Genomic DNA, 72,089 nt, shown 5'->3' on the forward strand with positions numbered 1-72,089 from the left:
TGATTTATAAGAAAAAATTTTATTTATAAAAAATTTATTTTTATTAAAATTTATTTTAATTTATGTCCACAGTTCCAGAATCACAGTCCAAAATTGGAATCAGTGGGAGCATCTTCTGTCATAATATTTGGTCTCTTGTTTTCAGTTTCTGAAAAGCTTCAGAGTCATAAATGTAAAATGTTGTCTTGCTATTCAAAACAAACCCCTTTCTACCACAACTGGGTTTATGATAATGAGGGACTTTTGGCCAGCACTAAGGATGGGGGCTGGTTGTTAGGGAAAACCACCAAGAATATAGGCTTGGAATTTTCAATCCCACCTCCTGATTTCTAGGGAGGGGAGAGGGGCTTGAGGTTGAATTAATTTAACCAATGATTTAACCAATTGTGCCTGTGTGGTGAAGCCTCCATAAAACCCCCAAAGCCCTGAGTTTGGAGAGCTTCTGGGTTGGTGATCATGTGGAAACCTGGGGAGAGTGATGTGCCTGAAGATGATGTGGAAGCTCTGAGATCTTTCCCACAGAACTTATCCTATATACTCCTTGCATCTGGCTCTTCCTGAGTTACATCCTTTCATAATAAACCAGTAATCTAGCAAGTAAATTATTTCTCTGAGTTCTTTGACCTGCTCTGGCAAATTAATTGAACCCAAGGAGGGGGTCTTGGGAACCTCTGATTTATAGCCAGTTGGTCAGAAGCATAGGTAACACCCTGGGCTTGAGATAGGCATCTGAAGGGGCCAGGGACAGTCTTATAGGACTGAACCCTTAACCTGTGGAATCTGATGCTACCTCTGGGTAGATGACAGAATTGAGATGAATTGTAGGAAATCCAGCTGGTGTAGGAGAATTTCTTGGTGGTGTGGGGAACACTCTCCCCACTCACATTGGGAGATTGGTCTCAGAACATGAAAAGTTATACTCGGTAATCAGTTAAGCAGAAGTCAGTAAGAGAGTTTCTGTAATGTTTTTCAAATTCTTCACAACTAATATGTGTTATTTTGGTAATAAGAAACTGGCAGAAGAACTTGTCTATCATTAAGGATGAATAATATTTCCTTTAATAACTGTTAGAATGAAACATATGAGTCACAGGTTAAATGTTTGATGAACATCAAATAACCTGTATCTATACTATTCGAGGCATGTATTAAATTTATGAGATATGCATGTTAAAAATGATAGAAATAACATTCACACAAGCATATAAACTAGACTTCTTATGAGTATTTTATATACAATCAGTGAAAATTACTGTTTTCAGCAACTCTGTGATCTTTATAAAAATGAGAATTATCTTACATCACATGATATACTAAAATATGAGTTAAGAAGAAAGTTAACAATAAGATATACATGTAAATATATCAATGACAGAATGAAGTTATTATACTGAATCAGTGTTTTGTGCTCTAATGATTTTTCAGCATTTGAGTAAGTTTATAAAAGTGGCAAATACACTTTAATAATTTGCCTCATCTATTCAAGGTTGTCAAAACTGGCTTGGTATTCATTACTGTGAAATGTTCTCTGAGTCCTTTTTAAGGAGTTATAAAAATTCTAACAAACTATTTAGTGCTAGAATGCAAGATAAAAGTCTTGAAGGAAAACAATCTCAGGTCGGTAAAAAGGATCTGACAAGGTGGTCTGACTGCAAAAATGAGGGCAGGATCAAATAAAACCATTCTACAGTTCTGTTCACATAGCTAACCAATAGCTGCATTTGATTTTTGTTTAATTTTTTTGGATACGATTTAGGCGATCTTTACAAAAGAATTTTAAATGTTTATGTTGTTCTTTTCTAAAACTGGCTTTGGTGCACCTAATATTAATTCTATACACATTATCAGGATTATCGCTAGATTTTATTTTATGAGAAACACTCATGAGAAGAAATAGATAATAAAGAAATGTCCTCTTGAAATGAAGCAGAACCTTATGGTCCTTGCCCACCACAAGGACCTTTAGTTCCTCTTCAAGGGCTGTAGGTAATATTCTGAGCCACATCCTGTGAGCTGTCTTATAGCTACTGAAAGCCCCACCAGGTGGAAGTAGTTAACTACATGATGACCAGAGTGTAGCCATGACATAAGCTGCCATAATTCCAAGAACTGGCCCAAAGAAATGGAAACAAACTGACCCAGGAACTAAAGGCTAACTGTACTTAAAACAATCGAGGTGACACTGATCAGACAACTGCATGACCCATTTCAAGATGACTGTCAGAGCTGACCATGTTGTTCCTGCAGGTAGCCCCCTCCCTCCATCTATAAAAGCTCTTGCCCACTGACTGTCAGTGGGGAGAGTCAGCAGGTGGACTCTCCCATGGTTGCCAACCTCCAAAATAAAACAAACTTTCCTTTCCACCAACCTTGCCTCTTTATTGGCTTCAGAGTGGCAAGCAGCCGGGCTCCACTTTCGGTAACAGTTTTTTGCCACCCAATGTGGGGCTGCTGCGCTCTCATGACATCTGGCTCCCCGGGGTTTCCTGAGTAAAGCCGCAGCCATGACAACTAGCCCTAAAGGCTGAGAGGCGCCGGCTGCTGGTGGCTAGCTGGCCCTGAGAGGGAAATCTGGGGGGATGTTCCTAGCAGCTGCCAAAACCATTTGTTTCGGGGTTCCTCCCTGTTACTCCCCTTCTTGCCACTGTCTGCCAACTTAACGCTTTTCCTTGGTGGAACAGAAACATGCATCTGGATGAGCTGATGAGCTCCAAAACCAAGTAAGTCCACCAGTTGTGCACCTGGACAAACTTCTTTTTTGAGCACGAAGTGCTATTTGGACATTTTTCCAATTAGTTCTGACATAAGTCTGACTTTGGGGACCATTTGTTTTGGGGAAGTATTTGTTTGGGACTCTGTATTGGTCATTGGTCATCCTATCAGAAGATATGTGACAGTTCTGTCTTCTGGTGCATGAGTGTGTATTCCATTTGTATGACTGGTATTCTTGTTGCCTTTTGTAAAATGGGAAATTCAGGTTCAATTCATTAGAAAAATTAAGCTATGAAACTATGACTAAAAAAACAGAAAGATGATTTTTTTTAACACTGTGTTGCCAACAGTATTCTTCAGACTCCAGAGAAAATTGGTTAAGATGAAATTCTTTTGAAATTCCAAAACGGCTTCTTTTTGCATAAGCAGTTAGAGAAAGCTAGCTTGATAAATACTGTTTTTGGAATTCTGACCCTGAGAGAACAAAAATATGCCTAGGAGAAAGCTTGAAGTTAACTCTTATCCTGTCCTTAAAATACAAACACAGCCCACTTTGCCTGAGACTTCAGTCTTGGGTTAATTAGTAGAACTTCAAGCCAAGGTAAAAAAAAAAAAAGGGGGGGGGTATGGGAGAAGCCTTTTATAATCAAGTGAATAAATTGAACTTATTCCAACTGTTATTTATAAGCTGACAAGTTCTGTATTGAAATATCTGGTTTGAGATCTCTGAATATCATATGTCTATATGTGATATTGTCATAAATGGATCAAAAGCTTTTGGATAAACTCTTTGAAAATAATTATGCTTCAGGGATGTCTATCTAAAAATACTTATTCCAGATTTTTGGTAACTTGAAACTTTAGAGTTTTGCTAAATTAAGTTAAATGAATAAAATTAATTGAATGTCTAAATCATTTTTAAGATAAAATACTGGACCATTTCTGAACAAATCTAAGTTTACATACTTTTGCCTTCTTTTGAGAGAAAAAACACTAAAGATGTTTGGGTTTATTAACGCATCTTGTACCACATTGAAGAGAAATTATGCTATGAGAAAAATGTGTGTTTTTAGAGGTTATGGAATATATTCTTAAGTTTGCCAATCAGTAAATGCTGGTATAACAGTTCAATTACTTGTTTCTTGGTTTTGTTAAGGCTTTTAAGGCTTAAAAACTGTAATATGTAACTAAAGCTACTAAAAATGATAAGCATTTCAGTGTGTAAAGCAAGTAGGATATGTGTTGTTGCTGACAGAGGTATAAAAAATGGAGATACTTTTATTGAGGAAAATGATGATAATAATTTTGTCCTAGAGCTGTTTTTTTCTGGGTGGAGAAAAATATGGGACAAATCATATGGATACAAAAAGTAATAAAAGGTTTGTGAGAAAAGGGAACTTTGAAAAAAGAATTTTGTATGTTGTTAGGAGTGATTAAGATTAGATTGGATTTAATTAGGTAAATTAATTTTGTTATTAATAGTAAGCTGGTACAAGACTGGAATTTGGTTTTTCTTTCTCCCTGTTAAGAGAAAAAAGGTTTCCTGGAATAATGAACTGCTTTTGATAACAGATTGTAAGTTTCTTTCTCTAGCTAACTTGAGTACTCCAAAGGGCCCCTAGGCATCTCAGAAGAAATATTGAAGTAACTAGGATTATTTGGTACGTTAAATTATATGGAAAACATTTGATAACTTTCAGATCATACTGCTGAACTGGGTAAGAAATTGAAAGAATTCTAATGGAAAGCTACTGTTTTCCTTCAAACCATATTTTGACCCCAATGTTTAGGATGGAAAAAGTTGTCTAGTGAAGTTATCACAGAGTATAATTTCTTATGATGTGTAGCACTACCTCTTGAGAGGGAATTCCTCACTAGGTCAGATGACTGTTGCCTGCATGTTGCTTAACTAATGAATATTCACATTTCAATTACTGTCTATGCTGAATTATTTTAAAATAAATGACAGGCATTGTAATATATATATATATATATATTTTACTTTGGTGGTTGGGGGGTGAAATTTCCGAATTTTCCAAATTGAATTCAATCTCCATTGCACTTGTTTCAACAATGGAGGGGGGTGTGTGGGGTCATGAAAAACCCACACCTTGGTTCCTTCCTTGGTGACACAGTGGTTGAGAGTCCGCCTGCCAATGCAGGGGACACGGGTTCGTGCCCCGGTCCGGGAAGATCCCACATGCCTCGGAGCGGCTGGGCCCGTGAGCCATGGCCGCTGAGCTCTGTGCGTCCGGAGCCTGTGCTCCGCAGCAGGAGAGGCCACAACAGTGAGAGGCCCGCGTACCGCAAAAAAAAAAAAAAAAAAAAAAAAAACCACACCGTGACTAGAATTTTAGCTTCACCAACTGCCTCAGCTTCTTTCAGACAGAACTTAATTATCTTTTTCAAAGTTTTCCACCACTGAATCTTATTTACTTTCTAGCCTATAGCCTTTCCTTCTTCCAGCCCATTAATTATTAATATTTGCCAGAATAATTTGTTTTTAAATGTCAATTCATGTAAGAGCAATACTCTTTTAAAAATCTTTCAGACTTCCCTGGTGGTGCAATTGTTAACAATCTGCCTGCCAATGCAGAGGACACAGATTTGAACCCTGTTCCAGGAAGATCCCACATGCTGCAGAGCAACTAAGCCCGTGCACCACAACTACTGAGCCTGCACTCTAGAGCCCACAAGCCACAACTACTGAGCCCATGTGCCACAACTACTGAAGCCTGTGTGCCTAAAGCCCATGCTCTGCAACAAGAGAAGCCACTGCAAAGAGAAGCCTATGCACCACAACGAAGAGTAGCCCCCACTTGCTGCAACTAGAGAAAGCCCAGGCACAGCAACAAAGACACAATGCAGCCATAAATAAATAAATAAATAAATTTATTAAAAATATCTTTCCACAACTTCTCATTGCTTCCTCATAACAACTAAGTCCTAAACACATTCAATGCTAATCAAAATCTAACCTCCACTTCTCTCTTGATTCTCACTGCTTGACGTTCTCTGCCTGTTTTTTCCTATATTCCATCCCTGCCAAATTGCCTATGTTTCACCAACAGCATACTGTGTTGTTTTAAAATGACCATATCTTTACATGCCTGCTCGTTCTGCATGGATTCACTTATCTTTCTTTTTCATCCAGTTAATATCAATTCCTCTTTTAAATTCGAATACTCCTTTCCCCAAATATTTTTTTTTCTGCTGGCCTGGGTCACAGTAGGTCTGATGCCCCACACATAAACCTCTGAAACATCATTCGTTCTTTAAAATAGAAAGCTCAACCACTTTTGTTATAATTATCTTTTTTTTTCTCTTCTCTTTTCCAATTGGCCATGAGCTCTCCAAGGTCATGAATTGATCATATCTGAGAACTTTGAATCCTCAAACCTTAGAACACTGCTTAGCAAGATGGAAACACAATAATTGTATTTAAATTTGCTTCAACTAAATGTGTACATATGTGATCTTGGACTTTTTTTCCCATTTCCTTTAGCTTGGCTTCTTCATCTATATAGTGATAACTGCATATACTTAGTGAGTTGTACTGAGTATTAAAAGAGACTATCCATGTAGTGCTTGGTGAATATTAAATGCTGACAAATGTTAGTTCACTTTATGCTTCCACCAAATGGTATAGTGGAAACTTATTGGGTGATTTCCCCTTAACACTTCTGTGGGATTTTCTGTTTATGTGAGTGGAGCTGCCTCCAGCATTTATTACATGGCTCCCCTGGCCACGTAATGGCCATTACATGTAACGGCTATGTTATGGGTCCAGGGTGACTTCTGATATAAGAGCATCAAGGGTTTCCTTCCCTAGTACCTGGGCCTGAGAACCAAAAAGATTGCTGGTTGTCATGACATGTATATGGATACCCAGGCAGAAGCAGAAATGAAAGCTATAGAAGGACCTGGAAGACATTTAATTCTCTGCTTTCAGATATTTCTTACAATCCAGATGCATTCCTGTTTTCAGGCCCTATCTTTTCTTTTTTATATAAGTTCCTGTTTTGCTTGTCGCTAGGTTTCTGTTTTACAAACAAAACGTTCGAACCAAAACAAATGAAATTATGGTCTCTTTAGAAGACAGTGTAATTATGGTCTTTGTAACAATACAACTTAATCAAATAATCAATGGCTGATGGCTTTGGCTGATACACTGTGTTTATATTAAAAATATGAGCTGGCAGTATGTGACCCAAAATAATGAGTCATGGTTTTCATGGTGTTCAACTTTCAGCTTCTACAAAGAGAATGACAGAGGCAATCTATAAATATGTATTCCATAAGCAGGTAAAGAACATAATAGCCATCCATTTAGTAGCTATCATACAAATATTTTATCATTTCACTGATCAGACACTTCAGAAATTGTAAAATATGTCCTTGCAGTCCTGGACGTGGGTATCAAGGGACATTTCTTTAATGAGTAGCAACTCTCTTTACCTCCACCAGGTGTCTTGTCTTATCTATCAATTCTTTCCTCCATCAAGATCAATGCACCAAACAAATCTGTTTATTTACTTTATAATGCGATATAAAATATTAATGCTTTGAAACGTTAAAGCCCAAAGGATTATTTCATTTGAGATAAGAAAAAAGGACACGAATCCCTTGCTGCCTTTCAAAAAGTACTGCTATTTCTGAAAGTGTGGCAGTAAGATTAGTCTCATAGAAAATGGGCTTGGGAGAAAACGATGCTAAACATATTTTAAAATAACAAATAAAAGTTGTAGATGACATTTCTTCTGAAGAATTAAGATTCATTGTCCTTAAAATCTACTTCTGATGTGAAACTCTTCAGAACCCCACTGCACAGAGTACATTAATGCTGAGCTTTGATGTCTTATGAGATTTCCTCATGAGCTTTCAACTGTGCAGACCGTGCCTCCCTTACATTTTCAGCGCCCTCTCACCTAGATTGAATTGTTGTTCCCTTGCACTTGTGCTCTCTCTTATTGATTTTTTTGCCTGTCTCATCTGAGTGCTTTCATATCATGTTTTCATATCTGCCTGCCTTTCAACACACAACAAAATGATGGTACATAAATGCTGGCTTTGAGGGACCTAATCGTCAATTTATATAGAGAGAGATCGCCTTTCTTCATATCAGCTTATAGACTTCCTACATGACTTATAAAGGGAGTATACTGTCTTTTAAGTTGAGGGGAATACCCTGACCCATCAAACCAGATCATCGATACAGATATAGACAAAAATATGCACACACATATATACGGTAATCGATTTAATATTTATAATACATATTACTATATATTATATATTATATAATTATACATGAGTAATATATTTATATTACATATGAAAGGTGTATAGAATATACCCTTTCTTTTTTGATTTAGGAAATTACAGGGTTTCTTCAGGGCAGACTATGATTCTAAATCCTCCCATTATATATAATATGTGGTCTGAGGTCATAAGATACCTAAACATAATCAATGACTTAGGGAAAACAGAAACGTAAATACTTCAGACACTGGACTTCTTTTAATTTCTCAAACAAGTCGTTTTTTTCCCCACTTACCGGCCTTTGCACATGATGGTTTCTGCACCTGAAAGTCTCTTACATTTGCTCTTCCTCCAGTTTCAGCTGAACTGTTAATTCTCAGGGGAGTCGTCTCTGACCTTTCAGTCTAAATTACATCTCTCTGTTACCTCCTCTCTTAGTTCTGTAAGTTTTCTTTATATAAAGTACATCAACGTATCTGATCAAGGTGGTGTACCCAGTGTCTCACACAGCATTATAGCTCATCATAAATATCCTCTATCTCTGCATCTATCTATTGGCTAGAGTGAATACATGAATCAATTAATGAATGAAAAGATAAAGAAAGAAGAACTGAAGAATGGTGGGAATTCCTGAAGTACAGCCATATAGTGGTTTTCAACTTTTCCTTGAGAACAGCTCGTATACAGCCTGAAATGCTGAGATCATTTGGGGGCAGAATGATGGGATAAGTAAGGGCAGACAACCATGCACACAACTCCCATAGCTGCAATCCTTCCTCTCCAAACAAAGGTGCTTCCATTGCCGTGGAAGCATTCATTCTTTTTTTTTTTTTTTAATTTTTGAATTTTATTTTATTTATTTTTTTATACAGCAGGTTCTTATTAGTTATCCATTTTATACATATTAGTGTATATATATCCATCCCAATCTCCCAATTCATCCCACCACCACCCGCCCCCCGCCACCACCCGCCCCCCGCCACTTTCCCACCTTGGTATCCATATGTTTGTTCTCTACATCTGTGTCTCTATTTCTGCCCTGCAAACCAGTTCATCTGTACCATTTTTCTAGGTTCCACATATATGCATTAATATATGATATTTGATTTTCTCTTTCTGACTTACTTCACTCTGTATGACAGTCTCTAGATCCATCCACATCTCTACAAATGACCCAATTTCATTCCTTTTTATGGCTGAGTAATATTTCATTGTATATATGTACAACTTCTGGAAGCACTCATTCTTGTCTGAGGCTAGTGCCTTGGGACTTTAGCAGTCCCTACTTTTCCCTGTTGTCACTCATCCACCTGAAATCAGTATCCCTCATTCAGTGAAGCCTTTGAGAACCGGCCATGTCTTCCCTTTTGCATTCTGACATCTTATCACAAAGTTGAGAGATTTCGAAGTCCACAGGGAAAATTCATCTAACAAGCTAGTATTAAAGTGTGCAACGCTATTTAATGTGATGACTTTACCTCCATTAATTTTGGCAAACAACCTCCAGGGCCAAACCTGAGATCTGGTCATCATCTGGACTAGATCTACATTACATACCTTAAACTCGAATAATTCACTCTGTTGACAGCATGCTTTTTTCCTGGTTCTCTCACAACCTCTCTCCCTCTCTAACTTCTCTTTAACCTTATGTATAGTCCTTTGAGCTCCTCTCCTCACTTCTTTGCCATCCTAGCCAGCTGGAATTACCTATGCAGCTGACACTTGCCTTTTTGTTTCATTTTGTTTCTCTTTGGCTGCTGAGACCCTTGGACATGTTCCTATGGCCACTTGCCTAGACCCTAGACACTTGCTTTCCCAGACACTGTTGTATAGATAGGGTTGTTTCCTAGCCTGGTTTAGAAATTTCTCATTTCCAAATTGGAAATTAGTGATGTAAAAATTGATGAGAAAACCTGGCACCACATAGAAACTATGCTGGTAAAGGTAGCCTGAACTGCATCCAGTTTCAGTGGAGCCTGTGAGTGAGGTTCTACTGATAGAAACTGATATCCAGTGTTGCTTCTCACTGTGATGTCATCTGTGTAGTTCTGCATTATCACAGATGTTACCCGTGATGTTATCTGTGTGTTATCTGTGCTGGAGTGTTTGTACACTGGAAAGTTGTATACCTTCCTGTGCCACTTCGTAAGGTGGCTCTGGTTGCTCTTCTGTTTTGCACAGCTTCTAAGTCCTGCATTCTAGCCCATTCTTAACAAGTTCTAGCCAAAGTGTATTGCAACTAATTATACCCACTATGAAAGCATTCATCTGCTGGTTTTTAAGAGTACAGAGTCTAGATTTGGACTCTTCGGTTCAAATCGTGGCTATAGTACTTAGTAGCCGTTAGACCTTGGACAAGTTATTTCCCTTCCTTGTGCCTTGGCTTCCTCATTTGATACATGAGGATAAGAACTAGTAGCTGCCTCTGGAGGATGCTGTGAGGACTGCTGGGCACACTGTAAATGCTATGTGAATATTTGCTATTATTACAATTAGTAATAGCATTTGGTTGACCACATAACCTACTTTCTCACCAGGAACTTTAACTTTATTATGCCTTCATTTTAATACTTTATTTATTTATTTATTTACTGTATCTCTTTACTATATGTTTCTAATATAGTCACCCAGGAAAACCCAACTGTAAATCTACATTACAAAATACCTTCTCTAGTCCAGTACCCCATTTAACTTCAATAAGAAAGTTTCATGAAGACCAAGCTCATGAAGGTCTAGTGAAGACTTGTTACTGTATCAAATGAGAACTCATTTGAATCTTTATTACCATATTTCACTGGTCCTTGGTCAAAACCCTCTTCTATTCCCTGAAATGACTATTTCAGAATATTATCTGCATGCTTATTCTAATATTTTGAAATAATTTAGGCCATTTGATATCATTTGCTTTATAATCTCGCCACTCAAATTTCTTAAATGTGTGATCTACACACTTTGTTTTCACTTCCTTAACTCACCACAGTAACATGTCCTGTAACTTCACTCTACTAAGATCATTCTTATCAGAGTCACCAAAAATCTCCCAGTGCCAGATTACAAAGATAATTTGAGTCCTTATCACACTGTAAATCACTGTTCCTTGGGACAGCACTGCACACTTCATCCTCCTTAAAACTCCATATTCCTTCAGTTTCCATTATCACAAAATTTCCCAGTTATTTTCACATCTTTGCATCTCTTGTGAACACCTCTTCCATTGTTTATGCTTGCATTTTTGGTGTCCCTTGTGATTCACCAAAAAGCACATACTACTTAGCCATTCTCCTAGTTTAATTACCAACACACTGATGTTTCCCAAATGGACATCTTGAGTCCAGACCTTCACCTGAGCTTCATCATATATTCTAGACATAGTACACATGTACTTGCTTGAAAGCTTTTGTATGTATGGTTATGTTGCGGTACCTGAGATAGGTCCAGGTTTTATACTCAGAGACAGAGAGTTGAGAGTCTAAAGGTGATGTGCACAATGATTGAAGAAATGCTGTGAGCGTCTTCAGTAGAAGAGGGTCAGGAAGTTGAGAAATATGAAAAGAGAAATGTCTGGTAATGGGCAATCTAATTTCTTTGTAAATGACTCTCCTGCTTAATGTCTTACTGTGAAATAAGTATGTACCTTTGATGGTCGGGATTTGTCAGCGTAAGAAAACTGATAGTTAGGATAAAATGATAAAACAGAAAGATCTCCAGAAGCCAGAAGGATATATTTTAATGGTATTGAACATAAAGTGTTGAATTATATAATTTCTGTCCAGTGAAGGATCTGATTTTTAACTCAGACCCCATTAGGAAGTTATTTCCTCTACCATAAAAAATGAAATACAGTAACATTCTCTATCACTGCAGTGTGACAAAGAATGTAAAAGGTACCAATTATATTAGAACATCAAAAGTCTGAAAGAAACATCATTTCATGGTACCTGAAATTAAGGATAGGCATTTTTCACAGCATATTGGAGAGATGCAGTTTTCTGAACAATACAGTTGTTACTCCTTTATTTGAAATCTGACAGCAGAGTAAGTGAAGTAGCATAGCCTAAGCAATCACGGTCCTGATACAAGGAAGTGACACCCAGGGCAGACCAAACTGAAATGAGGACATTATGTGCCATCAAAAAAGAGCAGCAGAACTTGCATAAAGAGAGAAGAGGAGGAATTTAGACTTCAACAGACAGAGATACTACATCAGCCTCTGATTATAAGCTTTACTGGATGTTCAGTTAAGAAAAAAATACTGTATATAGTTTATATATTTTTCAATTGTTGTGACTAAGATTCTATAGAGTATATATTTTCCACTTCAGAATTTGGGTCAAATATTAAAAGAGAATCTTTTATTGGTTTCATAAAAGATGAATTAAATGAACACTTCAAGGACTGAGATACGTATTATGTAAGACATTTTCTTAGTAATGCAATAAAGTTTCACATACACAGAGCAGACAAAGTGAGGCCAGGCAAGCAGCAAAATCCACAGGCTGCTCTGTTAATAAGTTGACTTTTGGGCTTCCCTGGTGGCTCAGTGGTTGAGAGTCCGCCTGCCGATGCAGGGGACGTGGGTTCGTGCCCCGGTCCGGGAAGATCCCACATGCCGTGGAGCAGCTGGGCCCGTGAGCCATGGCTGCTGACCCTCCGCGTCCGGAGCCTGTGCTCCGCAAGGGGAGAGGCCACAACAGTGAGAGGCCCACGTACCACAAAAAATAAATAAATAAATAAGTTGACTTTTATCTGGAAGTTCTCTTCTGTGTGCTTGAGGACACCAGTAAGAATATTCATTGAATTCAATACTGCCTCCCATAATGCTATTTTATCATAATTTATATAAGTTTAAAATTTTATGAATATATTTTATACTAAATTTAAATTAATGATTCACAACTACACAATTTATATACAAATATTTATTTTTTATGTTAATAAAAATGTATTGAAATCCTACTAATTGTATAACCTATTTTTGGTGATGTGGATATATTAATATAAAAGAGATGAAGAATTTGCTTTCTTGGAGTTTTTCTTCTAGTTGAGAGGAGAGTAAATTAATACATCAGTCAAAATCAAAATCAATATATGTTGTAAAGCCAATAGTCAAAGAAGTAGGTAGCAGTAGTCAGGCAAGTCTTTTCCAAGCAGGTGAGATCTGAGCAAAGACCTAAATGAAGTGAGGGAGTGAGTTATGAGAACATTGAGGAGAAAGTGCTAGAGATAGAAAGGAGAGTGCCTTACAAATGCCCTTTGGTAAGAAAACACTGAACTCAGGGGACAACAAGAAGGCTATGTGGGAGGAATGGTGGGAAATACTGCTGGGGTCAAGAATGTCTGTAAGACGTTTGACTTGAACTATTGGGTAAATGAAGGTTTTATTACAGAGCCTAAGAAAACATGTAGAGAGTAAAGCTCTGGGTTAAATTAGTCAGAGTTCAGCCAAAAAAAACAGAAACCATTTTACGACTCATAAGAAAGCAGCAGGTTGGGATTTAATACAGAGAATTAGAAGATAAAACTGCTGGAAGGGCCCAGGGAACAAAGATCACAGAAAGGTGCTACCAGCTTCAAGATATCAGAGAGTGCAGAAATCAGACGAAATTGCTACCAATGATCTCAATTTCCTGGAGCACAAATATGAGTGATCCAGAGGAAGCTATTCATACACTGCCTCCAAGAAAATCTCACTTCTGTTGCCTGCTGAAGTCCGTGACCTTTATTTCTCAGCCTGAACAACATTGACTTTGGATCAAGTGCCACATATCAGGGTAAACGCATTCTGTGGGTCGCTTCAGTAAAGGAACCACATCCGGTACAACAGCTGATATTGGGGTCATCAATTAATTGTATTTATCATAATCCTCATCATTCTTCATCATATTTAAACATATCAAACAGATGACTTAAAAGAAGACCTACCACGAATCAATGTTCATTCATCTTTCAAGTCTTTCATGGTGGCACTAAATTCTGTCATTCCTCCAGGGATGTATTACTGGTTTCTGTTTTTCAATTTACTAAAATACAAATTAATGGTAGAGGGGAAACCAGTTCCAGGAACTTACACTTGGTTCTTTCTAATATTATAAATGTTGATTCAAGGGACAACTAGCCAAAGGAAGAATTCTGTGAGTTTCCAAATAAGGAGAAAAACTCGTGGATAAATCCACAAACACACTGAGCTCATTTTAACATACACTCCATCCAAAACGCCATTTATCACCAGACTGCCACAATACCCTCTCTGATTTATGGCCCCGAGAGTGATTTTGTTTTTTGATCTTTAAAGATTATTTTCACTTCAAACCCAGTGTTTATTAATTCTTCAAAATCTTGGAAATTTTCTTTTTCTCAGACCACAATCACCCTCTTAAATAGCCACAGGAATATTTTAGGAGAAATAGAAAGAAGATTTAGAGTACGTGTGCTTGGCTGTGTCTCTGCTCCTTCTTTAAGCAGATCCGTCATCCTCTTCTTTCAAGGCATATGGGACCATAATTTGTCTCAAGTCTGGAACTGGGTGAAAATTCATGATTGTCCCTTATAGTGACTCAATAAGTTAAATTCACCAACCAAGAATTTTTTTTTTCTATTACCGAATTAAGGAAGAATTTAATAGCGTGTCCATCTATTTTACTTCCACGAACCTCATGATCAATTAGCCATGGCCAAATTCCAGCTTGCCCAGTTTACTGATTATACCTCAGGCCCTGCTTTCCATTACAGCTATCATGCTCATTGTGTCATTTGCAATTAAGCTCTGACACATGGCTTCTGCCACTTTAGAATCTTAACTTTACCATAAATATCAGAAAGGCTATATCCATGGTGACATTTCTCACCTTTGTTCTTGCTTGCTGAGTACATTCTCAGAAGTTTTAAAGGATGTTCTATCACCAATGTTCTTAATGCTATATTACAGTTCTTCAGGCCCTCCCAGGGAAATAATTGGGTAAGCAATTCACCATCATTAATCCACATTAAGACACCTATCTCTCTGGTCTTTGGATTCCTTGCTCTAAATAATACCAAAGGATTTCTGGTATCTCACCTTTTTCTAAAGTAGGTGACTATGGTGTCCAGGTTTTAGCTAATAACTGAGTGAGCTATTACTGCCACTCCTAGATGCTTGAATTAATATGGAATTCTGACTGTATGGTGAGTGTTTTTCCTATGTTGCTAAGCATGGCTTGATCTAATGTTATATTCTTTCCTCCCTGATCTTAAACCTTTAGAATCCATGCATATTTATATTTTCTAGATTTCTACTGTTATACATTTGTAAAATTTGGCAACTTTTTCATGTATAAGCTACCTTGACCTAGGGAGGATCTCATTCACTCTACTGGTTTCTAAGTCTGGGAGTAAAAAGAGGTCATATGTGTGGGACTTAAAAAGGAACAATAACACTAGAATTTATGACCACCTGGTGAATCTTAGGCAAATTTTCACTTATCTAGGAAAAATTTTGAAGATGATGAACAATATATTTTCAACAAAAAATCTCCCAGGTCTGTGAAAACATACAAAGAGATGAACAAAACATTATAAATGGAGAGCAAAAAGCCTGTGAGTGAAGAAAACTGAAAATTATGGATAATGATACCAACAAAAGATTCCAGTGACATTCTGAATATTTACAAATAACTTCATTGTGTGAAACTTATTAAAAAAGCAAAATGTCTGCATTCTTAACTCATTTAGAAAGGGAGACGTAAGCAGTTTTTTTTTTTTTAATATAGACCATTGAGCGGGAGGTCTTCTAAAAGGTCAATAGGCTTAGCAATCTGAAATGTCAAATTAAAAACTTATTTTATAATTAGTCATACTGTGAAACGATCTGGTAGCTAAATAACAAATTATTAGATAAGGTGATATCACTAACTTTTAGTAGATTTTCTTTGATTCTCAATTACACAAAATTTCAGATATGTGTAATTTCAAATAAGAAATATAAGATTATAAAATGATGACCTGATTTCTATCATCTCAGAAATTTTAAATAGCTCACATTGAATATTGGTCCTTAAATTTTGGCATGAAGTCAAAAGGTGTTTTATTTCTAGTTATTCAGCTAAAATCAAGATTATTTTGTTCAGAATGTATCAATTATTTTAAATACAAGAGTACTTAGGTAAAAAGAAAAGACTTGACAAATTTAAAGTCAGTATTTAATTTGCTTAGACAAGTTTCCTATGTCTCACTTCTCTCTCTCACCTTATCTTGAATCTTATATCTGTTTTTAAATTTATATATTAAATGTTTAGTTCAAAACAGAATGGCAATAAATATAGATCAAAAAGCTAACATCATAAAACCTGTTTGTAATTTGGAAACTTTAATACTATATTTTATGCATATGTCAATGGTTCTTTTATAAAATAACAAATAAAAATCTATGTAAAAGTATCTTAGTTTTAAACCACATGTCTCCAATAAAACACTTGCATAATTAGAAACACAGCAACAATTCAGTGGAGTTAAAACTAAACGTAACCAGGAACAGAACTATTAAATTATAATAAAGAACATGGGGCCCATCTGTGTTATAATATAGATGATAGAAGTACATTCGAAATATTGATGACGGATTTTACATGAGATGGGAAAATATTGGCTTCCCTATAGTCATTTTCCTATACATTCACCAAATTTGTTATTCCCAAATCCTCCAGCTTTGCTTGTTATGTTTTTCCAATCGTCAGCATTAAAAGTTAAGGCACCATACTGAGACTGGGTTTAAAACAGTCATCACAAAGGATGATTCAGAACTCTTCTAAGTAAATATTTACAGCAAGTCTTTTAGCAGAACTCACAGAAGTTTAGTCACACTACTTGAATTGTATGGTCTAAGCCATGGAAAAGGGAAGTAAAAACAATCCTCCAGAATATGTTAATAATTAGCATCAAATTATTTAAACGATCCAGAATATTTAAATAACTAGAGAGAAGCAAACTCTGATTGGTAACCTCCTCACTAAGGCAAGTATAATATACGAGTGCATTTATGGCCAGACTTGGAGGATTGTTTTTTTCTTTTTATGGTTTCATTATATTTCTTTCTGTATGTGAACTGCCACATAACATAAAACCAGAAGACACATTAAGAACCTTTGGGGAGACATAGCATCCTTCACATGTAAATCTTTGCACCTCTTTGTCTTCACAGCTAGTGTATGTATTTTGGTGGTAACAGTAATTTGTATTAAACTTACCCCTTCATTTTAATTCCTCTCAGAGTCCATAATCCACTGAAGCAGTAAATGCTGCAGAGCATTATAATTGCATCTAGTTCTAGAGACACTGATCATGTGGCATGATTAGAAGTGAGCAAATTTCAATTATGAAGTTGCTCTGCATCTCTTAAATAACCTTTCCTTATCACAAGCAAACAAAGGAAACAATGAAAGTATTTTGAAAAAATTATAGGGCCAGAGGAAGAAAAAAGAGCATATAGTAAAAGACATATTGTTACCATGATGATTTTAAACTGTTTATCAAAAAACTATTCATTATTGTTGACCTAGTATTAAGCAAAATTACCTATATTTCCACATATAATATGGACTATCAATATAATATGTAATATCAACATAATTTTCACACATATAATATGTTATATTAATATAATAAACTCCAAGGCTGGCACATAAAAAGATATTTCAGAGGAATGATGCCTAACTAAGAAGAGGGATTATTTCTAAACCAGGGTACCTCATTTGAGAATTCATGACCTCTAGATCTAATTTTTTTTAACTCATATCAGAAAGGATGTGGAAATTTGACCTCTGCTTGATAATATTTCAGTAGGAATAAATTTTTTGAAAAATTAATGTTGTAAACTGTATCTCTGCAGTTTTTTCCCACTAGCAAATACAAAATTAATTGTAAAAAAAAGGTCTGTTTCTCACAGATTAGTTTTATTTTTCTTTTAATTTTCCTGAACACTGGGTTTTGACATAACAGTGAAAATAACCTTATCGGCCATCATTATTTGGTACTGAAGAGCACTTCACACTGAATTAGTAACAATTTCCTAGTGATTTTATAAGATGATCCATCTTTTAAAATGGCAATCTGTATTTTATAAGAAGTATGTAGCAACTGGAATTATCTGCTATGGTTATGATTATTTCAATATGTAGCTCCCCTTAACAGGCTAAGATAGCATTTAAAAGTAAATATGCCCTTTCTAATCAGATATGTTCTGACATCTAGTCATTCCCTCAAATTTGCATAGATTTCCTATACAAACAGTACCATTGAATATAAATTTCTTAATTTCCCATGAGCAGATATAATGTTAAAATACTTTTCCCTCTGGAAAACAGACACCAGCTAAAGTCAGAGTGAGTTTCAATCCTGACTCAGCCACTTAAATTGTTGTGATATTAAACTCTCCAGCCTCAGTTTTCTATAAAATGAAGATGTGTATAATAGTCTACCGAATAGGGTTATCATATGGTTGGAGATGGTTTATGTTGTTAACACACACAGTGTCTACTGCTTAGTCATCACCCATTAAATGGCAACAATATTATTTTCAAATATTTTCCAAAGAAGAGGAAAAAATATTTGAAGATTGTCATCTATCTATTCATTTAATGCTGAAAAACACGGCAGTTGAGTACAGTGCCTTTGGTGTCAGTTTCTTCTATTTTCCTATTCTTACTCTGCCTTCTCCTCACTCATTATAATTCATTCAAACATTTGTTTTTTCTTGGCTCCAACCCCATGCAAAGCCTTGCATTTATCTAAGTGCTTGTAGAGTCTTGGGACATCAGAAATCACAGGCAGAAGCGACAGCAGTAAGGGGTCCCTGGTGTCTCACCATCCTACAGAGAGGCACGCTTGGCAGGACCCAAAGGGCTTCCCTTGGGCTCTCTCTAGGAGAGGGATTCCAGTTTTCTGTGGATGCACAAGCACAAGAATGGATGTGTAAAGGAGATGGTGAATGTTCTGGGGAGAAGAACCAAGTAAACTGAATTTTGGTGCCAACACTCTAGGAGAATGCTGGGAAATACATGCCAGCTGCCTAGCACCTGGAGAACGTGTGGTGCTCCAGCCTCATGAGGTATTGAGTTTAGGGGCAGCCCCTCCTGCCAGGGGTGCTTAGACAGCCCATAGACAGTCTCCAGGGTGATCCGCCAGACAGTGCTACTAGTCTTCACAATAGAGTGGGTGGCAATATTGTCCTCTTGAGGTCTCTGTTTTAGTTTCCTTGTTCACTACTACTAGTCATTTAGTTTAGTGAGAAGAAATCCTACCATCCTTGAATGTGTATAAGAATGTCCTGTGAAACATACATCCTCCAACAACCTTGGTGGGATAAAAATTATAAAAACCGCTGGCCACAAGCCAGCGGTATGAAATTAGTGGTATGCCAATAGTGTCCGTATTAAGGTGAAATTCCCTATGCGATCCACATATTATGGCAAATAAGATTGGACTGTTGAAATCATGGGCAGTTAGCATTATTAGAAGCTGCTCTATTTTCTTGGTAAAGAGCTGTCACAACACAAAAGCTGCGAGACCTTATGCTAGTCTCGGGCTTGGTAAGGACCCTGTAGATAATATTTAAATGTCACAGGTGTCATTGAGATTATATATGAGAAATACATTTTTGAAAGTGCTTTGTGAACTCTAAAGGGCTATAAAATATTTATCCATCTTAATAGTACTTCTGCAGATTTTGAAATAGAGACATTAACCCCAGTGTTTGAGTTAATGTTTTCAAGGTCTTGAAAAAGACAAATGTGATTAAAAACAAATAAAAATAATTGTAGGAAATTTAGATTTGTCTCTGTCATAAGTTTTGCTTTAAGCTTTTTCAACAACATAAGTAATAAATATTATTTTGTTTGCTCTATTAGATTGTTTCTGTAATATTGAGTAACCTGCACATGTTAAGTAAAAAACAGAACAAAATCCTCACAACCAAAAATATTAACAGTGGCTTTCTCTGGTAGCTGTTACAGGGATTTAATTTACTCCTTTTACATTTTTTTTTAAAAAAATTAAATTTATTTTATTTATTTTTGGCTGCATTGGGTCTCCATTGCTGCATGCAGGCTTTCTGTAGTTGCAGCGAGCGGGGGCTACTCTTTGTTGCGGTGCATGGGCTTCTCATTGCAGTGGCTTGTCTTGTTGAAGAGCATGGGCTCTAGGAGTGCTGGTTTCAGTAATTGTGGCATGCGGGCTCAGTAGTTGTGGCTCGCAGGCTCTAGAGCACAGGCTCAGTAGTTGTGGTGCACAGGCTTAGTTGCTCTGCGGCATGTGGGATCTTCCCAGACCAGGGATCAAACCCGTGTCCCCTGCATTGGCAGGTGGATTCTTAACCACTGCACCACCAGGGAAGTCCCCCTTTTACATTTTTAATATTTACCAATTTTCTTTAAGTACTACTTGTTATTTTTATGATAGACATCTTTCTAAAATATAATTTTTCCCATAAAAATACTTCTATATTCTCAGATATTCAGACATTAAATGTTGTGATTTTAGATTGTGCAGCCTTTCTTAGACCAAAACACCCTGTATTATAACTTTATGTCTCCATTTCATTCTATTTAAAATGAGTATTTAGTAGTACTTAAATTCTATTTATTGATGCAAAACTAGTAATATTATGAAGTTCACATAAATAAATGTCAAATGTTTACAAAAGACCAGCATTACTGTAGCATTTGGTAATAGCATGTCATGACACTTGTGTGTTTACTCTTACATTGTTTAATGATTTTTTCTTTTTCCTTTTCAAGATATTAGGCTGTAAAGAACTGAAAAGCAATGGAACACAAATAATAGGAAATGAGACACCAACTTTAGAATTTTAAAAGCTTTAACTCATAATTTATCCTTTTAATTCTCTGGCCTTCACTAGATGGCTCAATGACTTTGCTCTCCTAAGTCTGAAATGATAGCTTCTTTGTAAGCTTAGAACTTCCTACCATTCATATTTTTTTCTAAGATGCCTTTATATAATAGTATCATTTCTTATAATGGAAACCTGCAACTATGATGCAAGGCAACATTGTAATAGAGACAGCTATCATTTGATCCCATTTCAGTGTTCCCAGATGAAAGCTTTCAATCATTGACGCTCTGATTCAAAACTTATTTCATCCAAGTGGGTATTAGGCCTAGAAGATGCTAGAAGATGGTAAGATCATCAGAAGAATTTTCACTCTAAGTCAAGACCCAGCCTGTAACAAAGTCTATCAGAGTATTCTAGATAAGGAAAATCTGGTCATCCTACTTAAGTATTGTGCTAATTTAGGAATTCTCTAGTTGCAAAACATAGGAAAAAAGCATTGAAATTAGAGAAGTAATTTCTATATTCAATTCATATTTTTGTCCCTGTTTTAATTAGTAGTGAGTGTCATGAGGCAATAAAATTAAGTAATTTAATTTGGCTGTAGTAGTCAGTAAGCTATGGGCCACTTGAAGGTGGGATTCTCCCCTTCTGTGGGAGAGGTTGACTAAGGCCCCACTCTTCCCCCTCAAAGCTACCCATATCCTAATTTCTGGAACCTGTGGTTATTATCCTACATGGGATAGGGGTGTTGCAGGTGTAATTAAGGCTCCTGCATGAGTAGCCTGGATTATCCACGTGAGCCCAATGTAATCATGAGTCCTTATAAGAGGGAGGCAAGACAGTCAAAGGAAGGAGGTAATAGTGATGTGATAACAAAAGCTGGAGAAGACGTGATGTGATACTGGGCCACAAACTAAGGGACGTAGGCAGCCTCTAGGAGCTGAAAAAGGTAAGGAAATGGATTCTCCTCTACAGCCTTCTGATTCTAACACCATGACTTTAGCCCCATGACACACATTTCAGGAACTGTAAGAGAATAAATTTGAATTATTTTGAGACACATAGTTTGTGGTAATTTGTTACAGCAGCAGTAGAAAACCAATACATATTTCTTTGTTACCTACTACTTCTAAACCCTAGAAATTAGGGTTCAGTGGCCATGTGTTCATACCTCCTTCCTCACAAGTGGTCCTTCCACCTCCAAGGCTCTGAGAAGACAGAGTCTTTTCTTCTTCCATATTTATAATAAACCCAGCTCAGTGGTGGGCAGAAGATAGCTAATCTATCATATACTATCTATACTCATATTGTAATTAGTAACTAGATAAGCATTAAAATTACTGCCTTTTAGGTTTTAACCGAAGTCACAATTTCATTGCATTTAAACATACAAGCATGCATCGAAATTATCTCAGTTTTTTTCGTAATAATCTCGTTTGTGTAGCACAAAATTTCAAAGTGTTTACAGGGTCTCATTTGCTCCTCACAATAAATTTTTCGCAGGCTACCCAGGCACTGGTATCCCCACTTAACAGATAAAGAAGCTATGAAGTATAATGTCAGTTAACCACCTTATACTGAAAATAAGAACCCAAATCCACAGCCTCTAATTAAAAGCTACTCCTCTCTGCATAAGCTGATTAAAAATCCACTTCCTTTATCTCACTCTGATATATTTGACTTATATCTTCCTGTTTATTCTCACAATTTACAGCACATAGGAAGCATTTATCAAAAGAATTAGCCTCCCTTGATCACACAGCTAATTATGATTTAACAAAACTGAGTTAAGACTGAACAGCCACCACGTAAGAGAAATCTTATATTCTGGTCTTGGGTTATTTTCAAAGACAAGATATCCCTCAGCAAGAGTCTTCCATAAGGTAAAATGTCACATTGCAGGTAGTGCAAACAATGCATAGCAGTGGCACAAGGTTTCTGAGGTGGTGAAATAAGACTTTTCAGCCATAAATCCAGGAAGAGATGGAGTGTCTTAATGAGTAAGCCAAGAAATATTATATAGTTTTAAAAATGCATATTGTAAACTCTAACCCTGCTGTGATGCACAAAATTAATGGATGAGTAGTTTCAGTACCATTGAAGGGTCTATTCACACTCATGTACACATCCTTATAATAACCTTATCTGTATAACACACTAATTCAAGCTATAGGACTTGGTTAAATATTCATGGGGGAGATGAAGTATCAACATCGTAAGCAAGGAGAAAGGCCAGGACAGCCAATCATTGAAGGAAAATTTCAGGGTCTTTTCAGAAAATGGGCAATTCAACTTAATTTATATGAAAGATGAGAGAAAGGGAGCAGTTGAAAACAAGATGGTAAAATTAGGTTGGGAGAGGCCTTAAATGCCAGGCTAAGAACTATATACATATTTGGGGACAGTAGACATTTTTAGTGTGTAGGTCTGACATGAACAAGACCATGATTTAGAAAGATTTTTCTGAATGGAATGTATGTAGGATGACTTAGAAAGGAAAAGATTGGAGAGGGGGAGATACTATAGTAGTTCTGGCAAGATAACATAAGGGTATGATGTTATTTCCATTTCTTATGGTATAAGAAGTAATAATAGCTAACATGAATATAGCACTGATGATTTGCCAAGCAGTTTTCTAAGCAATTACATGAGATAATTCATTTAATTCTCACAATTAATGAGTAGCTATTATTTTTGTCCCCATTTTACGGGTAAGGAAATTAAGGCATATAGAAGTGAATAGATTTGCCCAATGTCACAACTAGTATTTGGTAAGGCTACCAGTTTTGAACAGTGGTAGTCTGACTTTAGAAATCATAACTCTACACAATACTCATAGGTAATAAACTACAATTTTGTAAACACAAACGTAGGCCCTTTTGATAACTATTGAACAAATCATCACATTCTATATATGCATGTGTATTATATACCATATTTATGTTTTTTATTGCCCTGAAAGAATGCATCTAGGCTCATTTAGGAATAAGCAAAATACTTTAGAAACAGTGTTTATGAACTATTGGTCATTGTAATCACTCTTTTACTTCTCCTCACTATTTCAGTGGTATTTATTGAGCACTTACTATGGCCCTGTGCCCTTCACTGAGAGACACAGTTCTCGCTCTCCTGGAGCATGAGCCTTTTTTAGGGTTTAGATTCTCTGTCCCATTACTGTTGGTGGCTTGCCATATCCTTGTAGAACAGTTGTTAACTCCGTGTGTCTGAATGTTCAAGCTGGTATCCTTTTTTTCTATTATATTTAAAACATTAACATACTGTACTATAGACAAGACATGGTCAAGGATAGAAGATGCCAGGTCTCAGCCACCTCAATGTGTCAGTGACGTTCCAAAGCCAGCTGGAACTCTGCCATCTCTTGCTTCTGTCCACCTCACATTTAGAGTGCCCTGACGCTAATGCAGCAGATTCTGTGAAGTACATATAAAGATCACAGATTGCATTCAACCGAAAATTATTATTTATTTATTTATTTATTTATTTTTGCGGTACGCGGGCCTCTCACTGTTGTGGCCTCTCCCGTTGCGGAGCTCTGGACGCGCAGGCTCAGCGGCCATGGCTCACGGGCCCAGCCGCTCCGCAGCATGTGGGATCTTCCCGAACCGGGACACGAACCCTCGTCCCCTGCATCGGCAGGCAGACTCTCAACGACTGCGCCACCAGGGAAGCCCCGAAAATTATTTTTTTAACATTATTTACTGTTATTAACATTATTTAATCCTACATACTGAAAAAACTCTAATTCTTAGCAACATAAGGTAACGGTTTTGTGTTAAATGTTTTATGATTTTGAAATTGAACTACATAAAATTGTTTTGTTTTTATATTACTCTTTGGCTACTGTGTACTTTGAACTTTCATTTGATAGGTAATTGTTTCCTTAGAGTTCTTTTTGCTTAAAACTAACATACATTTAGGGACATTGAATGTAGATGACTTAGCATTTTTTGCTTTGAGCATTTTTGCATACATCAGAAACCGTATGTTCACTCCATATACTCTCCTCACTTTTAAACCTTTTTGTAATTGAATATCCTTCTTATATCTGTAAAGATATTTTTACTTATATATTCTTCATGTTCATTCTTTCAACTTAGCGCACACAGAAAGTATTTTATGAAAAAGATTACGAAAAATTTAAATGACAAATGCTTCAGAAAATGTTTTGAAGAAACATATAAACATTTGAAGCTCAATTATACACAGATCCAAATCCTGAAGACTTCATTTTTTCATAAATATTTAATACATCACATTGCTAGACCATGCGAATTCAGTAATAGAAGTCTTATAGTTCAAAAGTAGAAAAGAACATTATTCTTGTCAGAGCTAGACAGTCCCTGAGCCTTAATATACAAATAACTTTTCCCAGTGACTTTATAGGTTCCTGGAACTACTCAGTTATGAGAGAAACCATGATTATTTTTGTCTTCCAGAATCGCTTCTTCTGGAATAGAAAGTAAGGCATAAATAATTTTCCCTCATTATCTGTCTTTACAGAGTCTTGATTTGCATTTGGCTAGTGCACTGTTTAACAATCTTAATTGGATCATTCTTTTATTAACCTAAAAATAACTATTGAAACATTATACACAATCATGTTGTACCAGACCAGGCAAGTCATTTGCAAAAGAACAGATCCTTCTATAAGCAATGTCATGTAGTCCAGCATATACTAGGAAAAAAATGACTAGTTTTGAATCACAGTTCTCTAGAGAAAACTATACTTTTTTTTATAAGTCTAGAAAGGAGAGAAAAAAGAATTTTAGGTATCTGGTACATTAATCTTCAAGAAAATACTGAAATATATATATTTTGCTTTGAGGATGATTTTTACCCTTTGAATATTTCACATCACTTTTTTATATGAAAGGAAAAGAAATTACTTTCATTCAACTCATTACTGCTGACAGCATATTATATGAGAAGACATTATGTCGTGAAACAGCAAAATGTTTCCCATCTCAAAGCAGTTTCAAAGACAGAAGGAAATTACATTTTTTTCAGTTTATATTCTCATTTCTGATCACTAATTTCTGCAATCAGGTATAGGGTGATGAACTGTGGAATTGGGAAATTTCATTTTCCAGAAACCTACTCATAAAAAGCACACAAAAGAAATCCATTAACCTCTCTTTAGAAGTAACAGAAGGAAACTAACTTCTGTCTGAGTGGCAGTTGCATAGGCTCAAGAAGAACAAATGCAAAGGTTTCTTTGCCTAATCATCTATCTACAGGAGTAGAAGTTTTGCTTTTTACAATGTTTTCCACAAGAGTAAACTTTCTACAGGAAATGACTCACATTGGAAATTCACAAGTTTGTGTTGGTTTACCTTAAAGGACTGAATATTATGAAAAATCAGTGTGTGGTTTTATTGTATTGTATCCTAAAAAGTTTCTCATTAGGCTGTATACTTTCTTATTTACTATTCATTTCTTCAGTCTTCATGACTCCAGTGGGATGTCAACTCCTCCACGCTATTGGTCCTGATTCATCCAGCTTCTTGTAGGAAGTTAAGTATTACTCTTGTTTCTCTCCCAGCATCTTGTTCTTAATTCTATTATAATTCTCTACCATACTATATTCATTTTCTTATGTCTTAGTATTGAATTCCACAATATAAATTTCTCCAGGCATGGATACTATATTCTATTCATTTATCTCCACATCTAGTGTATTATTTGGGATTTTCCCAAAAGTCAACTCAGAGTCAGGATTCAAGTGCAAGTAGTTTATTTGGGAAGCACAGAGAACTCTGGTTTTAAAAAAATGGGGCAAGCGACTCAGAATAGGGTAAATTATTAAGCGGAGAACTATTAAATGTACCACTATATGTTAAATGTCGGGGGAAACTTGAGAAAACGGTCCAAATCCTGTCCCTCAGAATTCTCTTTCCTGAGGAGGGAGGAAGTTGGATAACTGAACACCAACTGAGAGGAACTGATCCAGGATTGCTAGTCCCTTGGCATTTCCAGATGGCCGCCTTGCAATTGTGGGCACCACAGTTTTTGATTTTTAAAGCAGAAGAGCCCTCAGGCACATATCTTCAGATACAGGCACTTGGAAGCCTACCGAACACACAAAAAGATTCAAAGGATATGAAATACATAATGGATGTTAGAGTCTGAATTTTGTGCTGTTCACATCCATTAATGCTTCATGTTAAATTCGCTCTTTCCTATTATTGCTTCTTCAATATAGTTGCCAGTCACAATTTCAGGGGAGGGAGAGATATAAGAAAAAGAGCGTTAGCTGGACAAATTATGGTTTCCATTACTGCAACTGATACTAATCTTCCTCCTTTACCACCCATTCCAGATTCCTCTTACTTTCAGCAGGCACATATGTTCTAGTATGCTTGCCTGGTGTTATAAAGCACACCTCATGCCTGAGGAGTCATGCTATCATGTGACTATATAGGTTCCTGGAACTACTCAATTATGAGAGACCATGATTATTTTTGTCTTCCAGAATTGCTTCTTTTATAATAGAAAGTAAGGCATAAATAATTTTCCCTCATTATCTCTCTTTACAGAGTCTTGATTTGCATTTGGTTAGTGCACTGTTTAGCAATCTTAATTGGATCATTCCAATTAAGCAAGGACAGTGCTATCATGTCCTTGTTAGGCTGAAGTTGCTACAGGTGCCCATTTACGATTATTACTAGACATAGAAGCACAAAAATGTTGTCCAAATGAATCTCCTTTCCCACATTATACAGCAGCAATCTTACCTCCTCCTAATAATCAGGGTCAATTTCCTGGTCTGACATAAGAAGTCCTTCTTTGCCTGCTGGTATACTGATCAGTCAGGTGTAGCCATAGCTTTCACCTCAGTGTGCTAAATTTAGTGGTGCTGCAATCTCTACTAGACAATTCACCTTCTCTGTTTTGTTCTATAATGCCTCCTCTGCTGTGGATGCTCTTTAGTGAATACCAGCGAGGGACACAGAGATTCACCATCTCTGTGCCTAAGCCTAATCCTGTAGGTACATCCACATGTTTTTCTCTAAGAACAGATTGTTTCCTATTTAAATGTTATTTCAGGTCTTTGGCCAACTAGCTAAACTATTTGCTGCTGCTCAGGATTTAGTGAACATATTCATCTGAGGTCAACTCTCCATCTACACAAATTTATCTGAAGCTCTGCCCATTGAGATACATTTCTCTGCTCCCTGACATTCAGAGATACAGTTTAGTGGGACTCTCATGCAGCAGCAGGGCATCATAAGCTTGTGCCAATATATCTACCCAGCCATTATGAATCAAACCTTAGTTTTTCTCTTTTCCAATAGCTGGCCATGGGGAGCCCCTAAGAGACCTTGGTTAGAAGCTGTGGGAGAGGCATCCATGAGACTGGAATAGGTGGTACTGTCACCTGCATTGTAAGTTACTTGTATCTTCTAATCTAATTGGGTCTGATTCATAACATGACATTTCAAATGTGTGATGGATTGCTTTGCATCTGATTACCTCTGTGACTTAGTGGGTTTTTATAATACCTGGCTCAGGATGGGCAGCTCAGGTTACAAAGTCACTCAATGCCTCATGCTTAGTTGCCCAGCATGTAGTAGGGCTGAATAGCAAGTCAGGAGCTGCTTTTAAAGCAGTGAATACGTCTTTGCTGCAGGTGGCATGTCCTTGCGCTAACCCTCCATGCCCAGGGTCTTTGCTACGACAGCTTTTAAAACAGTGAATACATCTTTGCTGCAGTTGGCATGTCCTTGCACTAACCCTCCATGCCCAGGGTCTTTGCTACGACACTTTTATTTGGGCTTGCCAGATATTTTAGCACAGCATTTTAATGTGCTGGATAACTTTAAGTTGATAGCTTTCCAAATCATCTAATAAATGGGAATGGAGCTGTATTTTCAAGTGTAATATGTGCTGTCTTCCAAATATGAAGAAGCCTACCAACTCTGTGCCTTTTTCTTAGTGGCAGGGGATGCAAGCTGCCACAACTTGTTCTTTATCTTGGAGGAGATATCTTGACATACCTCTAATGTCTGGATACTTATAAACTATACTTGTGTGACATATTCTGGACCTTTTTATGATTCTTCTTATACCCTACGATACACATGGTTTTACCAGGGGACTCAGGGCACTTGCCACTTACTTTTTTCTAGGCCAGATGAACATGGTGCCCTCAATATAGTAGATCAGTGTGATATAATGTGAAATGTCCAGATGATCAAGGTCTCTTCTGACTTTGTGACCAAGAGTGAGAGTTAACATTATCCTGTGACAAAACTGAATCTATGCTGCTCTTTATTCCAGGTGAATGTAAATGATTCTGATTCTCCATGACAGGGACTGAAAGAATATATTTGCTACATCAATAGCCAGATACCAACTCCCAGAGTTTATATAAAATCTTCCAGTAAAGATACCACATACAATACAATAGTTGTGATTAGGACTATCACTTGAATAATTTATGGTAGTCTGTCATTGTTGTAATCTATGTGACCTTTCTTAGGGACTAGACTAGTAAAATAAACAGAGACATTAGGTGGAACTATGACCCCTAAATCCTTGTAATTATTAAGAGTGGCACTAATCTTTACCATACTACCCAGAGCATAGCATTACTTCCAATTTACTACATTGACCAGAGAAAAGAGAGTAGTATGGCTTCCTCTTGGCCATTCTTACCATTATGACTTTAACTCCAGAGGACAAGAAAACAGCACATGAATCAAGCCAGCTATGCAGTATATACATAGTGGGGAAGCAGTTGGTAGACCTGGAGAACCAACTGACATGCTATGAGATAGGCTTTGGCCAGGATCCCATTTATCCCCTGGCTTCTATATGTCCCTACTCTTACAGTTGGGCCATAATGGTGTTTTGAGTCTCCAAGTATGATTGTCATCTTAGACTGTATTCAAATATCCTAAAAAGTTTAGTATGCTCATTTTCCCATGCACACATATTCTGATAAATGACTAAAGGTTTCTCGGGGGATTATTGGTGGGAAATACTACACAGCATACTTGCTATGGCATTTTGGGTTCTTTTGCAAGATGAACTGTCCTCCACTTTAAACAATGAGCTATAGGGGTCATAGGGCTGGACCATATGTGGAAGCTGGTTTTCCATTGTGGCCACTGATGTTAGCCTTCAGTTCTCTCATTCTTGATATTTGCTGGTTGTATAAGTCAAGGAAAAAACTTGTCACCTTTTACTCTATCTCACCTCTTGGGACATCATGGTATATTAGGTATTACCATAGATCATTGCAAGTTGGGTTCCCTCAGATGACATCCGCTTTGCTTCTGACAGTTAAATGCTGCTACATGACCCATACGATTCCAGAATTGTATTATCTCCGTTGACCCTAGAGAGACCAATACCATAGAGGTTTACCCTACTGTCATTCCTGACTTAAGAAAAAAATAGCCAACTGTGAGCTTTTTAATAATGCTATCATTCTCCACACCATTGTTATTGTTATAGTAAAGTAGGTGCTTCTGGTCACTATTAGGGAATAGAGTTAGCTGGTATGTCATAGGGTCTTTGGGAATAAACCCTTTCACTCTTCCCATTTTGTGCCCTCCTCAGTACTCTATCAAGGCATTCTAGTCAAGCTCTCTTATGATCCATTCCCAGGAAGCTTCTAATGTTTCCCTGTGGTAGAAAGAAGTTAGCCATTGCCCTGTTTTCCTCCTGAAGGAGAAAAAATACTTCCCCTGGGCCATGCTGAAACATGATCCTAGTTATTTGCCTAGAATATATAAAGGGAGATGGCGTCAAATCTCAAAGAGTGCAGTTATAGTTGTTTGAAGCATCTGCCTCCTGTGAGGTCTCTGCATGGTCTCCAGACAAGGCTAATTTTCCATCCTTGAGGGACAGTGAGACACTTCTACCATCCCAGGACATTCAGGGAGTCTGGATGTTCAAGGTTGTTAAGCACATTCACACAGATGATCTTATCTAAATTGCAAGGTCCCAGGACTTCTGTATCATAGTCCTTACTTTAGCAACAAAGGCTCCTGGGAGTAGGAAAGAAAAAAAAAGCAAAACAAACACTGCAATTTTGCTTCACTCAAAATCTGATCCTGGGCCTTCTTTTCAGCCCTGTAGTCCACCAGCTACAGGCAATGAGGGTCTTTGGCTCTGACATAAAGAACTTCTGGCTCTTAAATTGTGACCTGAATTGGTGGTTGGCTAAACTAAATCTGTCCTTTCCTTTCTTTACTGTATCACTGGAACTTAATGAGAGACAACCGACTTCATAATGCTGGAAATTCTCTTTATTATCATATGGTCAAAAGTCTTGAAAAATTACATAATCTATGCATCCTCCTTTATCTCTATCTTACCCCAGTTCACTACAGATGAGGCTTAAAAATTGTGATACTATAGCATTCCAGGAGTTATATTCCCTGGAGTGGGCTTCTTGTCATTTGACTACAGTGATTCAGGAACTGCATTTGGGAACCACTTCCGATAAACTGTCCTAGTATGGGGTCTTTCAACAGCAGATTCAAAGACAAGAATTTGAGGTCAGATAATTACTTGGAAGTGCAGAGAACTTAATACTTGGAAGTGGGGGACTTAATACAGGAAAGGGAAACTTGTCAATAGTGGTGAAGTATCAAATGTTCATCAGAGCTCTTAAGTGTTGGTCTAGAGCATCATACAATTCTGCAGAAAGATGGAAACCATATATCTAAAAATTGTCCTACCCAAAGAATAAAGGAATTAGACAGTTCATGTACCAATTCCTGAGAGTCACTCATTGAGAGCTGCTGGTAGTGGTGATGATGGTGGGTCCCAATCATGGTATTATATCTTTCAGCAGTTTCAAGGGAAAACACAAAACAAAACAAAACAAAACACACCTCTCAGACACAAAGATAAACATGTTGGCACTTAATGCATTTGAAAGAGGGGTAATGAGTAAGGCATAGAGAGCATCTACTATAAATTGCGTGTGGAATATTTTAAGTGCAGAAAAATACATTGCTACTATTATTAACAATCGTGGGGTATTGGGCTCCTTGGATGTTAATTTTCATAGGAAGGCAATTAAATATTTCTAAAGACATTTTATTCAAATGTAAATATTATCAAAGTACAAAGAGTTTAACATTGAATACATAAAACATGTAATGCAAAAATATAGCTTCCAGAATGATAGCATGGGTTTTGACACATGGAATCCAAGACATTCTATGTCTGAGAATTGGCATGAATAAAGACAGGAGCACGAGAAAAGATAAGCACATTTGGTGAAATGTTCACCAAAAGTTTGGCAGGTGATTGTTTAGAGCCCTGGGAATTTGCACTTGTGACACTGGAAATGAAGGGTCACAGAAAGGTTTTGAGCTAATATATGAAACTACTTAATGAACTCATGGGAGAATACAACCCTTAAAATCTCAAGGATCATCGCAGAATGCAGACATACAAAAGTGTAAACTTTGTTAAATTGCAGAAAGTCACGTATTATTTATCAATAATAAAAATATAACCATAATTAAATATAATCAATACAAATATTATATATAAATTCTAGATTTCTTATCTTTAATAGTAATTTTATCTGTAGTGAATATTAAACTGTGCTTCATCTGACACATCTGAAGAATGTTGCTTCTTCCAGAAACTATGAAGCTGTGGCTGGCTAACTTGTTACCTAGGGAGTAGGGTAAAATCTCAGAGCCTCATAATTTGAGGCAAAGGGCATGCAAAGCTCAAATATATAAAGATTTATGCCCTGAATCTGGGAAGATTTTAAATCACTCATGTTCACTTAGAGTAAAGCAAAGGAAATAACAATTCTATTTGTAAGGAAGTAGTATTTGGAGATGGCTATTGGATGAATAACAACAAGAAAACACACATACACTCAGATAATTTTCTGTAAGTCTAATAAATACCTTGTAAGATCATTTTGATTATTAGATGTGTATTTAATAATTCCAGCTATTTAATAGATATTTAATGAGTGTACAACTCCTTTTATAAAAGTAGATTATGGCATGATTATTTGCTTTTCAAAATAATTTAAAATTTTTCATATTACTTAATACATTCATAAAGTCCAAATGTAAAATATAAATTAAATATCCACTTTTGTTTCACAATGAGTAAACAAATGCAAGGTTTTTTTAATCTGCTTCTTTCAAAATCATACTGAATGAGAAAAGGAACATAAGAATTAAATAAATCTTTAACAATATTGGAAAATTAGAAGGAAGCCATTAGCTGATGAAAAAGAAGAAGAATTTCTGAGAATGTAAATAATAATGAGAGTAGGTTAGATTGACAATCAATTCTAATGGAACTAAGATACTTGCAAGATTGGATTGAGAGTATCATTTTTAATTATATGGAATTATGTGGAATAGAAAGTTCAGAGCCATTCTTATGTATAAATGAAAATTTGCCATAAAATTTGTTTTGGTACTTGGAACAAAATTAATGTACATTTCTAATTCATACCCATGCATAACAACAAATTCTAGGTAAATCTAAGATTTCAATGAAAAATATCCTAATGACATAAATAGCAATACAATAAAAAAGATGACTTCATTCTTTGTGTGGTAAAAGTTTTTCAAAAGAAAAAAAAAATCTGTGTCTTTAAAAAATATACTTTGTATGTGGAGGGGCTTCCAAAAAGGGGAAAAGAAACCTCTTAAGAAAAACTTAGCTGAATGAAAACAAAGTCTTGTGCATGTCAAAATTCATCATAATCAATGTCCAAATAAAGCCATAGAATGAAAGAACATTTGAAACTCCCACAAATCAACTTGAAAAAGACAAATGACTTAAGAGATAAATTTGCAAAGGAATGAAAAAGTAATTACAAAGGACATTGAAAATAGAAAAAAGATTCTTAAATATGTTGGCAATAAAAAATGATAAAACAAAACTGGGATCACTTTTTAACTAATTAGTTAGGCCAAAATATGCAAAATTGACAGTACCGAGTCTTAACAATGGGAAAAGTCGATTTTTTCATTTAATATTTGTGGAAGAATGATTGTTATAACCCTTTTTGAGGGCAATTTGGCAGAACATATAAATTGTGAAAATTTGTCTCCATGTCACCACAATGATTCCATGTTAAGAATCTGTCCTAAAGATTTTATGATTCAGACACATGCAAAAAAATTTCTCTATAAGAATATTCATTACAGCTCTGCTAATAATAGCAAACGATTAGAAACTAGGTATTCAATAAAGAGGAGGGGTTAATTAGATAATACATTTGTACATGGACTATTTTGTAACTAATAGATTAGCCAATCCCATCAGACTGCTGGATGTTTGGATGAGACCCGCTGAGACCAGGAAAGTCTGCCAGCAAGCCTAGCCTAGGCTGACAACTCTTAAACTGAGGGGGTAAATACGTGTTTATTTTGTATGCCACTAAGGAATGATTTTTGTTTTTTATGCAGCATTATTGTGGCAAGAATTACTGATAATACATATAACTGACAAAATTAGTAATCAGAGATTTTGGAGAAGTTTTATATATCTATTACAAAGAAAAAAGTATAACAACCCAAAAGAGGTCAGTCTAACAACCAGTAAACCAAAAAGGATGTGTAATATTATTAGCAATCAGGGGAATGCAAATTAAAATTACAAAGAGATACTGTTATGCATCTACCAGGTTGGCAAAAATTTAAAAATCTGACACTATTGTGTATTAGCAAGAAAGTTCCAAGCAATGAGAACTTTCTTTACTATTGGTGAATATGTAAATGACAACTTTGATAAAGAATTATCTTTTATTACCTAATAAATTTGAAAATTCATAGACCTAATATTTAATCAATTTCATTTCTAAGTATATTCCCTAGAGAAACTCTTGTACATATACAGAAGGAAACATATAGAAGAATGTTCATAGTAACACTGTTCATAATAACAAACACTGGAATCCAGCAAAAGACCTGTTGATAATATATTAGATTAATACCTTGTAGTTTATCTATTTATCAGAATACTATACAACAGTGAAAATGACCAATCTACAGAAATATGAGTCATCTCAGTTAAATCTCACAAAGAAAATGTTGAGTGCAAAAGCAGTCACAGAAAAATTTAAGAAGTGTGTGTCAATTTAAATAAAATTTTAAAGTATGAAAATTTAATGTACTTGATGGATTCATACATAGGTTTAAAAACTATAAGCAAAAAGAATAAGAATATTCATCTAAAAAGTCACAATAGTGGCAGTAGTTAGGAAAATGCTGTAGAACAGGCCATGTTGAGTGGTTCTAAGTCATGCAATGCTGATTTCTTAACCTGAGTTATATATGATTTGTAGAACCAAAAGGAAAAAAAAAGAGGTAGTCATTGACATTCTTCTACTAGATAGAATCAGAGAGAAAAATTGCATTTCAGGAAAGGGATAAAGCTATAGCTATTATATAATATAAATATATAGATATTTTATATAGATCTAGTTTATATTAATATATATTTATACATATATACACATATATATTTATATATAGTTATAATGTAGCAATTATAGTGGAAAGTTTTTATCATGGAAAGTATCTAATTTATTCCACATCTCATTTGTATCCCTAAATGGAAATATACATGTGTGCATGTGTGTATATACATATATATGCATGTGTCCATGCATGAATGTATGTATATATGTATAAATGTCATTTTATGACTCATTATTATTTTAAACAGGTCAATCAACACATTCAAACTCCTAGCTCATATCTTGATAATATATATATTATTTCATAAAATGGACATATATTTTCCTTAAAGGAAAAAGATATGCCATTAGCTACCTTGACAACATAATGATGGCATGATCAAAAATTTCCAGGTAAAAGTAATAAAACCCTAAATATTCAGTTATTTATTTTAGATTAAAACAGGGAGTATACTGATAAAAGAAGAAAGATCTCAGGACAGAATACAATGCTACAAAAGAACAAAAATAAATAGAACCTCTTAATAGGGTGATATACACTTCTCTTTTCCAGTTCAGAAAATGTATTACTGTGAACACTTATCTGAAAAAATACTTCTTATCTATAGTGTACTTGAAATAAGGTTTTAAATGCATACAGATTTCCTTCTAGTAAGTACTTTTCTCTGATAAGACAATAAAGAAATCATTGTGATTCCTATTTGAAGTTGATTAAATATATACATGAGACTTTTTTCAAGCAATAAAATGCTATATACTGCATTTGTAGATGATATACTTATCACTGGATACTACTTAAAGGATCACATTGATGTCTAGGAAATTTATTCATTCATTAAAGCATGAAGTAGAAAATCAAAGCTTGGAAATTAGTCTAAAGTAACCATGGTGATATGTGACAATAAGTGTAATGACATATGATGACAAATGTGGCACTTAAAATGTGGATTTATCTCTTTTTTTTTTTAAGATGTTGGGGGGTAGGAGTTTATTAATTAATTAATTTTTTTTTTTGGCTGTGTTGGGTCTTCATTTCTGTGCGAGGGCTTTCTCTTGTTGTGGCAAGCGGGGGCCACTCTTCATTGCGGTGGGTGGGCCTCTCACTATCGCAGCCTCTCTTGTTGCGCAGCACAAGCTCCAGATGCGCAGGCTCAGTAGTTGTGGCTCACGGGCCTAGTTGCTCTGCGGCATGTGGGATCCTCTCAGACCAGGGCTCAAACTCATGTCCCCTGCATTAGCAGGCAGATTCTCAACCACTGCACCACCAAGGAAGCCCTTATCTTTATTTTTGACTGACCTGTTCCATGTTTATTTTGAGCTTCATAGAGTCTTGCCATTTCAGGTCTGCCAAGGCTTGCTTCTGTTCCTCAATTAACAGATGCACAGCTGATAATTGATAATGCCTTTCATTTTTCCTTGAATTGGTTCCTTCTTTATGTCAGTAAGAGAAGTCAATATATGCCTGTAGAAAATACCTTTAACAAGTTTCTACCAAAGAAAGATTCTTGAGGATAGAAAGGAAAGGTAGTGTAATATAATCTTGATTTCTATAAAAACTTACTTATTGGTTAAAATTACTTCAAATTTGAAGATTGAAATAATATAACCTGCAATGATAACAACATTAATTGGCATTTCCTTTAGCTGCCTTAAGTAAATAATAGGTTTTTCAGAGAGAATGCATGGAAATAATTTCAAGGAAATATATTTTTGGAATGTCTCCACTTAAACTGAGTTCTAAGCTACATCCTATGGCTTACAATTTTTGTAATCTTTCTAAGCTTTGGTTTCCTCATCTGTAAAGAGGGAGAATATACTCTTTTTCATACATACATATATTACATATACTATTTTCCATGAAGATCTAGGTATTAAATGAGATAATTGAATAAAAGTATGTAGTGTGGTTTCAGGCCAATAGCAAATAATCAAAGAGTTCTACCCAATTACATTAGCTCGGAAGTGGCAAAGTAGATGAATGCCTTCTTGATTGCCTTTGAAAACTGTCATTTGTTTTTCACATTTTTTTTTTTTAATTTTTTTTTTATTTTTTATTTTGGTGGTACGCGGGCCTCTCGCTGTTGTGGCCTCTCCCGTTGCGGAGCACAGGCTCCGGACGCGCAGGCTCAGCGGCCATGGCTCACGGGCCCAGCCGCTCCGCGGCATGTGGGATCCTCCCGGACCGGGGCACGAACCCGTGTCCCCTGCATCGGCAGGCGGACTCCCAACCACTGCGCCACCAGGGAAGCCCTGTTTTTCACATTTTTAATCTTGGAAATTCTTTTCAGCTTCAGTGTATTGGCAGTGCTATAAATTAGGAGTGCATTCACCACATTTAATGTTGCCAATTATATTTCAGTAACAGAAGATTCCTTTTAATCCAAATAGTTTTCCTTTTAACTACATATAATGTACAATAATAATTGATCAAATTGAATTTCTATTAAACTAAGTTTTCAACATTGAAGTGACCATCAAAATTGTATCTAGAATTTTTCTAGAATTTCATAAATTTCTAAAAATAAAATAATGGTCATGTCCTTGGAAATCTAAAAGGATATTAAAAGAAGTCTTATTTTTCCTTCTACTTCTCTTGTCCTTCTCCTAATAGCTTCCAAAAAGTGTTGAAACAACAGGGTTAATGTTTGAAAAAAATAAACATCCCTACTTCACATCAAAATCCAAAATAAGTTAATCCTCAAAGGAAATAATTTTTTAACATATTTAAGAAATAGAAGAAAATACTGGCAAATAATTATATGACTTATGGTTGCAACAGTCCTTTCTTAGTGCCGTGGCTACTCTGCAGAAACAGAATGGACCCTCCACCATGATTTAGTTCAGATGTCAGGACAGATGATGCCACACACATACCAAGAGGATATGAAAACGCTTATTACTTCCATAATGAGGATTTGGGGAAGGGTGGGGCAAGCTTCCCAAGCTGGTCTGAAAATAACTCAAGAGAGTAAGGAAAGGAGACTGACTTGGGGTTTTGATTGTGGTTAGGAGTAGCCTTTAGATGAGGTTTCCCATGTGCAAGGAGGGGTTTGCTTGGTCTGAGTCTCCCCTGCCTGACACCAAAAGAGGGAGAACCCAGGCTTTCTTATCAGCTTGCTCAGATGTGGAGCAGAAAGAGAGAAGTAAGATCTGAAGCTTGAAAGTTGTCAGAAGTCAAACACCAAAAAGTGGAGAATTTGTATTACATTAAGTGTTCATTCAAACATAGATGTCACAGGGAGGAAATCATTGATACATACTTTTACAATATTCAACAACCATCAAAACCCTCCATAATTAAAATGAATAATATTAAAGTATAGGCATATTTTCATTGTTTATAGAAATGTTAATAACTACAAAAATTCCTGAAAAATGAATATGATAAAGATGAAAATTACTAAGGAAAAATAGTCAAAGACCATATACAGCTAATTTACAAAAGAAGAAAGGCAAATGGCTAAACACTTATGAAAAATAAACATCTTCAAAGCATCAAAGAAATATTTTTTAAAGACTACAAATAAGATATGATATTTTTCTTCTGGCAAATGTCACAGGTTAACAAAAAAAAAGTAATTAGATTAGCTGGTCATTCTGAGAAATGGCACTTTTGTGAACCATTGATGGAAATTGTGATGGAACAGTGTTGGAATTGTGTCAAAATCTTTAAAAGTGTGGAAATTCTTTGATCTGGCAATTCCATTAAATAAAATAAAATAAAAAATTTTATTCAGGGGAATAAAGTAGATATGCATAATTATTTACCTTGAATAATGACCACATAGAGTATAAATAATAAAAACAAAATCCAGGAACATAGAAACAATTTCATGTCCAGCATTTCACAAATGATTACATATAAATTATGTTACTTTTACATAATGTCATCTATGTAGTCAGTAAAGTGATATTTTGAAAATGTATTAACTTATATAAATAATAATGATTAAATACAAAAATATTATAAAACATGATATACACATATATGGTGTGTATATGTGTATATACATACACATATATGTACCTCTCTCCAAACTTATAGATCTACTTGATATCTCCATTTGAATAGCTAACAAACACCTTTTGAATGTGGTGCTTTAAACAAAGAAACTTTTGGACAGAGTTCTCCCCCTCCTAACATTTTCTTCATTTTACCCTTTATCTGAAAATAGCACCACCATCTACTTACCCTTGGTGGTGTTCTAGATTCTGTACTCTTCTTAAGCTCCTCACATCATCCATTCTATCTCTAAAAATATATTTTTTACCTCCTTTTCTTCATTTTAACCAATATTCTCCCAGTCCAAGCCACCTTCTTTCATCTGGACTAAAGAGCCCACACTTCAACTCAGCCTCTGCTCCTCTCCCAGCCCACCACATTCCATTCTCCACCCAGAAGTTACTTGTTTTCAAAGAAAATCATACATAGCACTCTTCTGCTTAATAGTTATTTAATTAGCTTTTATTTAAGTTAAAAAATTGTTGAGGTTGGATTTTATTTTAACTTGAATGAAAAGTAAACCATATGATCCAGCAATCCCACTTCTTGGTATATATCCAAAACAATTGAAATCAGGATCTCCAGTTCTCTAACAGAACTCCCATGTTCATTGTAGCACTATCACAGTAGCCAAGATATGAAAACAACCTAAATGTCCATCAACAGAAGAATAGCTAAATAAAATTTTGTATATACATACAATGAAATATTATTTATCCATAAAAAGAAGGAAATCCTGCCACATACAACGACATGGGTAAACCTGGCGGACATTATGCTGAGTGAAATAAGCCAGACACAGAAAACAAATACTGCATGATTCCAGTTATATAATGTATCTAAAATAGTCAAATTCGTAGAAACTGAATAGAATGGTGCTTGCCAGGTGCTGGGCACAGAAGGAAATGGAGAATTGCTGGCTGTTCAATGGCTATAAAGTTTTAGTGATGCAAAATGAATAAGTTCTAGAAATCTACTGTACAACATTGCACTGTATTGTACACTTGAAATTTTGTTAAGAGGATAGGGCCCATGTTAAGCATTCTTTCCACAATTAAAAAAATTAATAAAATGAAATCCAAACTTCTAACCATGACTTACACAATCTGGCACAACTGCTTTTCTGTTTTCACCTCATTATCAAACTCCCCCTTGCTCAATATTTCCCACAACTTCTGACATTTCTTTTCTATTTCTTTTCTTTTTCTTTTCCATTATATTGAAGTTTATTCCCCCCATTAGGTGGTTTGCATTTTTTTAATGCTGCCTAGAAACTTTCTCCCATGGATGGCTCTATCTCATTACTCAGTCTCTATTTCAAACATCAGATCCTCCTCTCCTGACCATTCAACTGAATTACACATCCTTCAGCCTTCCCCTGCCACAATTCATGTTATCCTACTGTGTTTTTTCTTGCCAGTACATTATAATTATCAGACTTCTTGTTGTTCTTATTTTATTTTTAGTTTCCTTCCTACCACAATGTAGGCTTCAAAAGCGGAAGGTTGACTGTCTAGAATAGTTTTTGCACACATCAGGTGCTCAGTAAATAGCTGCTGATTAAATGAATATATAAAGAGCAGAAGTATTGAACAACAGTATATTTTCAGAACCATGTGTGGATAGTGAAAGGATAAATAATTTCCCTTTATCCTCTCCTGAATCTTCAAGATTTCCCACATAATGATGTGTCATATTTATATAAACTATAAAAAGTGAATAATTTAAAACCTTTAGAGTGCCATAATTTATTCTCCTACCTTAAAATCCTGTATACTAAATTTAATTTAATTTCTCTTGCTTTGTCAGTACTTTGTAGTGTCTCAACAAAAGAAAATAGCAATTTGATGTGCTTGATGACTTCTAAGACATTTTCCATTTTCCAGATACTAGGGTCAAACTGTGGGAGGTGGTAAATCTAGAAGGTGAAAAAGGCAAAATTAATCTGCAAAAATCATATAATCTGGATTCGTCTTTTAAAAGTTCCTATTATAAATGTGGTTGCTGTAATTTCTCTCTTAATTCTTGTTCTTACAAATTAAAGGAAAAAAACAAATCATTTGAGCATTTCCATTTGTTTGTTTCAAATAATCACAAATTGATTTTATAGGAAAAATAAAGTAGTGATAATAATACAAAAATATTATTAAAATGAAATTAAAACACTTTTTCTTTTCTTGGATCTGGGAATTGTGCATTTTGCTTTACACTGCATATTTTCCAACTTTCATGAAGAGAAATAAAATTAATGGGAAAAAGTTGTAATAGCAGAGCCCAAGCTAAAGTCTGTAAAAATCATTATTGGTGTTCTCATTATTGACACATGCCATATTCCTTATCCAAATGTGTAATTTTATTAAGATTTTTCTATATAATGAACCATTAATTTCATAGAAACACAAATTGAGTCCCTAAAGGCCATAAATATCAAAAAAGTGAGTCATTTTCCATGCTTAACAGCAATTTGAGAAATGAAGATTTCAGAAATAATCTAGGTAAAATATATTGCTATGTTTCTGGTTATTTTTGGTCAGTAAAATGGATTTTTCTGGTATGGAAAACTACAGCCTTACATCTTGTTCAGACAAAATGTCCACATCCACAGGAAGATAAAATAATTTAAAAATAAGAAGCATTGTATTCTTATAAAAGCTTGTTATTCACAGGAATACTTACACTCTTCGTTATCAATTACCTTGCTTCTCATTTGGATATTTGTTGATTTGGCCTAATAGTTGCATAACTTCCTATTTATGCTATATAATATGGAACAGAAAATTAATAAAAATCTATAATGTATATAGCAGAGGAAAGAATAAAAAATGCATCTCAGCAAGATTGTTCATGGATGTCAAAACAAATCATCAAGAGTACAGAAGTCTCTCTTTCAATTATATTTTGAGTGAGGGTATGAGAATGGAGAATTAGTTTCCTCTCTTTTATTGCTTAAACTATAAAACTATGAAGCATTAAATGTCTTCTGGGAGCTCACCCAATTTTTGGAAAAATAAGGCTTGATTCTGTGGAATTTGATGCATTTCTTTCCAGGGTATAAGCTCATCCAGAGTTAGTGTGCTAAATAAATGCTGGAAACAGGGTAAAGGAGAAAGGGGAGAAAAAGCCAATAAAATAATGATGAAAAGACAAGGCACAAGTGCAATACACATTAATAACACTCATTTTAAAGGATAATACTTAAATAAGCATGAAAAGTGAACCACTGGAAAATTGAGATTAAAATTAAATCACATGCTTGTTCAATAATTATTTGACTAGAAGCTAAACACATTCATTAGCAAATGCAAATGATTCTTTTAATTAGACATCAACAAATGAGGTTCAAATAGCAGAAGCCATGCTATTTGGTCTTGATAGATTTTCATTATAGAGCTTCAACATCTCCACAATATTTCCCTGAGTTTCCTCTACAGTCACTCACAAAGAATATGAGTTTAAAACTGTTTTAATATCTTAATATATCTATAAATGTGTTTAATGTCTACCACAATCAAGGTCAAAAGAAAAGTTCGTTCCTTTGTATTTCTAATTGGTATTCCATTGTGCAGATATAGACATACCAGAGTTTGTTGATCCATTCACCCATCAAAAGATATTTGGATTGTTTCCCGTTCTTGGCAGTTATAAATAGATCTACAATAAATATTCATGGACAGGTCTTTTTGGGATTGCTGGGCCATATGGAAAGTATATGTTTAACTGTGTAAGAAATTGCCAACCCTTTTTCCAGAATACCTGGACGATTTTGCACTCCCACCAGCAATGTCCAAGAGTTCTAGCTGCTGCTACAAATCCTAGCCACCACTTGGTATTATCATTGCTGATACTCCAAATTTGCTTCTGCTATCATTTCCCTCTGTTTGAAAAACTTCCTTTAGTAGTTCTTTTAGAGAAAATCAAATACGAAGAAACTCTCTCAGTTTTTCTTCATGAAAATGCCTTAATTTCACCTTTATCCTTGAAGGATAGTTTCTCTGAATATAGAATTCTAATTCTATGCTAGCACTTGAAACATATATTATTTGACGTAAAGAATCCTTAAAGGAAGATGGAATCATAATTGTATAATATTAGGCAGTTGTGATTTAATTATTGAAATGGAACTTCAAAGCCTTAATCAGAAAATAAGATATTATAGAATAAAAGGTTGGGGACAAGTTATTTCATACATAATTTTCAGCATTCAGTAAAAATTCTATTCAATAAAAAAGAATAGCCAAGAGAAAAAACAGATCTTTTTAAAAGACCCACAGGTTATCTGGATATTAAAATTTCTAGACATTGAAATACCTGGGAATAGTATATTCAAGAAAATATATGACAAAATGAAATCTAAAACAGAAATGCACAGAAATAGAGCAGATTCAACAACGAATGAAGAATTCAACAAATAGATTAAAGCAGACTAGACTCAACAAGTAAGAGTATAAGTGAGTTTCATGTTGGATCAGAATACATACAGACTAAAAGATATATTAAGAAGCAAAATAAGAAAATAAGAGATCCATGAGTCACAAAGTAAAAAGTCTAAGAAACGTGATTGGATCCCCAGAAAGCAACCTAGCCAAAGAATTACAAGTTTAGAGAACCAATATTTTATAATATGCTGAAAGCAAACTTGTTGAAACTTTTCCCTGAAAGGAGATGTTATCTTTATTATACTGTTGCAAATCAATATGGGTATACTGGAGCTTTCTCAAAAAACTAAAATTAAAACTACCATATGACCCAATAATTCCACTCCTGGATATATATCTGAAGAAAATGAAAACACTAATTTGAAAAGATACATGTACCCCAATGTTCATAGCAACATTATTTACAATAGCCAAGATATGGAAGCAACCCAAGTGTCCATCAACAGATGAATAGATAAAAAAGACCTGGCATACACACACGCACGCACACACACACACACACACACACACACACAATGGAATACTACTCAGCCATTTAAAAAGAATGAAATTTTACCGTTTGCAACAACATGGATGGGTCTGGAGGGTATTATGCTTAGGGAAATAAGTCAGAGAAAGACAAAAACTCTATGGTATAATCACTTATATGTGGAATCTAAAAAATAAAACAAACTAGTGAAAATAACAAAACCATAAGCAGACTCACAGGTATAGAGAAAACATAAGTGGTTACCAGTGGGTAGAGGGAAGGGAGAAGGGACAAGATAGTGGCCATGAAGCAAGTTACAAAGCAATCATTTTCATCATCCCTCAGGAAATGCAAAATGAAATGATGATATATCACTACACAGTCTCCAGAATGGCTAAAATTAAAACAAAAAAAATAGGTTTTATAGGTGAATTGCAAAGCAAATATTATCTCAAAGTGCTAGTGGGGATGTAATTTGATACAACAAGTTGGACTCTCTATTTGACATCATCTACAAAACTTAGCATATGCATACCAACACTTCTACCCCTAAGATATTTTCCCAAAAGAAATGTGTCTGTACCTGCACCAGTAGATACGTACAGGAATGTTTGTAGCCACATTATTTGTAGTATCACATTATTTGTAGTATTCAAACACTGGAAAAATCTAAATGTCTATCAATAATACTAAGGATAAATAATTGCATATTTATGCAATAGAATATTGTACTGTAAAAAATAAACTAGTGCTACATGCAACTACATGGAAAGAATTTTGTTCCATTTAAAATATTTATTCTCTCTTTGCTTAGAAAAAGGACATAGTAAATTTGACACTTGCTTTTGATTATCATATACTTCACATCACGCATATTAGAGATCAGTTAGGACATTATTGCAATGAATCCTTCACAACTCACAATCCCCAGAATCAGCATTTCCACACAGCTCTTATTTCAGGATTTTTAGACATGACTTGGAAGATTTATTTCAAGTCATTCTTGGGGGGGAAATCCTTAAATGACTTTATCCCTTAAGGAAGAATATCCCTGACGCTATATCCTAGAGGTGACAGACAAACGGGTAAAGAAACTTTATTTCTGTTACTTGTCTCTTGTTTTTGAGCTCTTGAAACTCTGTTTTTATAAGAAAGAGTTTGAAATTATTATTCTGTTTTGTTTATTCATTTATGCAATTTCATTTATTTACTGCTACTTTTATTTAAAAAAATTAGTAATACAAGAATATGGGTTTTGTTGTGTGTACTTTTAAGTTATAGAATACTAAATTATACAGTATTATAGGTGTACTTAATAACTCCAATTACAGGAAATGACCTGTGCTTATTCACTGTATTTCTTACTATGTTTCTTACTGTGATCATAGCATGTAAGTTGCTAATATGTTCTACTGAAAACACTGGATTACTTAAGATTGCCTGGTTAGTGTATCAGGTAGAATGGCAATACATTTTTATATATTACTCCTACATACAATTTTAGAATATCTTTTTCAAAGCAGAGTTTGAACTATAAAATTAGATTATTTTATTCCAAACTAAGAGTGTGTTAACAAAAACATTTTGATTAAACAAATATAATGGAAGTATTAATTGCGGGTTTGAAATGATTGACCAAAGATCAAAGTATAACCTCCTGCTTTAACGACTAAAATAAAAAGGAACACTAGTTGTAGGTAGAGTGGAAAATAAAATGCAAGCAAATCAACTTGGTAAGAGTTAGTGTTAGCTTTCTCAAAGTAAACCCATGAGATGAGGTATGTATTGTATTCCTCATTCTCTTAAAGATTCATTTAAAATAATTATATCGATACTTAATTTGGGAGTTCACAGGAAGATAAACTGTAGTGAACTCAGATAATTAAATTTAGCAAGGATCAGATTTAAAAAAATAAAGTGGTGGAAATGCATACAACATGTGGAAATTTCCACAGTGGTGGAAATGCATATAACATGTAGACAAATATATGTATATATAATATATAGATATAAATACTGATCGAGATATATAAACATACCATTGTACATAGGTAAATGTATAACTATCCATCTACATATCTTCTTGTTGTTGCATCTGAGATGGTAGAATCATTGTTTTGTCTAAAGGACATCACATATTTGATAAAAATAAATAGACCCTCTGAAAGAAATAATATTTGAGCATGTTTTCCATAATAATTTTTACTAGGTGTAATGAATCCCTCCTTATCTCTTCTTGAGATTAAGATTCTTAAGTAAACTTTCATCAGCAAAAGGGGGGATCACAGACAGCTGATACTAATAATTGCTAATATTTATTGGGGTCTTGCTATTCATCTTTGTCTCTGCTCCTAAGGCTCCTTCCATAAGACTTCAACTGAACTACTGTATTAACTTCTCCCAAAATGTGGAATAGTTGCTAACTTATTTACTCAATTGTTATTTATTGAATGTCAATTATATGCCATGCACAATTAGTCTAGACTCTGGGGATATATCAATGAACCAAACAAACAAAATCCCAGCCTATATGAAGCTTGCATTCTTGTTGGGAGTGGGACAGTTTCAGATAGTGATGAGTGCAATCAGCGGGGAGAAAGAAAAATTGTAAAAGAAAAAGATTAATCTTACTAGCTTATCTATTAAGAAGAAAAATCTCCTCTTTTTCATTCATAGAGTAACATACATACATACATAGCAAAAATATAGAATTTTTATTAAAGACATGGTACTTCAAGAAATCCAAGTAATTATAATTCATTCAGTTTAGTGTAGAACCCTTAAAAAGACACTGAGCATGTAAACAAATTTAAAACGCAGTTCCCTTGACCTTAAGGAGCTTCTGTCCATGTTGTATGGCATCATTTAATAATCTCAGGAGTCCAGCCTTTCCATTGCTTTGAGGTATACAAACTGAGAAGCAAATACAGTGATGACCACCCACCATCGGCACCCAAGGTGGGCCACTGGCTCAAAACAAGTGCTTCATTTGTATGACTTTAGATATTTGAGAAACGTTTATTCTGACCAAAAAGATTTTTTCCTTTTTAGAGCTTTGGATGGGTATCCCAATTGAAACTGATTTTCAGTAGCATTTGACTTTCAGCTAAATAAAATGAATTCTGCAAAATATGAAGAATAACAGTCATTTTGACTGAAGCCAGTTGTGGTAGGAAATCAGAAACCCTGGAGGTCTTTCAGTTTGCTTGTTATCAAAGTAGCTGTTGAGGACTGATGCTTAAAGATCTCTATCTAAAACAGATGTAACTTTACTAAATCTTCATGTGGAAAGCTTTGTCTAAAAAGAGCTCATTTTAAAATCTAGCCATAATTACTTTTATTTTGTTATATACCCCAGAATGCCTCAGAAAAATTTTTTCCATAAAGAAACTGTTACAGGCCCATTAAGCCATACATGAAGTGTATCATAAAAGTCAGCTATGAGAAGTGACTTTAATTAGTTTACCACCAAAAAAATTTCCTATTTGGTCATTCTTACCCTGCATTCAAATCATTCTACCAGAAAACATGACAAAGAATATATGCCTCTTTTTGCTTCATGCAGAAGTTTTTGCCTTCATTGCAAATTCATCTTAAAGTATAATTTTGAGTCACTTTTTAGTTGATTTTCAAATTCTGTGAGTTACTCCTGAGTGGGAGTAATGAAATCAAAAGAACACTAGTAGTATCAAGTATCCTCCTATTTTGCATGCTGGGATTCAAGAGTGTTCACTCTGGGAGCATTTGACTAAAAACTAAATCTTTTGAGAAATCGACTTCTCAGCATCGGCTAGCTGAATGGTAAGTGCTTCCATGTGTGATAAAAGCGAAGACTTATTTTTCCCCCCAGCTGATTAGGAAAAGCAAGTCTTTCTTACACTTACAATTTTAGTGGAAAGATTGAAAGCATCAATAGTTCTGTCAGAAAGACCATAGGGGAAAACATGAGAAAATAGAGAAGATTAAATTACTTGAAGCTCGGATCCAGTTGATTTATAGAGGAAAGTCATATTTTCTCTAATTCTTCCACATTCTTCTCACAGTGCTAGAGCATTGTTCTGGAAATCATGGTTTGACTATGTGGCTATAAAATCTGTAAATAAGACACTGAATATGTTTAGTGCTCTTTATCTTGAAATTCTAATATATAGATAAGAACACCTGATAATGTTATATTCATCAATATTATATATTTTTTCAAATAGCTTCATAATAGAGTTGAAATTGCTTAGAATTTTACATGTATAACTAAAAATACAATTACCCTTTATGATTTGAAGGAAAGTTTACTGTTATATGTAAAAAGTTTCACTCATAGAAAAAGAAGAATAAAATAAGCCATCTTACCTTAGTGGTTAATAGTCTATTCCAAATCATAGTAACTATTGAGCCAGTATTGCTGCCAAAAGAGGATTCATGTTGATTACAGCATTTTGTAGAGTCAGTCACTTCACAGGTAAAAGAAACATGTGAGCCTTTGTTCAGTGTCCTCCAAGCAGAAATGTCACCTGTGGAGAGTAACAAAGGAAAGTCTGAAGTTTGAAAGGATTTTTTACCAAACACTGATTATTATCTCTACTAAGTTTTCTTAAAATACTTTATTCATAAATTGTTGTGAAAAACTGAGCCAAGAATGTCATGGCATTACAACATTATAATGCACGTGACACAGTAGTAAACAATTGTTTATCAAAAGGTGTTTAATAAACTGAAAAATATGTTTGTGTTAGCTAAAAGTGAAAAACTATCCAAAAATTTTATATTACAAAAAAAAAATTTTAACTCTCCATGTGTTTGCCACTATTTTTTTTTTTTTTTGCGGTATGCGGGCCTCTCACTGTTGTGGCCTCTCCCGTTGCAGAGCACAGGCTCCCGACGTGCAGACTCAGCGGCCATGGCTCACGGGCCCAGCCACTCTGCGGCATGTGGGATCTTCCCGGACTGGGGCACGAACCCGTGTCCCCTGCATCGGCAGGCAGACTCTCAACCACTGTGCCACCAGGGAAGCCCATTTGCCTCTTTTTATGTCTCCCCTTACAATACCTTTATAAAAAACAAATTATTCACACTTCTAGTGAAGATTGCATTATATATTCACACTTTGAAAGTGCCCTTCCTCCACCTGAATAAATAAGAATGATACATAAAGTACAAAAGAGGAGACATTAAAAACCTCTTTCATGCTCAAAACGCTATTAGTTCCATGAAGCGAAAATGAAAAATAAATGCTTAGAACTGAGAAGAACTGAAACTGCAGATCTACTAGATATAGAGTCCAGAAAAGAAAAACAAAATAAGAGAAAACATACATTTAAAATATATTTTTAAATATAGTCACTGAAATTGAAAATAATCTTTAAAGGGAATTAACTCTGTAATGAAGGAGAGTTTCCACAGAATAAAATAATCAGTTAATTGAAAGATCCAGTAGAGAAATGAACCTAGCAAAGAGTACTCAGAGGCAAAGAGATATGAAATATGGAAGAATTTGTAAAGATGTAAAGAGTAGTTTGAAGTACTTCAAAAATACATTGGAGAGATGGCAGAAAAGTAAAACTTAAGGGGTAATAGCTAAAAAATGTCCAGAACTGTGTTTTCATATTGAAAATATATCATGATTTTTGAGCAGGATTTTTTTTTAAATTGTTATCTAGATTCATCCTAGTGAAGCTGTAGCAAATCAGGGTAAGGGAAAACTCATTAAATCTACTTGAGGGTAAAGATCACTAGACGGACAATTAGATTGACAATAGATTTCTCCATAGTAACAATAATGCCAATATAGTTTCAATCTGCAAAGGAAAGATTTCAAACTGTATTTCTATACTCAGCTCAGAATTATTTAAAAGGAGATAAGGACATTTTAAGACAAGCAACTAAAAGTTTACTACCCAATTTGGATGCCTTTTATTTCTTTTTCTTGTGTGATTGCTTTGGTTTGAACTTCCAGTATAATGTTGAATAGTAGTGGTAAAAGTGGACATTCGTTTTTTGTTTGTTTTAAATGTGTTTTTAATAAATATTGAAAGTAAATATGTTAATCATTAGGAAGTTAGAAAATAAAGCAACAAATACAAATAAAACTAATAGAATAAAACTAAAAAATATATAATAAAGAAAAATAGAATTTATTAAAATAGAAAATAAATAATAGAAAGATAAGAAGTAGCTATATCTTTAAAAGTACTATCATGTAGAATACAAACTAACAACAGATTCTTGATTATTTCTGTGGAGCTATATAGGAGAATTGTATTAGAACATGATATTAAGTAAGTTTTATTACATCTGTAATTTTTTTGGAAGGACTAAAGAAAATATGGTGTGTTCATGAGTATTTGTTATATAATACCCTGTACTTTTCTACATGGTTTAAATAGGTATAACAAAAATTATGTACATATATTTTAAAAGAAAGTACAATAGAATGTGTAGTTTTTATGACATATATTTTAAAAGAAAATTCAATAGAATGTGTAGTTTTTACAATGTCCCTATATACCCTATTTATTTTTAAAACACATTTGTCCTTTAATTCTGTCACATGAAAAAAGATTCTAAGTTAGAAAGTAGAAATGAAAGCCTAAATAATACCCTTTCAGAGATATTGAGTAAAGCCACAGAGATGAGGGTATTCTAACATCATAACAGACTTCAAAATTATTGTTATTTTAAAAGTTTGGAGTATTTATAAAAAATTAATTTTTATTTCCAAACTGTGCTGTTTTAAAATTTTAGCAATAATTATTATTTTTACTGGTGAACTGTGAGGTTGGGCTGTAGAAAATAAGAAATGGAAGATGCTAGAGATTGCCAAAGGAATGAATGGATGTATTAAACTAGCATATACCTCAAGATATCAAAACAATGCAACTTTTTAAAAATAAGTATTTCTCTCTGAACAGATAGCTTTAAAGCTCCATTGAACAAAACTCTCCTCAGATTTATAGAACAAACATCTTATTTGTTTCTCTTGGAATAACTCAAAATTTAATATTTTATCCACAAAAGTCTCATTTCATATTTCTTTTTTCAGAAACATACATTTTTATTATTATCAAAAAGCAAAATGCTAAATCTTCTAAGGAGTGACCCCGTGCTTTTTTTCTCTTTGAAAGTTTAATAATTTTCCTATTTTCAGTCAAATATGTAAACCAGTTTTGGATGACTCCCTCATAGCAGAGTTAGACAGCAGTCCTGTGCAACAAAGCGACCTGCACTTGCAATGATGACATCTTATTTTATGGGGACACGGCCACATTTCAATGAATAAATTCATGAAGTCTCACCACTCTGTGACCCCATATCTACAGTCTTTTTGACCTAAGTCTCATTCTAGCTCATTACTGTCATAACAAAAGCAGCCGTTCTATTTCACTTCTGATCTTATCTGCCCTTTAAATGTGAAGAACACAACAGCAATCAAGAAGATGGGCACCTCACTTTTTCTTTCTTTATATGTCTAGTAAATTCACTTTTCTTTTTGTTTTTTAGTCAAATAAATTTACTCAAAATTACTATACTTGCTTTTTCAATAGGGGTTTCTTAGATTATAAAACTAAACTGAAAATATAATTGTCCCTATCTTCAGCTAATTTTTTGAAGATGCCTTTCTAGTAGATGAAGTCTCATTAGCGTGCAGAAATTATCCCAATGATACTCTACAGATAGGAGGTAAATAGATGAGTGTATGACCTGAGTGCCTGTAAGGTATTCACAAGGTCAGAGACAGATCATTAAAATACCTCTGAATGTCTCTTAATAACAAGGAGTACAGTGTACCATTCTTCATCTCTCTCCTCCAAGTCTTGGTCCTAGAATCTTGCTAATTCACATTTATATACAGGTTCAAAGATATTACTAAATGTTTAGGATCTGAGAAGCATGAAGTGATTTGCAGTGAAATTAGTTACTTCAAAGTACTAATAGAGATTGGGTAAGTGTGGCAGATTTACTACAAAGAATTATCACGTCTGCTTCTCAAAAGCTCATAAAGGGAGAGTGATGAAATAAAGAGGTGTAAACCCACAAGGACAAAGAGAAAATGAGATGACACAATAAATTTTAATAAAGCTTTGAAATACAGGTTGTGGGGGAAGAATTGGTAAATTGAAAAATGGAAAGAGTTGTCACCTAAGAGCCTTCAGAGTGGAAGAAGAGAAAGTGCAAGAAAACTTACTTTTGAATCACAAGGATGGCCCAGGACTTGGAAGCATAAGGAAATAGTGTAAGATAGATTGTAAATAGAGGGGTTCAATACTCAGATTCCTTTTCCCTCCTAAGGTAGCTTAGTGTATCTGTCTGCACCTGACGTATACTTCCAGCAGCTGTTTATTTTTAATTTCTCCTACAGACACTCTGGATTTAGAGATGCAAAGGATAACAGAAGATGGAAATGAAAGATGAGACTAGAAACATGGAGATTAAATTTGTATCCTCAGTCCCTTACTTCTGTCTTTCTGTTAAAATACCTGTAGCAGACATATATATCCCAGGGAAGGAAAGAGGGAAAGCAACTAGTAGAGAAATGACACATAAACTGGAACAAAATGAAAGAATAATCGGGTGGGATAATCTTAATGCAGTAAGACAAAGGTACTCAAAACAATTATTACCATAATTTTTATTTACTTTTAATATTGTAGTAAATGAAAATAAGCACTTTACAAGCATAAAGCAAATCTGTGCTATATAAAAAATCACATATAGCCCTAATAATGAATACTATATATTCCATTACAATGGTCTAATGATATAAATTTAAATGTCTCTTTTTAGCAATTTCACATGGTAACTAATAATGACCTAAGAGTCTATTAAGAATATAAGCTATTGTATCATCTGTCTCATTACAAAGAAATTTTGGGTTATTATTAACTCTTTTTTTAGAAAACCTTAAGCTTAACTAAAGTAAAAAGTTAGTTTTTCATTTGTCATGTTTATTTTACAACACATGACAAATATTAGAAAAATATGTTGACATTTATTGTTACATCCTATTTCATCTCTGAAATGCCCTTTGTTTGCAGGCATTCAGTAATAATAATATGCCTCTGTTAATCATCTTCCTTGAAATGAGGCCACAATTTTAAAAATATAATAGCTCTGCCATTAAAGACAACTGTTTTTCTTTCTTTCTTTTTTTTTTTCTTTTTTTAGTTGCCATTTGTCAATAATGACTGCTCAATAATTAGATGGAGGAAAGGAAACCTGGAGCAAAGGGTCATAAAGTATTATTATTAAAAGCATATGTTTTTGTATTTTATTTAAATTTATACTTCAATAGGTACTTCTGGTTACACAACTGTTACTTTGTAAAATCACGTTTTCAACGTTATAGCCTATGCATCTTTTTTGTTTGTCATACAATAACAGTTCCTTGAACTACTGTCGTAATAACATCAGTGGAACAGAAAAGCTTTGACCTCAGTATTATACACAAGGTGAAAAAAATTTTTTTTATCTATGGTAACAAAGTCACATGGCAGAAAACAACTTGTAAACCCTTCCTACATGGATCAAGTCTTCAGGGCAGAGCATTGTTTAAATCTCTTTTTCAACCAGACTGAGGAAAAGACTGCATTTACTTAGCTGCTGAATCAAATAGCAAATAAACTTTTGGCAGATTTGGGGATGGAGGTCATGGGAGAAGGAGGGGTGGTGGTAGTAAAAACTATGGAAGTTATCAGTTTGATTTCATAATTTTTAATAATGATTAATCCATTTCTACCAGCATACTACACACTCTAAAATCATTTATAAGGGTTAGTCCCTGTTCTTTGCAATTTACGCCGCTACTAAACGATATAATAAGTCAAGGATGATATAATTAGTATCACTATGTGCAGAATGCCACAAAATGCTGAAAAGTGCTTTTGCCTCATTTCTTATTTCCCCTGAGACTCAAAGGAGGAGTAGATGATACCATTCACAAAAGTGAGAATTGATCTGCCAGCATTGCCTTGGTGTAGATTATGGTAACTGCATCATTTAACACTAACCCTTAGGCAAGTGGATGCCTAACTTTTGCTGGGGCATTTTGATGAATACTTTGTACTACTCCATAAAAATCTAATGTAAACTGTGTTACAGTATGAAACATTATAGATAAACATTTCTCATAATACTATATTTTCCAGAATGCTATCATAAGAATATAAATTTAGAAAGTTTTCTTCAGGGTTGACTTTTAGATATCACAGTTCTGGCTGTATTTTAGCTACATAAGTGAGTAACAGTTAATGACTTTCTCAAGGACAGATCTTAATTTTCTAGTTTCTGAAGTTATTCTGAGGTTGGCAAAATTCCTAAAAATGAGGAATGATATGTTTATATTTGTGTTTTACTTATATTTTAAGAAGTACTTCATATTTCACCATCATGGATATACTGAGAATATAAATTTTACTTAGGTGACAATGGTAACTTAAAATATTAACTATCAAGTTCAAACAACTTCTTAACTCAGGGAAAAAATTATTGCTTCAGATTAGCTAATGAGAATATTTCAATATCTTTCTATTATATCCAACCTATTGATATATACTGATAAACTGCAAAAAAGGTATTCTTTCCTTCATTTCCAAGAATAATACTGCCAATTTCCAAGTGCTTTGCTATGGGCCAGGAAATGGTCTGCACAATTTACATACTTTACTGTATAATTTACAACAAATGCATAAAGGTAGATATCATCACCTTCATTTTTCAGGTGAATAAACTGAGATTTGGAAAGGTCAAGTAACTTGTCCCAATTCAGGTAGAAAAGGAGAAACCAGGATTCAATTCTACATCAAATTCACCCCCAAAACTCAACCTACTGACTACTCTATACTACTCCTTTGTAATGGGGAAATACCAGAGTTTCACTAGTAAGATTTGTAATCCTGCTAAAAATGATCATAATGCTGAAAAAATCTTCAAACTATTTTTAAAAGCTTATCAAGTATATCAATACAAAAACACAATGTGTATGGTTTGCTAAAGGAAGAGCACACCTAATATCATAGATAAAATATTTTCATTCTAAGTACCATTTTTGCTTCTTCATAGCCTGTCCTTTTTAAGAAGAATTAACTTAATCCAGACTGCTCTAATTTGAATAGTTGATCTTTTCATAAATACTCTGTATAAAAATATAGATTTTTTTAAAAAGTAGAATTATATTAAGTGATTAAGAAATAATTCTTTTGATTTCCATATTACAAAAGAGGAAATAAAACCTGAGGTCAAAAGTTATGAAGTGCTTCCTTCAAATCTTTAAAGTCATCATTTAACAAAGAGAAGTTGCTTATTTTGGAAAGATTTTGAAAAATTAAAATCATACAGTCCTTGGCATTTTCTTTGTTTTATGACAATTTAGTCTTCCAGGGTCTCATTCTTTGCCCACATATGCCATCTGTTAATATGTTGAAGTAGTCTTTAGTTTTCATCTTTTTTTACAAAGTCTCTAAATCTATTAAATATATTGACATAAATGTAAGTACATAAAAACATAAACATATACATATACCAGCATAAGAACTTCATGCATCGGGACATATTATCACCAACCATGTAACTTATTTTATGTAACTTATTTTATTACATGTTTATTAGCAAACAAATCATGTATATTTGTAACTGAATATTGAAATTAGAAGCACAAATCAAAACACCTGCCTGCATACCTTAACAAATGATCCAATGTCAATGACAAAAAAACCTTTCTTTCCAAAACATGATATTAATGATAAAGTATCAATAATAACAAGAAATCTTTCATGAATAGCTTTAAACGTGTTCTCACATTATTTCATTTGATTTTACAAATATCCTTAAAGTAGAAAGAGCTTGTGTTTTTACCTTCAGTTTATGGATGAGGAAACAAGGACTCAAGCAAACTGACTTATCTTGCATTGTGAAGCCAGGTCTTCTGACTGTTGGCCCTGAGCTCTTTCCACACACATGTGAAGTGTCTTTTAGCTACACTGAATGTTGACCAGTTTCTCTATCATCTTTAACTTGAGTTTTCAAGAGGCAAAGTTACCTAAGCTACTAAGAAGGTTATTAAACCTTGCAAATCATTCCATTTAAAACATAGAAGAGGGATCTGAATAGATGTCCTTCGTGTTGGTAGGGAACACAGTTAATCATATTGGACTTAAGATTCCATAGAGTATCTTTCAGAAATTAGTACAGATAAGTTCTAAAATAGGCTCCCAGGTCATTACAGACTTTGTGCATTTGTTTGCCTAAAGTACTTCATATTATTATTTATAGTGAGTGTTTTGTTTTAGGACTTAGCAACACTAAGTTCTCTTTGGTTTGTAATTCTATTAAAGAAATTTCAAGAACTATTATATATCACTCTTCTAAAAATATTGTTTGTGATCGTGACATTGGGAGGCAGATATAACACCTGTCTCTCACTTATTTATGAGTGAGAGAGATATAGCATATGTCACTTGGTCCACGTGATCATAAATTGAAGAAATAGAAATGAATCTGAGGCATGTAGGAAGCTGCATCACTATGCCTATACATCACTATATCTATTTAATGTTTTAGGCACTTTTTCTTGCCCAATAAGCATTTTCATGACTGAAGATTTTTTTCATCTTAATTTTACATTTAGAAATTGATAGGACTTTAAAAAGTACCTCGTATCTTACTATATACACTACTTCTGCATAAAAAGTTTCAGTGAATAAAATCTGCATGTTCATCAGAGTTTTTGATTTTAAATTGGGACCGCCTAATGTACATGTATCCATCTATGACAAACACCTGTAGGTTGAACTGCTAGATCAAAGAGTAGGATCCACCTTTACCAAACTGTTTTCCAAGCTTATACCTAGTCATGCTGCCACCAACAGCACATGAGAGTTCTTTTTGATCTACATCCTTGCCAACATTTTGTGCCAGTGTAGTGAACATAGATTAGCATCTCTTGTGTCCTCTTATTCCTACTGAAGGTACATCATGTTTTTTTATTATTATTAATTTATTTATTTATGTTTGCTGTGTTGGGTCTTCTTTTCTGTGCGAGGGCTTTCTCTAGTTGTGGCAAGCGGGGGCCACTCTTCATCGCGGTGCACGGGCCTCTCACTATCGCGGCCTCTCTTACTGTGGAGCACAGGCTCCAGATGCGCAGGCTCAGTAGTTGTGACTCACGGGCCTAGTTGCTCTGCGGCATGTGGGATCCTCCCAGACCAGGGCTCGAACCCATGTCCCCTGCATTAGCAGGCAGATTCTCAACCACTGCGCCACCAGGGAAGCCCGGTACATCATGTTTTATATCTTTTTGGTCACATATTTCCTCTTTTGTGAAGTGCTTATTCAGCCTTCTGATTTTTCTACAGTTGATATTGTTTTTTTAATGGGATAAGGAGCCTTTAAATATTCTGGATATGAGTCTACCGTTTATAAATTTTAAATATAAAAATTTATATTTTTACACAGTAGAAATTACATTTTTAAATTTGTGTTTAAGACTTTTTTATGTCTTAAGAAAAATTTCCTATCATGAGACCATGAAGACATTCAACCAGATAATTTTCTAAAGGATAGCTTGGAATTGCACATTTGGGTCAATAATTAGGATGACCATCTTTGTTTCCCTTCAACATTCCTATTTTATGTCCAGGATACTCAACTGTACGTTTTTCTTTCTTATCAACATCCCAATTTGGATGCCAAAATATTTGGTCACCTTAATTATAATCCACAGTAGATGATTTTTTGTATGTTGTGAGGGAGGGGTCTTTATTAATAAGATTTTCTGAGTAACACAGAACATTAAAATTTCAACCCCAGATAACCATTGATTTGCTTCAAGTTATTAGAATTTCAACTTTTTAGAGTTTCATATAAATGGAACCATACAGAATGTTATAATTCATGTTATACTTCCTTCACATAGCTTAATGTTTTTCATATTTGTCCAAATAATTGTGGATATTAATACTTCATTCTTTACATGGCTTATATTATAAGGATATAGCATGATATGTTTAATCATTTACTAGTTAATTGACACTTGGGTTGCGTATTAGTTTGCTAGGGCTGCCATGACAAAATGTCACAACTGGGTGGTTTAAACAACAGAAATTTATTGTTTTATTGTTCTGGAGGCTGAAAATCCAAAATCAAGGTGTTGGCTAAGTTGGATTTTTCTGAAGCTGTGAAGGAGAATTTGTTCTATGCCTGGGTTGCTGGCAATCTTTGTCATTCCTTGGCTTGTAAACACATCCCCCCATTTTCTGTCTTCATGTTTGCATGGCATTCTCTATATAGGTATATTTGTGTCCAAAATTCCCTTTTTTTATAAGGACACCTGTTTTATTGATCTGGGGACCCATGCTACTTCAACATGTTGAAGATTTCATCTTAACTAATTACCACTGCAATGACCTTATTTTCAAGTAAGGTCATATTCTTAGGTACTTGGGGTTGAGATTACAACATATTTATTTAGAGGGAATATAATTCAACCTACAACAGGTTGATTTCAAATTTTAGCTATTATAAATATTGTTTTCATGAAAATTTGTACAAAAGCCTTTCTGTGGCTATCTGCTTTCATTTCTCTTGGGAATACACCAAGGCATGTTATCTGGAGGAAAAAGTATTCCAAAACTTTCTTGTTTTCTTCAAGAATACCCTATTATATTTTTTACGTTTACATTTGCAAAGTAATTTTAGGATCAGCCTTTCAAGTTCTAAAAAATAAGAAAGAAAGAAAGAAAGAAAGAAAAATATTCAATTGAATTATGTAAAAACTTTAGATCAACTTGTGAAATTTTTATATTTTTACAATATTGAGTGTTTCAATCCATGAACTTTGTATATATCTCCATTTATTTGTCACATTTAATTTCCTCCATTAACTGTTTATTCACAAAGAAATTGCACATATTTGTTTGATTTTTCTTAAAATATTTTTTGATGATTTTTAAATATATCTTTTGTGAAACGATTTTTAATTGTAAATTTTTAGAATGTAAATACAAAAGATTTTTCAGAGAGATAACAATTTTTCTGTTCAAAATCTTCCTAAATTCTCATCTTATGCTAAACATTTATTCATAAATTCTTTCAAATTTCTATCTACATGGACAAAAATGGTAAAGAGTGCTTATTTCTTCATAATCTTTATACGTATCAATTTTTTCTTATATTAACACACTGGCTTAGACACCTAATAAAAATGTAATTAAATTGAAGTGGCAATGATGAACATATTTGTTTTATTTCCTATGTGAATGATAAGAATTTCAATGTATCATTATTAAGTATGTTTTTTAAAGTGTAGATGCCTTTTATAAAAGTTAAAAAGCTTTCCTTATGAATACTTCCTACTTTGATATTTTTTAGCTGTCACTTTTTCTGCATCTCTTACAACAATCATGCAACTTTTTTCTAATTACATCTGTTAATGTCATGACTCACACTGACTGATTTTTGAAGATTAAACCAACTATGTATACCTAGTATAAATCCTACTTGATCATCATTTGTTAGTATTTTGTTGAGATTTGCAATGCTAAGAAGAAGACTGGTTGGTAATTTTATTTTATCATATTACTCTACCATGGTTTTTGTTCAAGGTTAAACTAGCCTCAAAAAGTGAATTTGTGAATGTACCCTCTTTTTGCTTTCCATAAATGCTATGTTTAACATGAGGAATTATATTATTCTTTGGCAATGGCAAATAATGAATCAATGGCAGCAACTGCACTAACTAAAGCACTGAAACTGAATCTTAAAAGTTCCTACCCTGGCCAAAGCAGAAACCTCACACTCCACATATTTTGGAGGGCCTCAAACGCCAGGACTTCCCCATTCCTCAAGATTACTGGCCATGCACCAAAACATTGGAGAGTTGTGGGGAACATATATAGCACTCCTCTTTAATAATTGTGTATTGTGCTATAACAAATTACCACAAGTTTACTATCCTACAGTTCTGGAGGACAGAAGTCTGAAAGCAACTTCACTACTTATGGTGTCAGCAAGTTCTAGGGAAGAATAGGCTCCTTGCTTCTTCCAGCTTCTATAGAGTAGCTACCTGAATTCCTTGGCTTGTGACCATATCACTTCCATCTTTGCTTTTATCATCACATTTCCTTTTCTCACTCTGACCTTCCTCTTACAAGGACCCTTGTGATTACACTAGGTCCATCTGGATAAGCTAAGATAATCTTCCCATAAGGCAACATATTCACAGATTCTGCAGAACAGGATATGGACATCTTTAGGCAGCCATTATTTACCCTACCAAAATCTGCTCTCTGGTACCCAAAGATTCCCATCTGTCCCACATGCAAAATACATTCATTGCATCCCAAACTCCACCAAAATTTTAACCCAAGTTCATTAACTTAATATCATTAACTCAAGTTCAAATCTCATCTAAGTCTTATCAGCTTAAAAATCCTAAATTGTATCATTTAAATCATCTACATTAGATATGAGTGAGACTCTTAGTATATTGTATATCGTGAGGCAAAATTCCTTTCCCTGTGTGGACCTATGAAACTAGAATACAAGTTATCTGTTTTCAAAATACAATGATGGGGCAAGCATAAGATACCAGATATAGACGTTACTATTCTAAGTGGGAGAAAATGGAAAGAAAAGAGTAGTCATTGGTCCCAAATGATTTCAAAATCCAGCAGGACAAACTCCTTTAGGTTTCATGACCCGAGTATAATCAGGTCATCTTAAGTCAGTAAGTCTGACTTAAGTCTCCATCACCTGAGCCCTGTCTCTGACCTTGGATTTACTTTCCCTTTTTCTTGAAGGATAGCACATTTTTGCAGCTGAGTAGTATTATTAGCCTGTTTCCTTCAAGTAGAATTTGGGGAATCTGATAGCCTTGTTTTATTATGTCCTTTCTCTTTCCCTTTCAGTCCAAGCTGGCAGGGTTTCTGCTGAGAAAACATTCTTAGGAGCCTTGTAGATCTCCAGCGTATGTGTCCTGGATTCACTCCGTTAGACAAGAGGCTCCTCCATAGATCTTTCCTGTATAACCCCATCTCTATTTTTGACTTCTGCTAAAATGAATTAGGGGAATCCATGAGCCATGCACCTAATCTTTCAAAAAGCTCTCTGTGTGAAGGAATTCTCTGACCTTTTAATCTTTCTGAGATACTAGCAAAAGGTTGTCCAACCATACCCTTGGCTTTTTCTCTGGATCACGCTTTCCTGGCAATGAATCTCCTAATTTTAGCAATCTGGATAGGCTGAGAATTTCCCAATCATCAAGTCCTCGGTCATCTTTGCTTAACAGTTTTTTTCCTCCATCCATCTCTTTCCTCTCATATTTTACTCTAAGCAGCAAGAAGAAACCAGTCATATCTTCAACCTTATTTTTTGAAATCTCTGCTAAATATCTGAGTTCAGCATTTCCATGTTTTGCTTACCATATAACTGCAGAACACAAGTCAGTTAAGCTTTCTGCCACTCTAGGGACTTCCCTGGTGATCCAGTGGGTAAGGCTCCGTGCTCCCAATGCAGAGAGCCCGGGTTTGATCCCTGGTCAGGGGGAACTAGATCCCACATGAATACCACAACTAAGAGTTCTCATGCCATAACTAAGAAGCCCGCATGCTGCAACCTAAAAAAAGAAAGATCCTGCATGCTGCAACTAAGAGCTGGTGCAGAAAAAAAAAAAAGAATTAAAGGAAAAGCTTTCTGCCACTCTACAACACTGGATAATATTACCTCAAGTTCCCAATAATGTGTTCCTTATTTCCATCTTAGCTCTCACTAGCATCACCTTTATGGCCCATATTTCTACCAACAGTGTGTTTATGATAACTTAGGTGTTTTCTAATATGATATATCACTTCTACCTTGCTTCTCATTTCCTTCTGAGTACCTACTGGCAGAGTTGTTAAAGCAAATTTCTGGATAGAATAAACAAAATGGAGGTGAAAATTATTAGAAGAATAATGTAAAATATAAGCTCTAAGATGTAGAAATATTAGGTATACTAATTTAAGAAAGCTCAATTATCTCTATTTGTTTTTACAGGCTACCTCATTTTATAACATTATTTATGCCTTAAAATAATGCCTTAAAATCTGCCTTGTCTTATATTCTTAAATTACACAAATAGAGTTAACATTACTGAACAAATTTTTGTCAACAGAACCTCCTTTAACTGAAGGGCTATAATTAATTCTCTTATTAATATCTGAATTCCTATTTTAAAGTCTTCCAAAAGAAAAGAGCTATCAAAAAAAAGCATTAGAGGTTTGACAGCTTAATCTTCTCAATATGTCACTGCAAGAACTGTAAACTGCTGTCAGATTTTGCTGCTTAGAACTGGAATTACAAAGATCAAGTGCTATGAGAAAGTATCACGTTTCAAGGTACCTTGGAAATGAATATTGAGAGAAAGAATAAACACAATTGCACTTAAGAGCTTAGATCAGTTAAACATTGTAAAAATTTAGCACCACATAGACAGAATCACAAGCATAACTTTCAAAAGCTCACTGTTTTGCAATCTATACAGTCTACTATTACTTGAATTCATATCAAAAATGCTCCTCCAGATTATGAAGTAACACTCAGGATAGAAGTAACTGACTTCCCTTTAATGCTCTCTTCCTCAATTGTTCTAATGGTACATTAATTTTTGGCAGAACAAAAAGAAGGTAACAAAACGTGTATGAATCCTTCTTTCAGGCAAAAGATCACGATGCCTATTGTTTCACTGTCCATCATGTCAGAGGTGATGCCATTAACTGACGGTTCCATTAGTAGGTTCAAGTGGGGTTGAACAGTCTGGAGTGAGTACCTTGTCTTCCATCAGTTTCCTCTGGATTCTGCCTCAAAGACTGCACAAGATCTTCAGTTGAATAGATTAGTTTCATTACTGCTATGTGAGTTGTTTGCTGCTGCTTTACTCCCAGAATCCCGTCATGCTACCTCATTGCATCCTTGATTCTGTCATTAGAACATACGTCTGCCCTTTAACTCTCTCTCTCTCTCCCCTCCTCAACTTAGTTTCTAAGCAGCTTTGATTTTCTGTCAACAAATGTGGATTAAGGAGTGGATCAGTAAAGCAGATACCTGAGGCAGCAATCTTGAAGGATGTATTCTGAGAGACAAAATTGTATTTACCAGAACTCCTCCCCAGAAGAGTACAGCAGCACAGAATTTGAAGGAAAATCTTGCCAAGCCCCTCCAGTTAGAGGATCAGATCCCCCAAAGACTTGCTTAAAACTGGTAGTTGATCAATAACTTGATTTCTACCAAGGTCAATCCTGTTAAAGACAGGGCTTTTCCTATGCTGTTCTAAAATTGTTTTTGCATCCTTTTTTTGTTTTTCAACTTTATTCCCTTCCACAAGCTTCATTGGAATAGTGCACCCATAAATTGCAGAGGAAAAACCTAGAGCTTTGTTTCTAAAATCCCTTGCCAATAGGATCTCCATTTTTCCAATGAGCAGTACTAGTGTAAGATTAGCAAATTGAGGTTAGGGGTGAACTGCCCAGGGCCATCAGAAGACAGCAGCCTAGTCTTCCTTCATTGTCCTCAGGTGTATTCAAATTCCTTAAAAATGTATTCACAGGCTGTCAGTATGATGGGATATCAAATTATAATTGACCCCCGCACCCCCACCGCCGCCCTCTTCCATGAGTGTCTTTCCATTCCTGGTGCTGTTACCTGTTCTCCTGTTGTATTCAGTCTGGCAGGAGAGTGATGCAGTGAATATTAGACTCCCCAGAACCAACCACAAAGAAACTCCTTCAAATGGACCCCATCCTGTAATTCAAGTACCTAGTGCTCTACATAACAACTTTAAGAGAGAAGAGACCACACAAATCAAAGGCCTTCTTTTATAGAGGACTTAAGTGTCTAGCGCTTGAACCCACTAAAAATTAGTGGTGGATATAGGATAAAAGCCTTTTCGCAGTAAAATGTTCTTTAATTTAATAGGATCTTTAATTTTATCAGGAGATCTTCTTAAACATCTGTGATATATTCAGTATAATCTATGTAGATACCTGGACAATATTATGGCCAACTATACATTCTTTGGAGTTTGATGCTATATTTTGTTGTAGTCACCAAAATTATCTCCTGCTAAAACAAAACTAAACTAAACCAACCTCATGACCATGTTTTTCCTTATTTTAAGCACAAATGACATTTATGCTTAAAATAAAGGAATATAAGAACATTTACAAAGTATTTGGTGACACCATCAATTTCTAGAATGTCAACACATTCTAGATGCCTTTCAATGTTTACTTAGGTCTTTAGCTATAGTACTTTCACCAATACAAAATAGTCTGTATTCTTTCTACATCCAAATTACCTTCCAAGAGTACTATTTCCACACAAGAAGCTTAGGATAATAGCCTCTATACTCTGAATCACTCTGGGTGTGTGTATATGCCTTTGTATAGTGTTTTGGGGACAAAAGTGCAAATTTCAGATTAACTGTATCATTGAAGATAGAAATATAAATTCAGTTTAATACAGCCCTGTTTACAAATTTATGCCATTTCTTGATGTTAAGAAATTGATCAGATTAGATGACATTGACACTCCATATAAATAAAAATTAATTATAGACTAATCCTAGAATCTTTAAGTTTGAAACTTTAAATCTACATAAAAGATAAGTTATTATTCATCAAAGTAGTTCTCTAAGATGACCATTGGTTATTAGGATGTGTTTTGGTTGCTAAAAATTTGGGGCAACATTTGTTACAATACTTATATTTTTAAATTTTATTTTACAACATATATTTATACACTAAAAAGACTCTTTTAACATTAATAGTTTGTAACAGTGTCTGCCATATGACAAACCTGTGTAATGATGAACTTCTAGGAAAAAAAATGGTACTTAAAGAATGAATGAATAAATGAATAAATAAATAAATGAGTAGAAATGGTCATTTTCCCAAGTAATGTTAAGTATTTTACTTTGTTATCATTTTATGTTCACTTGCAAATATTTAAGAAAACTGATTTGGGTTTTTTTTTCACATAGATAATGCAAAAATGTATCAGTGACTGAAATACATATCTGCTTTGGACTGAATAGGTAAAGCAGTGTCTTCCCACTCACTCTTAGAATGAATCAGGGAAATTTTCTTTTTGGAAATTGTTAAAATATTTATATTTTTTACTTATTTTCTACCAGTGTGTGAAAATATGTGTGTAGAGTGGACGTTGCTATCCACTGCAGATAATTTATTTTTAAGTCATTTTTCACACCTTGAATGTAGCAGATGTATACAAAACCAAAATTTTAATAACACTTTGAACTATTTTTTCTAGTCTAGTTAGTACTAAAATTAAGAACTTGAAAAAAAAATCTCAAAGATGTCTCCCAGTACTTTCTTTACCTCAAGTCAGTGAGCTATATGAAAGGGTTTGACAGCCTAATCTCAATGTGTCATGGCATGAAGTGTAAACTGCTATCATGTGTCAGTCTGCTTTGTGACAGATAGAAATGGTATTACAAGAGTCAAATGCATGAAAATTAAACATTGAAGAATGGTTAACTCTATTTCTATTGCTAAAAATTATAATTCAATACTTGATAAAATGTCTTATTTCAAAAATTAATTTATTTAAAATTCAATAATTAATTTTAATAAGATAACTGTAAATATAGAATCACTGTCAGTCTCAGGGAAATTATGAAGTAAGTGACATTTTCTTCAACATCTGTCTGATTCCTAATTCTCTTTTGTTTTTCACTTACTGTTATCTTATTCTCCTGCTTACATGAACTCGTGTCCTCTTGCAGGCCAAAGTTTCCCAAAGGACAGATCATTCATATAGAAATTTCTTTCTTAAGTACAAACCAATTAAAATGTATATGTCCTTATTCTTAGAGAAAGCTCTTAGCTAACTGAGTGCTTTTTTGATACTCTCTTTTTGCCATGAAAAAAAAACAAACTCTTACTAGAATATCATATATTAGTTGCCGTTAACTAATATTTCTAGACTTTGTGGAGTTTTTAACATTCTAAAAGCATATTTCTGAAAACATGGGAAATGTGTATAAATGGCATTTCGGAAGCTATATAGTTGAATTGGAAAGGCATCTTTTAGGAGAGAGCTAACCCTTCCCTGGACATCCATCTGTATGCACTACAGATCATTACATTATCACTTATGTATCATTTTTGCCAAGAGATTTCTTCATCTCTTTCTATATATAAATCTCTTCTTTCCTCATTGTTAAATTTTCACCATTAATGTAACATATTATATATGTATCATATATGTAATATGTAAGTTAACATATATATGTCAATTACCCTTGACACTTCTATCTCTCTTTATCTCTCCCTCACCATTTTCAATCAATTAATAAGACCTTTAAGTTTTCAGTTTACACAAATCTTTCTACTCCTTTCCATCAACACTGCCACCAATATTGTCCAAGCTCTCATTTTCTCTCAAGATGATCTACCAAGATAAGCCCTTAAATAGACTTCTTGTAGCCAATTTTGTTCTGTTCCATTTATTCCTATGCAGTAACAAGATTGCAAAATATTAAAACCCTTTAGAAGCTTTCCAAGCTACAAAGCAAAAAGAGTACTTTATATGTGGAGTAAATAATTTGGTAACGAAACCCCTCCTCTGTATGAACAGTTATTTTCTGTAATAATCATGTAATAGTCAACAATTATTTTTTTCATGATTCCTTCTTCAGCTTAAAATTTAAAAATAAATTTTAATATTAAACATTTTTTAATTCATGTAAAGTATTTCAAGTATGAACTAATATTTGCACTTTAATCTTGTTAATCTATTGTTCTAATTTCTTTCCATTTTGAAAAAATGTATAATTCTATATTATGTCTTAGACAAAATAAATTCCAGATGATATTTAAATGGTAAATATGTAAATGTTAAAAATATTTAACAGTTCTAAACAAAAGCAAATATTTATAATATGGGAGACACGTTTTTCTAAGCAAAATAAAAACTCATGAAGAAAACAACTCATTATAAATGAAAAAATTAAATTTTCTATGGAAGAAATATGATGGAGAGTAAGAAAAATAAGCTGAGAAGAGAAGATTACAACATACATCACAGACAGAAAAATTGAAAAACCATGATTCCTATTTTTAAAAATGGACAAATGGATGATTACCAAAAACAAGAAATAAAAATACCAATGACCAATAAGCACATGAAAATCTCATTTATTTAAAAAAATGTAACTCAAACCAACAAGATACCATTTTCTCCTGCCAAACTGAATATTTTATAAATTCTGATAATGCCTAATATATTGACTATAGTTTATAGGAACCTGAAGTTGTGAGAATTTTCACTTATCTACATTATAAGTAGAAAATTTTGCAGTATATATGAAAAATTTTAAATGAAACAGTTTATGATCAAGATATCCCACTGTATGCAGTGCCAAATGAGGTGGCAGAATGTGTAACTTGTTTTCAACATGCAAAAGTGGACATAGGACTAATAGAGTTAGAAAATTCTGGAACATATTAATTATTCATATGATTTTAAATATGTGTTTTTTTCAACTAAATTTTAAAAATACTTGTAATAAAATGAAAAAAATATTGAAAAGTTTAAATATTCAAACTGAGATGGCTACTTAGTAAATCTAATGTGGCACTTAAGTACACTCTAAAACATCACATAAACTACCTATTTTTACTTCATGGTTTAAGTCACTATATTTTTATTCTTCAGTTTTTCTTTTGAAAGAAAAATCTTATACCCTTGCCCCTAAAAAGAGATGAAAAAGAGAGACATAAGTTCTTTAAGGGCATGTATGTAATTATCATCTTTGTTTTTAATTGCCTTTCCTCTAGTACCTGGAAGACTGTCTGGCACATAACAAGAGCTCTGTAACTTTGTTGAAAGGATGAATTAATGAATAAACTAAAAGTAAAACAAATTCCATTTACCAGATATATTTTATTAGCCTTAAATATAATACAAACTTACTTAAATTATTTTCAATTAAAAGAATTCTAGAGGCTCTTATCTTATAAGATTGACAGTGGTTATATTGTATATATATGTATAAAACAAACAATATAAAATATGCATATTTAAACATACATTTGTATGAATATATGTTTTATTATATACTACATTATATATATTATATATATATATACAATATATATATTAGAAATGGATGGTGTTTGAATTACTCTAGCATTTCATAAAATGGCACAGACTTTCTGAGGGCTAACAAAATAAATCCTTAGAAATACAGAGTTGGAGAAAAATGAGGCATCTTTTAGGACAGACACATGAGGGCAACATGAGGCATCATGATATACTGGGGAGATGATGGATTAGGATTCCAGAGCCTTGGAATCTAGTTCCAGCTTTGCCATAAACTAGTTTTGTGGCTTTGGGTAAATCAGTTAAATTTTCTGGACATCAGTTTTGTCACCAATATGCAATGGGAATAGATTTAATTACATCTTTGAGTCTTTCCAGCTCTCACATTGTATGTCTACTGCCAATATTTTGCTTCCACCTCTAATAAGGTGAATTTAAAGATGGTAATAATAATATATATATATATAAATTGAGACTAAGGATTTTATATAGAGATTTAAATTATCTTAAATATAACTTTTAAAAAATAAATTTCAAAAAAATGTAAATAATGTAAAATTGGCAAGCAGATTTAAATTTGACAATGCAGAATAGATAATTAGTCTAACCTTGCTGTCACCAGGCCTCAGAGCATCCTCTCTCCAAATCTGTAGTCATTTGACTCACACTTGCAAACTGATCTACCTTAGGTTTGGGGACCAATTGTGTCCTTAATCAGAAGAAATTAAAGAAGTATTAATTTTTAAAGTCAGACTTCTCAGAATTGAGTTAAATTTTATCCTATTCCTTTTCTGCCTTTGTTTCTAGTTCTAGCAACAAGGCTTCTGTTTTTGTTTTTTCTTGTTTTTCCCATGGTATTCCAGATCCAGTAATTGTATATCTTCCTGCCCCATTTCAAACCATACATTCTAATTAAAAAACAATTATTTCATGTCTCTTTCTGTGAAGATATCCCAGCTTGAATCCTAAGTTCAAATAATTTATTTAATTTGAGAGTGTTATTTTTGAAAAGGTTAATACTGAGTGTAAAAACCATTTAGCAAATGAAAAAAATATAATTTGTTAAATTATATTTAACAAATATAATGAAATGAATTATATATAATATAATGAAATGAAAAAAATATAATTTGTTAAGCAATGATATCTATACAAGAGATAAAAATTCTGTGGGTACACATATCTAATGTGTGTGTGTATATATACATATACATGCATAGACATACACATATATATGCATATCTATTTAATCAGAAATTTTAAATAAAGTATGATAACCACTTATCTTTTTTTACTATTCTTCAATTCCTGGGTATTTAATATGCAATAATCTTTGGATTAGTCTGTATTTTAGTATAGTTTCTTTTTAGAAAGGAAGGATAAATGGAAGCTGGCTAGGAGGTAAAATGGATAAATATTATGCTTGAAATAAGAAAGACTGGATCTAAAATGGTTTAAAATAGAATGTCATCCAATTTATACCTATGGCACCAACAGTTTTATAATTATTAATAGTGTAATTATTAATAGTTTTTAATTGTTAATAGTGCCTGTCTTTTAACGCTTGAAAGTGTCCTGTCTTGGATATTAAATTATATGCTCACTTTATTCGTGAAGTATACAGTGTTGGACAAGGCCCATTGCAAGTGGTCCAGAGCAAGGGGGAGAGAGTCTCAGATTAGCTGTGGGAAGAAATTAGTCTCTCTTTCTTTTTTAATTGAAGTGTAGTTGATTTACAATATTGTGTTAGTTTCAGGTATACAGCAAAGTGATTCGGTTATACGTATATCTATATTCTTATTATTATGTTTTTTAATATTCTTTTCCATAGCCTCTTTTCTTCATTCCATCTCTACTGCTCTTCAAATGACTGGGCAAAATTCATCAGTCTTGTATCTTACCCAGCAATGTCTACAGGTTTCCCTGTGAATGGGGTATAACTGAGTCTACTCATGCCCAGTTGGTGAACCATTAATCCTGGGACCACAAAGATACATTATTTTTGTCTGTTCTAGCTCAATGCTATAATCTATGACATATTGCCTGTGCTTTAATTTTATCCTCCATAACCTAGGGTGGGGGAAACATCTTTAAAGATGAGCAATGAAGAACAGCTATGCCAAAATTGTTTGTGTAAAGGTCATAGGCCCCATATAAACATAGAATATAGCAAATGATCATCCACAAACTCTTGCTGGCTTCTCACTAGGATAGAAATCACATTCAGGGAAAATTCAGAGATCATAAATTGAGAGTATAGCCTGTCTGAACATAAAGGATTTGCATTTGTTATGTGAATTCATTTAACATTTTTCTAATTCCTTTGAGTTTTGTATGTCATAGACAGCCGGCTCAGTGGGAAAGCTATGAAACTGTTCCAGAATCATCTAAATGAAGTATTTAGTAACAGATGGCCATAAACACACTGTAATGGGCCTTATTTTGTTTTATTTTATTAGACCAAGGTTATGGCCACAGTTGTGAACTTAATCTGTCTCGTTTTATAAACATGATAGTGGTTAACATTGCATTCATATCACCAGCTGCCTTAGCTGAATCAAATGTTCTATACTGCGTAGTGCAGCTAAGCAATGGAGCAAATAACCTATTTGGTGTAGCATCCTGTCAGCCTGCAAATAAGGTATTTCTAATAGGACGGTTTTGGCATGGATAACACGCACGCCTGGTTTTGTTAGATGTATTTCTAGACCAAAAGAGTAAAAATCAGCATCGATTTTAAATAATGAAAGTGTTTTAGCAATATGCATGATTAAATCAAATCCAGCTAGAAACAAAGGGGAAAATTTGTACGACAATAGGAAACAACGGAAAGGGTAAGAGCAATGAAGACAACCTGATGATGTAATGTGGTCTGAATTAAATAAGATGATCTCATTTATTTATTAAAACTCAGTAGAACAAATTCTTCTTTAGTTCATTTTAGATTTGGGTGATTTTGTTTCTTTATTAAAATAAACAAGACACAGGATTCAAAGTAGACAAAGGAAAACAGAAGTTCTCATGAGCCAGAGTCCACAATGTATAAACTTGTTGTATTCATTGCTTAGTTAGATCCAAAAACATTTTCTCAAGTATAAGACAAAAAAAGCGAATCAGAGATATTTATAGTAGTCTAGGAAATTCTATTTAATTGGTAATACAGCAGAATTTATATAATTAGTACCACTGATTGCAATGACAACTTGAACTTTCTTAAACACCTTAGCTTTGCCACACTTATGCCCATTACATTTCTATTTCTTATGCTGGACAGTTCAACTCTCTTCTTTTCTCACTGCCACTACCCAAACTATGTTTTGATTACTAGTTCTCTTTCCAGATAGCCTGACCCCAAAATGAGAATGGCATGAAAACTGTATGTGAGTATTTAACCCTTGTCAAGGAATTAAAGTACACATTTTATTGGCATTTTAATGCACGCCTCAGTCATGATTTAGGACTTAAAATGCAGGTAAATTCTGATTACCCTGACAGATTTTAGTTTCTCAACCCAGAAAACTGAAGATCAGATCCTGTGAACTTAAGTGCCACCAAGTCTCCTTCCTTAATTGTAATCCTCAACATCAGAAATAAAGAGATATAATAAATGCACCTACTACAGAGGAATACCCAATTTCTGCCTGTTAGTTACCACATACTTGCACATTACAGAAAGTTATTTTTTAAATTATTAAAACTTCCTGAGTTTGTAGTTTATACCTACAAATTTATTTTACAACAATCAGCTGCTATAATGAGATTGAAGAGAAAGCCTAGGCACCTCTTGATTATATGGGCCTACGTGTTGAGGGTTTCTAAAACTGGTGAAAATTTCACAGTTAAAA

The sequence above is a fragment of the Leucopleurus acutus genome (genome assembly GCF_964270905.1).
Source record: "Leucopleurus acutus genome assembly, chromosome: 4".
NCBI classification, from domain to species: domain Eukaryota; kingdom Metazoa; phylum Chordata; class Mammalia; order Artiodactyla; family Delphinidae; genus Leucopleurus; species Leucopleurus acutus.